This window comes from Quercus lobata, chromosome 4 (assembly GCF_001633185.2).
Source record: "Quercus lobata isolate SW786 chromosome 4, ValleyOak3.0 Primary Assembly, whole genome shotgun sequence".
Lineage (NCBI taxonomy): Eukaryota > Viridiplantae > Streptophyta > Magnoliopsida > Fagales > Fagaceae > Quercus > Quercus lobata.
Window position 1 is genome coordinate 48990415 of NC_044907.1, and position 72089 is coordinate 49062503.

Genomic DNA, 72089 nt, shown 5'->3' on the forward strand with positions numbered 1-72089 from the left:
ACGCACCCTAATTTAGTATTTTTTTTGAAAAATAATTAATTTTTTAATTTGATAGGGAAAAATGATTAAGAGCCCATTTGGTAGTAGTGTTTAAATATTATTGTTTAGTTTTCAATATTGTGAAAATACTTATTTAAATATTATAAAAATAAGTATAAAAAATATTATTCTTATTTAAATATTAAAAATTATTATTTAAACAACAACACCAAACAACCATTAATTTAGTATTAGGTTAGTGTACTAACCGTACTACTATAAATTAGTATTAGGTTAGTAGACATTTATAAGAATTTTTCTCTGGCAATTAAAATGTAGAAAGAATGGTTTTTTATTTTTTATATTTTTGCCTTTATCTACTTCACCATTCGTATCTTTTATTTAGTTATCTTCCTGACATAAAGCTGAACTCACTTTTCTGCCTTCTCCGTGCTTACGAGGTAGTACTCTGACATTTGCATCATTTATTTTGGTGGAAAGCTGGGGGTTTTATTTATGACAAACTGAGTTCATATCATAGCAACAACTGTAGCTGGGGCAAATAGCCGATTCCCCCAGGCCATTTGTATGATTGATGTTGCCAACTACTTGACTATAAATCGAATTATGCTAATACTACATAATTGTGCCCAATTATTATGTAGAACTAGCATAATTCCTATAAATCAAGTGAAATTGGGAAGAATTCAAGATGATAGATGGATGAAGTTTGAAGAGAGAATACTGAGTCCAACCCAACGATCAATGATAACCTTAGATGCACTTCAAAAGTCTACCACATTGATATCACTATATCAGTGATCACCAAGGTTCATGCATATATGGTTCTGGTCAGCAAAATGTGTCAGCTCAAGCTAAACAACAGTCAGCCCCGCATGTATTTGAGAAATTTTCCTAGTTACTATATAATTATACACAGTTTTAATAGATAATAATGCTTTTCTTTCGTTCATCAAAAAAAAAAAAAAATAATAATAATAATAATAATAGTGCTTTTCTTTCTGCCAGCCATTGGATTTGCAAATTGCAAGTATCATTACAGAAAATGTAAGTTTCTTCTTTTGTAACGAAGGGCATATATTCTCACGGTGGTGAGCCAAAAATTTATCTTTGTATAATTGTATATTCTATATTCAAAATAGGGTTTTGAGGCCCTACGTTAGTAAACTATTATAGGAAAATTTTATTGAAAATTGAAAAAACTATTAAAAAGTTCCCAAAAATTGAAAAAGATGTCAAAAAGCTCAATTGTTAATGTACGCCTTAAGAGCATATATTAATCGAACCCTTCAAAATAAATAAGGGATAAAACTTCTTTTAAGAGTTCAAATTTGGTAAGGATGGACCGTAAAACTCATGTTTTACACCATCCAAGAAGATTGTTACATTAACTTTTTACTTAAAACTCAATACATCTTACAACACATAATAACATCTCAATAAACTTATAATTAAGTTAGATTTGCAAATGAGTATTAGAATTGATTCAGTGTGTTTGTGTCTATTATTAATATGTAATATGATGATGTGGCATGTGGAGATTGGAGGAGTAAAACTTGAGTTTTACATCACATCTTTATTGAATTTAATCTCTTTTTTTAACCTCCATAAAAAGTGGAAGTTTTATACACTGGATACGATCTTTCTTTAATAGATACTATATCACACAATAGTCTAAAATAGTACTATAAAGTATAAAAACAATCTATCTACCTTTCTATAATATAATATAAAAGTTGAATCCCAAAATTGGTGGATGTATACTACAATGACATATGTTCATTATCAAAGCTTACTATAATAACATGTGGCAATTTCTTCCATTTCATTGATATTATATTGACAAACAACGCCATATATCAAAATATTATTTGTACATGTCAATATGGTTGCCATAATGCTAGACACGTGGCACATAATTAAAAATTTTGAATGAAGTAAATGCGCTTTTTTAGTATGATATTTATGTTCATGTTTTTATTCTTGTTTATGATCATTAATTTTTAATTTGTCATTTACTTTTTAATTTTCCAAGTCATTCTCCTTCCAAAGGCTATTCAAGTATTTTGTTGAAAATACTTTAATTGAAAATAGGAAAATGTTAACGAATGCGGACATTGGTTTATGAGTTATTTTTAGAAATATTTTATTGGGAGAATGATAAAATAATAAATATTGTTGATATATTTTTAAATTTCTAATGAAAGTGGTGTCAAAATTTTCCTATTATAATTTATTAACAATTGCTCTAAGAACATTCGTTAACATGACCCTTGAAAATATATGTGAAATGACTTAAAACGTGTATAAGCATTACTAAAATTAATGAAAAACTCATAATGTAATGAAAAATTATTAAAATACACAATACTTTGAGTCTTGTATGCCTAATTTATAATAGATAAATAAAAACTACTAAAATGATAGGTATTTCACACACACAACAAGGTTATTAACAAAAATTTAGCTACAAAATTTCACACACAACAAAAATTTTACATTTTATTCTAAGACAAAATTTAGCTACAAAATTGATTGTAGCCTTAGACTACAACTTTACTTAATATCTTTTTACTGGAGGTGAATTTTAAGAAATCTACCATTAGATTACATTTTCTTTTTATATCCTCCATACTTGCAAAATTTCTAAAAAAATTAAATATCAATTGATATGTCATCAATAAATTATTTAAATTGTAAGTTTTTGTAATTTAAAATTATGAATAAAATATAAGCGTATAGACCATATAGTAAATAATATCTGATTGTTACTAAATTTGACATATGTATTAAGATTTTAAAGAACATGTAATTCAACGGTTAGATAAAATATACTAGTGTTTATTTTATTGAGTATAGTTGTAGCCTTAGGCTATAACTAATTTTGTAGTTAAATTTTGTCCTTTATTATATGGTATAATTTACTTATCAAAAACATATATATATAGGGAAAAATGTCCTAACACCCCCTAAACTTTAACGTAGTGGCCATCACATCCCTTAAACTTTTATTTTAACCAATTTACTCCCTCAACTTCACACATGCGCCAAATTAGTACTTTAGTTAGTTTGATGTTAATAAACTAACGAAATACTCACGTGACACGCACGTGAGCATTAAATCACTCAATTCAATCGCCTGAGATCCATGGAGAGACGAGAGAAAAATACAATTTTGAAAGGGAGAGAGAGAACACATCAAAGTATCAACTGGAAGCCACAAATATTTTTGAATCTTAGGAGAGAGAGATGTTCAAGGTCCTGCCAACAACAATCTCACCATTCGGTTTTGTGAAAGGGAAACCTAGATTTAAGATGTGGAGGTTAGATTTGGGTTTAAATCTAAAAATCTAAAGCTTGAGAGTTTTGGATATGAAGGCTATGGTTTTTTTGGAGAGAGAAAACAGTGAGAGAGAAGTTAAAGAAGAGACTTGTGGCAATGGAGGTCTTGAGTTAGCCATGGTGGCTGATCAGTGGGTTTAGAGAGAGAAGTTGTAAATCTGAGATGAGATGTAGAGATTCAGATAAGGGAGAAGCTAGGTTTTGGAAACCACCCTCATATCGCTACCTGAACAACTGAGATGAGATGTAGAGATTGAAAATAATTATGGCTTCTTGTAAATGAATGGGAGCTTGTACTTGTATTTATAATTTTTGTACAGATTACAATTTCTTTGAATATACAAATAACAATTAATTTAAATTTGAGATAGCAGATAATCATTTAGCTTAGCTTGCAATTTCTTCTAGTACAGTTTGATCTGATCTACATTTTCTTCTAAATAAGTTTGATCTGATCTGGTATGTTCGTGTGCTTAATCTTTATCTGCAGTGGGGGATAAGGACAAGGTTGTCTTGATTCTGTCCATGGCTGCCGGTATCTTTTGTTTTTTGTTTTTTCTCACCCCCTCCCAATTGGTCTAGAATCTGGAACTTTGTTTTTTGTGTTTTTTAAAAATGAGATGCACTTGCAAACAATTCTGTTAGTCACTTAACGGTTATGCTAACAAATGGTTCTATTTGCCACATATATAAAGTTTAAGGAGTAAATTGGCTAAAACAAAAGTTTAGGGGGGTGTAATGGCCATTGCTTCAAAGCTTAAGGGGTCTTTAAGCATTTTTTTCCTATATATATATATAGATATAAAATAATGGAAAAGCATAGGTAAAAAAATAATGCAATAAATTCAACCCCTAGATATGTTATTCTTTTGGTCATCTTTGTTAGGATACATTATTCTTTTCTAGTTACCTTTGGAGTTTTTCTTTCTCTCATACTATGTGGTAAGATAACGCTGTGGCACACTCCTTAGCCCAAAGAGCGGGACTTTCTTTTTTGTTGTTGGTTTGGATGGAGCATGTTCCACCAAAGTTAGACTCTGTTGTTTTTGCTGATTTATTAGCTCCTTAATTCTATAAATGATGATTTGTTTTCTCAAAAAAAAAAAAAAAAAAAAAGATAATGGAGTACTTAATATATTTCTAGGATATATATGTTTTTAAAAAAATTTAAATGTTTATAGATTAATATTTATAAATTTACAAATAAGAAAAATCCGTGCAACTTATGAGGCAATAAGTAATTTGATATACAATAAAATTACTTTATAACTCAATGTTAGATACAAAAAATGTATTATTGGATGAAGATTAGTTGGAAGTCAAAGTTTTAACATTAGAACCCAAAAATATATTATTTTATGAATCACAATCTTCATTTATTTTTAAGAATAAATTGATACTTTAATAACTTTTTTATAGACCTAGATTTTCAAATTAAAACACAACCTATTAAGTTTATAACTGACATAACAAAAAATTGAAGATTTCTAAAAATTAGACAAATAATTACTGGATGCATAATAAATAATACAATCAAATAACCCCTCATTACACTATTTTATACATATGTTATATCTTATATTTTTATCAGTTTAATAAAAGTTTATTATATTTATTCTCAAGGAAAAAAAGTTTATTTGATCAATTTAGTAACAAATACGAAATAGAAGAAGAATGGTTCAAAAAACAAAAAAAGGTGTTGCTGATTGCAATGATGTGATACCACTAAAATTTGTTTTTGAAGTGTATGATTTTTAACACATATACTTCTTACTCTCTTGGGTTTAGACTTTAGAGCAAATTGCAAAGCTTAAGAGAATCATAAAAGGTATAAAATAAAGAAGGAAAAAGAGAAAAGATTGTTGTGGGGCCCGGCCCAAAATAATGGGCTAGTTAAATACAGGCCCGTCCGAGAAGATCGTGTCCGAGGAGAAGTCATAGCCAAAACACTATTCAAGCCCAACTGCGGTAAAAGAAACCTGTCCGAGGAGTAACGTCTCCTCGGACATTACAAAGCACGAACCAAGAGCTCGCCCCAACCATCGCAGCTCACCCGCCAAACATATAAAAAAGAATAAAACCCGAAATATCTCGCAGAAAGCTGCCACCATCACATTAAATGAGTCACAACCACTCTCTTGGCCGCATTAATGAGGAAAAGACCCCTGAACAGTGCTACCTTGGCCACTGCAACTCACAGAAGAGTGATAAGGGTGTCTGATAAGACAGGTACTCAAGTGTGGACCTAGATGATTAACAAGTGTAAGGTTCAGATTAGAATGAGTGGCTTATATAATGTAGTAGAATCCCTCAGGAAAGGAGGACGAAAAATTTGTAGGATTTGGACCCAAGAGAGAGAATCTATTGTGAGATATCCATTCTTGTGTTCTTGTTTCTGTAATAACATTGTCCATGCATCAGACCGACTGAATTCACTGAGGCCAAGTTCTTTGACCCATCCTCTACAAAGTTTTATTGTGTGTTGCGCCTTGGGCTAGGACCTGATCAGAAAGATTTGGGCTAAGAAAATCGTGCAACTACAATTGGCGCCGTCTGTGGGGAGAACTAGGGCATCAGCTAGCACAACGGTCGGGCATGGCAGAACTAGGTCCACACCAGGAGAATCCCCACCGGGTCGATTCCCAACAAACACAGCCCGCCGAGTCCAAGAGGTAAAACAACCCCGTCAACCTAGGCGGTAGGGGGAATCGTGAGGGAAGTGTGAATACTGTCCGGACGAGCCAAAGTCACACTCAGATAGGCAGTCACGTGTCCCAAAGGCGAAATAGTCATCAGGCCATGCAGCAAGAGATAAATGACCTGAAAAGGAAGTTACGACGTGTGCAGCGAAAACGATCCTCCTCTGACTCAGACGAGTCTTCTAATGCGGAGGATGTGAGTTACCGACGGAGGTCAAGGACCCCCCCAAGTGAAACTTTTTCCTACGAAAGGGAACCACGCCCTGTACGGAAATATGAGAGCCCATCCAGTAAGGGTTCGGGGAACGATGCTATGAAGAAGGCGTTGGACCAGGTTTCAAGGTCACCCTTCACGTATAGAATCGAAGGGGCTAAGCTGCCTCGACGCTTCAACCAACCGACGTTCGCCATCTATAACGGCCGAGCAGACCTGGTAGAGCATGTGAGTCAGTTTAACCAGAAAATGGCAATCTACTTGCAACATGAAGCTTTGATGTGCAAAATCTTCCCATCCAGTTTGGGATCAATGGCAATGAGGTGGTTTAACAGCCTGAAGACAAATTCCATAGGCTCCTACAAGCAGCTCACTCAGGCTTTCTGCCCCCGTTTTATTACAAACACTAGAGTCCCTCGACCCCTCAGTTCGCTATTGTCCTTAGCTATGCACGAAGGAGAAACCCTGAAAGCATACTTGGATACATATTGGGAGGTGTATAACGACTTAGATGACAACCATGATGATGTTGCTATCAGCACGTTCAAAAGCGGTCTCCCCACCGAACATGGCTTAAGGAAATCCCTCACTGGTAAACCAGTTACCGACGTTCATCAGTTGATGGACAGGATCGACAAGTACAAAAGGGTGGAGGAAGACCAGCTGTAAGGAAAGGGAATAGAGAAGGCCATCCCCCCCAAAGCAAATGATTCTAGGTCGGAAAGGTATAACCCTAGCCAGCCGAGAAGAGATTTCTCGCGACAAGCTGGACAGAGTAACCCGCAGGCAGTGAATGCCGTGTTCAGGGAGCCAGTACAGCAAGTGCTGGAGAAAGTAAGGAACGAACCCTATTTCAGATAGTCGGGAAAGATGGCGGGAGACCCCTCCAAACGTAACCAGAACCTGTACTGCCACTATCACCAAGACCTCGGGCATACCACTGAGGATTGCAAGAATCTATGGAATCACCTAGATCAATTGGTCCGAGAGGGGAAGTTACGTCACCTTCTGCACCCCTCAAGCGGTCATCCCAATCAAGCAATACAAGAGTCTCGAAGGATAAGAAAGGAACTATTCAACCTCACGACGATGCCTTGGTGGTTACGCTGAGAATAGGGGGCTTCGATGTAAAAAGGGTGTTAGTGGACTCGGGAAGTGCGGTAGAGATAATGTACCCTGATCTAGACAAGGGGCTGAACCTGAAGCCGGAGGACCTGACAGCCTATGACTCCCCCCTTCTCAGCTTCGAAGGGAGGACTGTTACGCCAAAGGGGCAGATCCGACTACCCATACAGACTGGGTCGGAGGTGGTGGAGGTAAATTTTATCGTGGTTGACGCTTACTCACCCTACACCGCAATAGTTGCCAGGCCATGGATCCATGCCCTAGAAGCAGTATCCTCCACACTTCACCAAAAAGTAAAATACCCATCCAGAGGACAAGTCGAAGAGATCCGAGGAGACCAGGCCGTGGCCAAGCAATGTATGGTGGCCGCCATCTTACATCGGCCCCGTGATGAGTCCTCGGCCCCTGAGAGCTTATAGCAACCCGCCACCTCAACAAGGCAGGGTGAGGGGCTAGCCGAGGAGATAAGGTGTGAAAGTTTAGATAAGATCGCCGTTAACGACGACCCGGAGAAGTTCTTTCAAGTCGGCTCTGAATTGCCTGTTGAAGAGAAAGAGGAACTGGTCAGGTTTCTCAGAGGAAATGTCGATGTGTTTGCATGGGATTCCTACGACGCCCCGGGAGTTGATCCTAGCCTTATTTGCCACCACCTGAATGTTAACCCCTCTTCCACTCCGAAGAAGCAGCCACCTCGACGACCTTCAAGGGAACATGCTAGTGCCGTAAGAGATGAAGTGGCAAAACTGAAAAAAGCAGGAGCTATTAAGGAGGTCTTTTACCCCGAATGGTTAGCAAACACGGTGGTGGTAAGAAAGAAGACAGGAAAATGGAGGGTCTGTGTGGACTTCACGGACCTGAACAAGGCGTGCCCAAAGGACCCATTCCCCCTTCCCCGAATCGACAGATTGGTGGATGCAACCGTGGGTCACCCTCGAATGAGCTTCCTAGACGCCTTCTAAGGCTATCATCAGATACCCCTTGCACAAGAAGACCAAGAGAAGACGGCTTTCATGACGCCTGTTGGAAATTATCACTATAAGGTGATGCCGTTCAGGCTGAAGAACGCAGGCTCAACCTACCAAAGGATGATGACTCGGATGTTTGAACAACAGCTGGGAAAGATCATTGAGGTTTACATAGACGATATGGTAGTGAAGAGTAAGAGGGTGTCCGAACACGTGAGAGACCTAGAAAAAATCTTTGCTATCTTAAGGGAGAACCGGTTGCGGTTGAATGCCTCCAAATGTTCATTCGGGGTCAGGTCTGGGAAATTTTTAGGGTACATGGTAACCCACAGGGGGATAGAGGTCAGTCCCGATCAAATCAAAGTAATTAACAGCCTACAGGCTCCTCGGAATCCGAAGGAAGTACAGAAGCTCACTGGCATGATTGCAGCATTGAACTGATTCATATCGCGATCGGCGGATCGATGTCGACCCTTTTACCTCCTGATAAACAAGTGGAAAGGGTTCGAATGGTCGGAAGATTGTGTCCAGGCTTTCCAACAGCTCAAAGAATACCTGTCACGACCACCCATCATGTCCAGCCCTGAGGCAGATGAGGTGCTGTTTGCATATGTCGCTGTAGCTCCCCATGCTGTAAGCCTGGTATTGATACGAGATGATAACGGGGTGCAGCGACCGATTTACTATATAAGCAAATCATTACATGAAGCCGAGGTGCGATACCTACCTTTGGAAAAGGCAATTCTGGCGATAGTACATGCAACCCGGAAACTCCCTCATTACTTTCAGGCGCATACGGTCATCGTTCTAACTCACCTTCCCCAGCGAGCGGTGCTTCGAAGCGCTGACTACACAGGAAGGATCGCCATGTGGAGCGCGCTTTTGGGGGCCTTTGATATTAAATATATGCCTAGATCCTCCATCAAAGGACAGGTCCTCGCGGACTTGGTAGCGGAGTTTGCAGAACCCTCTATAGAAGCAATAACCGAGAAGAAAGACATGGGTGGAAAATCGGTTGGCACAGTGTCACCTGGAAGAACCCTGCATTGGAAAGTCTATGTGGATGGCGCGGCCAACCAGAGAGGATCCGAAGTTGGAATAGTTTTAGTACCACCAGACGGTGCTGCCATTGAAAAATCACTGAGACTCGGGTTCTCGGCTACAAACAATGAAGCCGAATACGAAGCCTTACTTCAAGGGATGACAATGGTTCAAAGATTGGGTGGAAGAGTAGTAGAAGCATTCTCGGACTCCAGGTTGGTCGTCGGACAAGTAATGGGCGAGCTGGAAGCCAGAGATGCTAGGATGCAAGAGTATCTGGGACAAGTCAAACGCCTACAGACGAGTTTTGACTCCTTCAATCTGACGCACATTACCAGGAGTGTAAACACCCATGCAGACTCGCTGGCCACTCTCGCCACGTCCTCGGCACATAATCTGCCGTGAGTGATCCTTGTGGAAGATCTAGTCCAGGCAAGTCCCATCAGAAGAATCCCAGCCCAAGTCCATCAGATCAGAAAGAGTCCCAGCTGGATGGACCCTATAAGGAACTTCCTCCAAAACGACATGTTACCAGAAGAAAAATCAGAAGCCGAGAAGATACGTAGGAATGCTCCTCGATTCTGGCTATCAGAGGATCAGAAACTATATCGGCGCTCTTACTCTGGACCATACCTACTCTGCGTACATCCAGAAGAATCCGAGTCTTTGCTTGAAGAGTTACACAAGGGAATTTGCAGAAGTCACACCGGAGGAAGGTCACTGGCGCACAGGGCACTCACTCAAGGATACTGGTGGCCGAACATGCAAAAAGAGGCCCAAGAATACGCTAAGAAATGTGATCAATGTCAAAGGTTTGTCCCAAATATCCACCAACCCGGAGGGGTTCTTAATCCCCTCTCTAGCCTATGGCCGTTCGCACAGTGGGGTCTTGATATTGTCGGACCTTTCCCCAAAGCTGCAGGGAACAAGTGATACATAATAGTTGGAACCGATTACTTCACTAAGTGGGTGGAGGCTGAACCTTTGGCCAGCATTAGGGACGTGGATGCCTAGAAATTCATCTTGAAGAACATTATCACCCGCTTCGGAACTCCACGTACACTCATTTCCGACAACGGTCTCCAATTTGACAGTAAGAGCTTTAGAGAGTATTGCTGCGAGTTTGGGATCATTAACTGATATTCCACCCCCGCCTACCCCCAGGGAAATGGGCAAGTCGAGGTCATGAACAAGGTCATAGTGAACGGACTGAAGAAAAGACTGGATGAGGCAAAGGGGAGATGGGTAGAAGAGCTCCCGCACGTCTTATGGACCTATCGGACAACGCCGCGACAGTCAACCGGTGAGACCCCCTCTTCAATGACTTATAGGGTTGAGGCAAAGCTCCCAATCGAGAACAACTTTCCCACACTGAGGTCTAACTCATTTACCCCAAACGGTAACGACGAGTTATTGGGAAAAAGTCTAGATCTAGCCGAGGAAAGAAGGGAGAAGGCAACGATTCATATGGCCTATTATCACCAGAAGCTGAGACAGGGGTATGATGCCAATGTTAAACAGCGACCTTTAGGTCTGGGTGATCTCGTGATGAGGAAGGTTCTCGGCAGCGCAAAAAACCCTTCTTGGGGCAAGCTGGGGCCCAGTTGGGAAGGACCATACCGTATCACATCTGTGGCGGGGATAGGTGCTTACTATCTAGAAGATTTGGATGAAAAGACTGTACCTCGACCATGGAATGTAAATAACTTAAGAAGATACTATTATTAATGAAAATGACTTTGCCCATATTTTGTTTCATGATTATCCTGTGCCTACTAACCCATTTACAACTATTCATAGTTTTAAACAGAACCTAAGTCCTGCATGGCTCTTCGGACCACAGACTTAGGGGAAATTATTACTTATGACGATTTATGCAAGTTCTAAACAGAACCTAAGTCCTGCACGGCTCTTCGGACCACAGACTTAGGGGAAATTATTACTTATGACGATTTATGCATAGTTCTAAACAGAACCTAAGTCCTGCATGGCTCTTCGGACCACAGACTTAGGGGAAATTATTACTTATGACAATTATTCATAGTTTTAAACAGAACCTAAATCCTGCATGGCTCTTCGGACCACAGGCTTAGGGGAAATTATTACTTATGACGATTTATGCAAGTTCTAAACAGAACCTAAGTCCTGCATGGCTCTTCGGACCACAGACTTAGGGGAAATTATTACTTATGGCAATTATTCATAGTTTTAAACAGAACCTAAATCATGCATGGCTCTTTGGACCACAGGCTTAGGGGAAATTATTACTTATGACGATTTATGCAAGTTCTAAACAGAACCTAAGTCCTGCATGGCTCTTCGGACCACAGACTTAGAGGAAATTATTACTTATGACGATTTATGCAAGTTCTAAACAGAACCTAAGTCTTGCATGGCTCTTCGGACCACAGGCTTAGGGGAAATTATTACTTATGACGATTTATGCAAGTTCTAAACAGAACCTAAGTCCTGCATGGCTCTTCGGACCACAGACTTAGGGGAAATTATTACTTACGGCAACTATTCATAGTTTTAAACAGGACGTAAGCCCTGCATGGCTCTCCGGACCACAGACTTAGGGGAAATTATTACTTATGACAGTTTGGAAAACCATTACCTAAGGAAAACCATTTTAAGGCGTGCGCACGTTCTAATACCATAACAACTCTCATTCGAATTCGCTATGTAACAACCTCTTTACCTTGATCTTTTATATCATTATAAGCGTTAAGTAAAGCGATGATACCAGCATGAATCCATAAAAAGCAAAGGAAACATTCTATATTGATAGTCCGAAATCAATACAAAGAGAGGTCCTTACAAAAGAACATCAAAAACAGGACAACTCTCATTGAAAAAAAAGGGGAATGCAAGAGTTAAAAGCCTAAAAGCTAAGCCTTGGCAGGAGGATCTTCTTTCTGCTCTGGCTGAGGAGGAGGAGGAGCCAAGATGGTAGGGTCCGTGGCAGGATCCTTTGCTGTGTCAGGCACAGGGACGGCATCAGGCACCGCCGAATCCTGATCCGCGACCACTGGGGCACTGTCAGGATCTTCCCGAATCTCCTGTGGATAGAATATCTTTTCGGGAAGCCTCAGCTCCGAATCCGCAAGAATACCTGCCGTATCAAGGGCATGTGCCCAAGAGACGCTGCAATAATCCCTGCACACCTCGGGGATCTCCTCGGACAATCTGGCTTCAGTTGCCTCAGCCCCAAGTTGATAAACAACTTTCTTCTCAGCCTCGGCAGCCTCCCGAATCAGTTGAGCCTCAACCTTAACCCGCTGTAGCTTATCCTCGGCTTTTCGCAAGGCAGCCTTGAGATCCTGCACCGCTTGCTTCTCGATGGCAAGATTGATCTGGGTCGAGTACAACTCTTTTCGCTGATCCTCCGCTTGGGTCTCAACATTTTTCAAACCAACCTCTGCACTCTTGCGCTGTTTCTCCGACTCCTTGAACTTCTCCGTGAGTTCAAGATGATCGTGCTTGAGGGACCCCAAGGCTTTCTCCATCTCTGTCCGAGACTGAGCTTCTGCGTCAACCCGGCTTCGATTATCGCGACAAAACTCCTCAGTTACAAATACCTGCTGAGTAATCTGCGAACAAGACCAGATTGGCTTAGAATTTAACAGGGTTAAATAGATCAATTTAATAAAACAGTAAGGTCACTTACCATGGCGAGATCCCTTTTGAGGGATAGGAAAATCTCGGGCTGAGAGAACCGCCTGTAGGCCTCCATGTCCCGAGGGAGGAGTAGGGGTTGCTCCAGGGCATCAGCTATGTACCCTGCTCGGCCCCGGTTATATTCTCGGACTGAAGCATTGTAGGGGATAGCAACCCCCTCTAGCTCCAACTTGGGGCACCATGTGCGCAGGGTACCACGCACCTCGGCACGGTTCCCCTCGTCCCGGCTTTCCACGGAGTCACCCCTTCTGCTCCTCGGGACACGGGTGGTTTTTTGCTGTTTGGCTGGCTGAGCAACCACCTCGCCTTCTTCAGGAACGTCAACCGGCCTTTTCTTCTTTAGGTCCGGGTTAACTTTGAGGCCGAGGTCCGAGGTAACTTGGGGGACCACGGGAGGAAGGGTCTGGGCCTCTGACTGAGTAGCACCTTTCGAAGACTGGCTTTTTGATGATTGACCTTTCTTACGGGAGGCCATCAACTCCTTCAAAGTCTTTCCCTTGCCAGTCGTAGGGTCCATCTCTTCGTCTGAGGGATCTTCCGAGCTGGCAATGATAAGGGGAGCGCCAACGGCGGAGCTTCGATCCTGCTCTTCTTCAGGATCCGAGATCTCAATCAATAGAGCCTGTTGAACCTCCTCCTCAAAATAAAACTCGTCTATCTCCTCCTTAAGTGAAAGACGAGATGACTCGGTTTCCTCTTCCACCGGAACAGCAACGTCAGGGTCGTCTGGCGGAGGAAGCTGCTCTGCCCGCAAGGGATCTCGGACGCTGGGTAGCACGATTGGTGGAAGATCACGACGAGCTAGGAACCCAGGTTTAGACACGTCAATCCTCGCCAACCTCGGACTGCTAGCTCTTATGGCGTGACCAATAGCTTGGAAAGTGCGGCTTAAAGGTTGATAACCCAGAACCAGATGAGTTGTACGTAACTGTCCGTCCTCAGTAACGTAGATTTCGGACCTCAGTAGGTAGTTCAGCGCAAGCACATTCACGTGGCTCAGCCGAGGAGCGACATGAGCTTTATCTGCAAACAGCCAAGAGAAGTACGATTAGTCACGAAATATTGTAACTGAAAAGAAAGCAAGAAAAATAGCCCCCCAATACTAAACCCTTTCCCAAAAAAGATTGGCCCTAAAGACGCCGCACCTGGGACTCCTACCCGAGTTGGACAATGAATACCATTGCTCCACTCCCCTGAAGCAATAAGGAAGTCCTTTTTCACGGTCTTATTGGATACTGGGAGACAAGAGATCAACCTAACGACCTCGGATTGGGATTTGAGGTAATACCCCCTTTTCTCGACGTAATGACACTCGTACAGATGAACAACATCGTGCCAGGTAAGGCCTAGGTTCATCCGCTCGTTTAGAACATCTACACAGCCTAGTATCTTGAACATTTTTGGGGCACATTGATGCGGCGTCAACCTATGGTTATACAGGTAGTCCCTCGTAATCCTACGCATGGGAAGTGTCATCCCTCCCTCTACGAAAGCAATCATGGGGATAACCACTTCTCCCTCGTTTCTATCTGTCAATACTCCTTCCAGAGGACAGTACTGCATCCCCACCCCCTGGGGAATGTGATATTTTGCCCTAAAGGCCTTTATAGCAGCCGGAGTATTTACTAATTTTTTGAATCTACCCATCTAAACTGAACTGAAGGAACGAAAATAAAGACCGAGGAGAAAAACAAAGTCCGAGGAAGAAATCGAAGCGACAAAACGAACGGAACTTACAGATATCTTCTCAAATGACCGGTGAGGAGATCGGAAAGCTCTTCTATGGAGGGCGCTTCTCAGAAACGATTACGAAGATCTGAAGGAAGGAGGTGCTCAAGGATTTCTGGGCGTTGGAGTTCTCTAAGGTCTCTACTCTAATGTGCAGATAAAAAAGAAAAAGGAAACATCTCTGACGTCTTATATAGCCGGGAGGAGAGAGAAAAAATCGCTCCTGCCTAAAAATTCAAGAAATGATGATGGCCGTTCGATCCACACCTCACCGTTGGATGAAGGGGACAAGAAGCCTCCGGAAGTAAATGGCCGCATCTCGTAAATTGTAGCGCGTCCAGTGTAACTGCCCGCACGCGCGCCCCAGGCCCTCCTTACTCCCATCCTCTCACTGACATCAAAACCCCGCTTTTCTCCTCGAAAGGAGATCAAAACCGGAGTTTTGAGGGGCTATTGTGGGGCCCGGCCCAAAATAATGGGCTAGTTAAATACAGGCCCGTCCGAGAAGATCGTGTCCGAGGAGAAGTCATAGCCAAAATACTATTTAAGCCCAACTGCGGTAAAAGAAACCTGTCCGAGGAGTAACGTCTCCTCGGACATTACAAAGCACGAACCAAGAGCTCGCCCCAACCATCGCAGCTCACCTGCCAAGCATATAAAAAAGAATAAAACTCGAAATATCTCGCAGAAAGCTGCCACCACCACATTAAATGAGTCACAACCACTCTCTTGGCCGCATTAATGAGGAAAAGACCTCTGAACAGTGCTACCTTGGCCACTGCAACTCACAGAAGAGTGATAAGGGTGTCTGATAAGACAAGTACTCAAGTGTGGACCTAGATGATTAACAAGTGTAAGGTTCAGATTAGAATGAGTGGCTTATATAATGTAGTAAAATCCCTCAGGAAAGGGGGACGAAAAATTTGTAGGATTTGAACCCAAGAGAGAGAATCTATTGTGAGATATCCATTCTTGTGTTCTTGTTTTTGTAATAACATTGTCCATGCATCAGACCGACTGAATTCACTGAGGCCAAGTTCTTTGACCCATCCTCTACAAAGTTTTATTGTGTGTTGCGCCTTGGGCCAAGACCTGATCAGAAAGATTTGGGCTAAAAAAATCGTGCAACTACAATTGTAACCCCACTTTTTTTTGATAAACTATTGTAACCCCACTTAAAACAAATATAAAATGTAGCTTTAAATTTTTAACCGGGAAGGAGCAAAAGTTTATAACTTAAAAAAAAAAAATTTACTTTATTTTTGGAGATGATTGTTAAGATAATTATGTTTTTATCATAATTTTATAAATATCCAATTTATTTAAATTCTTGGAATATAAAATTTATTTATTTATTTATCATTAATAGGATAGAATTATAACCCCAATTAAAACGAATGTAAAGTTTAGCTTTATTTTAAAAAAATAAAATAAAATCGATCGAAAGGGGGACAGCGCCATATACAGTTGAGTAAAAATTTAAAATTTAAGAATAATTCATATTCTCATAGATACTTTAATTAATTAATTTATTAAAAAAAATTATTGTATTATGACCTACTTATTTCTAACAAAATTTCTGAATTCAAGTACAAACATGAGGAAGATTTTTAGGTAACTATAGTCTAGTATAAACATGTAGAAGATTGTCAGGTATATATTATTATTTTTTTTGCCAGAAAACATGACAGAAAGAGTTGATATTGAATCACATGCCTTATTTTTACAAATTTTTAATATATATATATATATATATATATATATATTTGCTTGGAGGTGGAAATTTAGGGCTATCAAAGGGCAGTAGAACAAAACGTTCTCATAAATCGTGTGTGCGCTGAAAACGGCGGTGGAAAATGAATTTCAAGAACAAAGAATTGGTGGTAGAATTTTTGGGCTCTCTGTTTCTTGTTGCACAGTGTCTTTGCATGGTGGAAGGCGAGATCCATTTCTATGACTTTGTTGTAAGTACGACTTACTGTATATAAATTATTTTCCTTTTTAATCTTTTGGCTTAGCATTAAACCTAGAGTACCTATATAGTTGATGATGCCGAAAATCATCAGTAAGCTACACTATCCTCACACGCCCTAGACAAAATTTGCACAACAAAGAAGAAAAAAAACCCTACAGAGAGTACCGGTGTAGTAATGGCCAGACCCTCTAAACGTTAAGTTAGAGAAATTTCACAATTTTAGAGTATCAAAACTAGGGTAAATTATGTGTACTTTGGTTTTTTGGAACTTTGGGTTTTTTTATAATAGTGTAGAACCGACCTTAGTTTTCTCGGCAAAGAAGACGTTTCCTTATGGGAAAGATCTTCATAAATACACGTTTTTCATGGGATTCTTACCATATAGAGATTTCATTGATTAGGGTTAATTATAAGGCGCAAGATGTTTCCATTTGAGGTTTTTTGGATACCACTTAGGCCTCATAGATGCCACGTGGCTCTACTATCCGTCTCCCCTGCATTCGTTTTATTTGAATCCATCCACTATGGAGGCTTCATCTATCTTCCTTTTTCTCTGTCTGGGGCATAACCTATCACGTCCATCGTTTTGTCTGTACTTCTCAATAGTCCACTTACTTAATATTGTCACCTATGGTTAACCTTATTGAACGGATCCGACTACTTTAGTTTTATCCTTTCTAGCTGCCCCCTCACTCTATGGGTCTGTTGCCTAGTTTGGCAGATGCCTTCGTATCTTAATGCATGTATTTAATTTATTCAAAGCTATTAGAGCAGGATCTACTTTTTGGGGAATATGAGTCAAAGCAATAACAAGAATATTTCTAGTGGAACGTCTTTCATAATCCCTGGAGAGATAGTTCACTAATAGACCAAGGGATAAGTAATTCGACTCATTCACATCTAGATCATGAATGTTTGGAATCCATATTATGCAAAGAGACATTGCTTTTGCTAATTCGAATTGAAAGGTGAGATAAAATTGGTTAGTGGGATGACGATCTGACTCAACCCTTGGGGAATGCGCCTTGATTGACAGCCTAGCTTATGGTTATGAATGCAATAGAGACACATGTCACATTTCTAATGGCTGATTACTCGGATCGAAGCGTCCCTTCGTCTTCCATGCCGTTTACTTTGTATATATGTCGCTTCTTCCCTTCATTTTTTACTTTTCACCACAAATTTCTAGTCAGAGCACTATTGTCTCCTACCAGAAATTGACATTTCGTCTGCTTGGTGTGATCATTTTTCCATGCCTTCTCCGTCACCTTTTGCATCATTCACTTGTAAGTAACCTTTGCCTTAAGCCGAACTTTCTTTTTGCTTCTCTTAAATATTGCATGTCCATCCACTATGTAGACTGGCAGAGTATTAGGGTTTTACCCGTCATGTGTAGGTGACATGTTTAGCAAGGCGTCGAGTGATCAATCGTGTGTCCATGAAAAGGCGGGCTATAATGAGGTGTATCTGTTAGGTCAAGATGACCCCAGTACCTCTTATGATGAACAAGTTCCATCCTCAAACTCACCTTCTATGGAGGAGGATGAGGACATGGATATGGATGGGTCAATGGGTGACTCAAATGATGAAGGCATAGTTAGTGCTGAACCCCCCTCCTAATCTGTCATAAGTCCTAATGGCTTTAGGCAGTTCATTCTTCTTCCGTTGTGGACGGTGAACGACTTCAGATCTACCATCAAGAAAAAGCACTTCGATACCCTTAGGGAAAAATACTAGATTTAGGTTGGCATACCAATCCATCTTCCATTTAAATTTGAAAACTATTATTACCAGGGTGCCGAAGATGTTGAAGTGTATGAGCAAATGCTTAAAGCAGGACTTAGGTTCCCTTTAAGCACTCTTCACTATAGTCTTCTTCAATACCTTGGGCTGGCCGTCACCTAGATCTCTCCGAATGCTTGGAGAGTCTTTCTTGGTGTGGAAGTCTTGTATGAAGTCTTAACTAATGGGGCATGCTGGATGACGGTGAAGGAGTTCTTCCACCACTACCATCCATCCGAGATCGTCCAGTCTAGGGGGATGTACAGTTTCCTACCAAGGAAATTGTCATTTAGTTTAGTGTGTGAAACCCCTGACTCAAACAAGAACTAGTAGAGTTGGTACTTCTTCCTTCAAGGGGATGACTAGATGTGTCACACCAACGATCAGGGGTTCATGCCAATGGACAAGACTTGGGGTATAATGCCCCCAATTGGTAGGCGTCCGTCAGTCTTAAATTTTGTTTGTTATTATATGTTTTATATGACATCCTAACCGTCTCCTATTGCAGCTCGAGACCATACAGAGGTTACTCTTGGGCAATGGAGTTTCCTAGAGCAGATCTTCAAGACCAAGTTATTGGACAAAACTTAGGCGAAGCTAGTTACTTTGGACACTCTCCATTGGTATTGCGAGGGTCTTGAACCTACGAAAGTTGCCTGTTGCCATGATAGTCTAGCGCACCAACGAAAGTCCATTGCTTATTACTTTTCCTTATTAATTTAAAGTAGTTTGCCTAACTCTTTTTTCATCAATCTTATGTAAAAAAGGAAGACGGAAGGAGGAGGGCTTATATTAAGCAACAGATGGCTACATGGAAGAAGGAGGGAATGAGTCTGTCCAACCCATCTATAAAATGGAAACCGTCGGACAAGCTCGACCGTCTACCTAAGAAAGCTAAGGTGGCGGTAGGGTCTGCTGGGGCTACTCTTGACAAAGCCAAACTACCTCTTCCGCCCATCCATGGGAAGGGTAAGGACTTAATGACGGGTCAGGGCCTCGTCATTGAGAAATGCCTTGTCCTCCTTCGCGAAGACCCTAATTATGCCCTTAACTAGCTTTTGTCTATCATCAAGAGTGATGATTACGAGGACTTAGGCAACCACTTAACTAAGGCCACAGGAGAGATGTGTCTCTTCAGTCTAGCTTAGGTATGTGTCCGTCCATCTTTCCCTTCCATCATGTTTTTCTTTATTCTTTCTAACACTTGTTTTTGATTTTTACAGGGGGTGCTTATGATGAAGGGCTTGATGGACAGTTGCGTGTCCCAGGCAAAGGTGGTGGATCATGTCAGGGCAAAGGCGAAGGCGACGGAGGCAGAGTTGGGGGAGCTGAAGGCCTGGAAAGTCATCTAGAAGAATAAATTTGATTTGATGAAAAGGCTTCTGGAAGAGGCAGAGGTAGAGACGCAGACAGAGGCACTGAAGAAAGTGCTTAAGGAGAAGGAGGATGAAATCTCCAAGTCCGAGAAGCAGCTCCGTCGGGCTAAGGAGGACGCAATAAAGGAATATTGCGACTCTTATGCTCTCTTAGCCGAGCTAGGCAGTTCTTTTGCCGACGGCTTCAATGACTGCCTTTGTTAGGTCAAGGCTTCTTTCCTGGATCTGGACCTATCCCATGTCATTATTGATGCTGAAGTCCAGACCCCAACCCTTCCTGTAGATTCTGAAGGCACTGACGAGCTATTTGCAGACGACACCATTAACCCTCAATGTGACAAGGAAGATGCTCCTTAAAATGATCAGACTAAACCTATTGAGGAGGAGTTTTGTCTACTTGAAGGGAATCTGATAGTAGAAGAAAAGGACGGAGAAACCCCGACTGACCAACAATAGATTTTATTCTTTGTTAACTTATATTTTCTTAGTGTGGAAATCTTTTGCGAGGACAGTGTGTCTTGTTGTTTTTACCATTGCCCAATTTTTTTTGGGCCTTGTATGTAAGTTTTTTGCTACTACTTATATTTAAAAATTGGTTCTATTTCCCGTCTTTGAGACGTGTTTTCGTTCGTCTACCTTGGTCTTAATATTTATTATGTACTCGTTCCTTTGAGGACTTATTGAGATGGGTGTGCCTGGTCATTTTGGGTACTTATGCTTGGATGCACCCGTCCCTTTGAGGACCTACAATTTGAATATTTTCTTGTGAACCCGTCCATTCGTGAGCTTAGTGTCCAAAAAACTTATCCATTTGTAGATTTAATACCCATCTATTCAAGATCTTGGTAACTTCTGACCATTCTTTGGGATGAACCCGTTCACTATTTTCAAATCACCCCTTGGGGTGAACCCATCCACTTATAGACTTAATAGTTTTAGATCACCCCTTGGGATTAACCTGCCCACTTATGGACTCAATGGTTTCAAACTACCCCTTAGGGTGAACCCGTCCACTTATGGACTTAATAGTTTTAGATCACCCATTGGGATTAACTCGTCCACTTATAGACTTAATGGTTTCAAACTACCCCTTGGGATGAATCTGTCCACTTATGGACTTAACAATTTTAAATCACCCATTGAGATGAACCCGTCCATTTATGGACCCGTTCACTTATGGATTTAATAGTTTTAGATCACCCCTTAGGATGAACCCATCCACTTATGGACTTAATAGTTTTAAATCACCCCTTGGGGTGAACCTATTCACTTATGGACTTGATAATTTTAAGTAATGTAGATAGCACACACATGATATATTTGAATAACTTCTTTTATTGTGATAAATCTGCGCATATAAAATATTGTTCTTGAAAAAATGAAAAACTGCCCTTTGGGCTTAAAAAGTACTGAGATAGTAAAAATTAAATAAAAAGGAAATAAACTGGAAATGAGGAGTGTTGTTGTCCATGTTGTTGTCTACTAGTAGTACTTTTTCAGGTGCTCCATTCCATGGGTGGTATAACTTTTGCCCATCTAGTGTCTCCAGGTGGTAGGTCCCTTTCTCTACCATGAAGCAATCTTGTAGGGTCCTTCCCAATTAGGTCTTAACTTTCCCTGGAAGGGATCTCTTATGGAATCTATCACCTTTCTCAAGATGAGATCTTCAACCTGGTAGTCTTTGTGTCTGACTCTTGAGTTGAAGTGCTTGGCAATGAGGTTCTGGTATCGCGCTAACCTTTATTCAGTTGTTGCTCTAACCTCATCTACTAAGTCAAGTTACCAGTGCATAGCTTCATTGTTTCAACTCTCATCATAGTTTCCTACTCTGTAGCTCATGAGTACGACCTTAGCTGGGATGATGGCCTCGCTTCCATATGCTAGTCGAAATGGTGTCTCTCCTATAGGTGTTCTTGCCATCGTCCTCTATGCCCATAAAATGCTTGGAAATTCTTTCGGCCATATACCTTTTGCCCCCTCGAGCCGAGTCTTGATGATTTTGAGCAAATATCGGTTAGTGACCTCAACTTGTCCGTTGGCCTAAGAGTGGGGGGGGGGGGGTGAAGAGTAATGATTCTCGATCCCTAATTATGAGCAAAAATCTTGGAAAGAGTCATAGTCGAACTGCTTCCTGTTATCCAAGACCAGAACTCTAGGTATGTCGTACCTACAAATAATGGTCCTCCATATAAAGCTTCATATGTTCTCCATGATGGTGGCTAAGGCTTCGACTTCCACCCATTTGGTAAAGTAGTCTATACTGACTAATAAGAATTTCAACTATCTAACTGCTGTTAGGAACGGGCCTATAATATCTAACCACTATTGAGCGAAAGGTAATGGGATCATCACTGGAGTGAGCTTCTCCATTGGTTGTCTAATGAGGTTGCCAAACCTTTGACACTTGTTACAAGATTTGACGTACGCATGGGCATCCTTCTGCATGGTAGGCCAATAGTATCCTTCCCTAATCAATTTATGCACTAATGACCGTGATCCTGAATGGTTTCCATAGTTTCCTTTGTGGACTTCTCTCATGACATAGTCTGCCTCATCAGAGCTAAGACACCTTAGGTATGGACGAGAGAAATCCTTTTGTACAAGACGCCATTGATTAGCACGAACTGTGTTGCCTGAACCTTTAACTTCCTAGCAACCTCCTTGCTATCAGGTAGTATGCCGTCTTTTAAGTAGGAGGTTATTGGTGTGGTCCAGTTGCTTTCGGAACCTATCTCTTGCACGTGAACGATATCTATTAATGGTGAAATTTGAACAAAGGTTAGTACCTAACTAGGGATTAGCATATGTTCTGTTGATGCAGCCTTGGCAAGAAGGTTGGCTTGCTCGTTCTCCTCCCTTGGGATTTGTAAAAACTTCACTTGAAGGTCGCTTGTTTGTTTCTTCACTTGCTTTAGGTACTTCCTCATCCATTTGCCCTTGCAATCATAGTCGTCGTTTACTTGACTTGTGACTGCTTGAAAGTCACAATACATGACCACATCCGTGGCTCCCACTGCTTTGGCGAGATCCAGTCCTGCTATTAAAGCTTTATACTTTGCGTTATAATTGGTCGTAGGGAAATCAAGTTAAACCATGCATTTGACCTTGTCCCCTTTTGGGCTATAGAGTACCACATCAGCTTCGCTTGCCTGTCTGTTGGACGATCCGTTTGTGTGGATACTCCATCTTAGACATTCTCCTGCCCCTTGGCCTTCCATGTTAGTGAATTCTATGATGAAGTCAGCAATAACCTGTCTTTTAATAGCCATGTGTGGGCGATATTTTATGCCAAATTTGCTCAATTCGATTGCCTATAGTGCCATTCAACCAGTAGCTTCAGGGCTGCTCATTGTTCTTTGTAGAGGTTTGTCTATTAGAACAATCATCGTGTGTGAAAGTAAGGTTTGAGCTTGCGGGCTGCGGTCACCAATGCGAAAGCTAGCTTTTCCATTTGAAGGTACCTCTTTTTTGTGCCTCGAAGTGCTTGGCTCATAAAGTATACCAGTATCTGTACCCCGTTCTCCTCTCTGACTAAGGCCATGCTAACAACAGCTGGGGAGATGGCTAGGTAGAGAAAAAATTCTTCTCCTGATTTGGATGGGCTCAGCAACAACGGGGAAGAAAGGTATGTCTTCAGGTCTTTGAAAGCTTGCTGACATTCAGCTATCCATTCAAAGGACTTCTTCAATGTGCGGAAGAAAGGCAAGCACTTATCTGTTGCTCTTGAGACGAACCTGTTCAGTGTAGCTACCTTACCTTTTATATTCTGTACCTCCTTGACATTTTTTGGTGGAGTTAACTCCATCATGGCCTATATATTATCTAGGTTGACCTTAATACCTCTTTGGGACACCATGAACCCCAGGAATTTTCCTGTTGTTACCCCAAATGCACACTTATTTGGATTCAACTTCATGTTATAAGAACGAAGGGTATTGAAAGTCTCCTTAAGGTCGCCCAAATGGTCATCCTCTTAAATGCTTTTTACCAACATGTCGTCCATATAGACTTGAATGTTCCTCCTAATCTGATGTGCGAACATCTTGTTAATCGACCTTTGATATGTGGTGCCCCGTTCTTAATTCCAAATGGCATCACTTTGTGGCAGAAGAGACCTTAGTTGGTGATGAATGAAGTCTTCTATTGATTAGCCTCGTCTAACTTGATTTGGTTGTAACCAAAAAATGCGTTCATGAAGCTTAGCAACTGGTGTCTTGCTATTGAATCCACCAAGATGTCAATTCACAGAAGTGGGTAGCTGTCCTTGGGGCATGCCTTATTTAAGTTCGTGAAGTCCACGCATATCCTCCACTTCCTGTTGGCCTTTTTGACCATCACTATGTTGGCTAGCTAGTTGGAATAGTATACTTCTTGTATGAACACTACTGCTTATAATTTGTGAACCTTTTTTGCTATGACCTTGTCTCATTCCTACGTGAATACCTGTTTCTTTTGATAGATAGGAGGAAAGGAGGGCAATACATTCAACTTGTGGACAATGACCGAAGGATCAATCTCGGGCATGTCTTTATGGCTCCAGGCGAAGATGTTCTAATTCTCCTTTAGAAATGCTATAAGCGCCTGGTGGACTGGTGGGCTAGCGAGAGTGTCGATCTTGGTCGTTTGCTTAGGCTTAGAACTATTAAGGAGTACTTCTTCTAGTCCTTCCACGGGTTCTGCCACCGTCCACTGTTCTTCTATACATATGGTTTGTAAACGATCTTCCATCTCTAGAATGGCAATATAGCACTTACACGCCGCTACTTAATCTCTTCGTATCTCTCCCACTCCATACTCGGTGGGGAGCTTGATCATTAGGTGGTAAGTTGAAGTTACGGTCTTCCATGAGTTAAGGGTAGGATGGCCCAGGATGGTGTTGTAAGTAGACGAATAGTCAACAACTAGGAATGAGATATCTTTGTTAATCTATTGAGGGTAATCATTGGCTGTCACAAGCAATGTGACCATATCGAGAAGGTATACTCTTGTTCTTTCGAATCCAATGACTGGTGCATTGGTTGGAACCAACCATTCTCTCTCGATCCTTATTTCCTAGAATGCCGGGTAGTAAAGGATATCAGCAGAGTTTTCATTGTCCACAAGGACTTGGTGGGTTTTGCAGTCCCCCACCTATATGCTAACTATGAGCGCATCGTCATGTGGGTGGTGGAGACGCTGAGCATCTTCCTCTATGAACCCAATTACAAAGTTGTCGATCCGTGCCATCTTTAGATGAAGCCCGTCAGTTGGACATTTTGAACCATCCATAGGTAGGTTTTGTGTGCCTTCCTAAATGAACTAGAAGTTGTAGTTCCCCCTACGATCATCCTTATATCTCCTAGGGGGGCCTAGGATGCTCGTTTTCCTCAGGGCAGTCTGCTCTTGTGGTGGGTCCGTCCTCTTTTTGCTGACGAACCTTTGTTACTTTCCTTGTCTAATAAGAGTTTCTATTTGCTACTTTAAGTTATAGCAGTCGAATGTATTATGATCATGATCACGGTGAAAACGATAGTACTTGTCTCTAGACCTCTTACTGGGATCTCCTTTTAGCTTTCCAAGAAATGTCAGGGCTCCTTCGTCTTTGATTTGCATCAGGACTTGGTTGATCGGGGCAGTTAGTGGGGTGAAACTTGTGAACCTCCCAATGAGGAGGTTTGGAGTGCTTATTCTCTCGTCGGTCTCCTGTCCTAGTCATCTTCCGTCCCTTGTCTTGTCGTGCTTCCTCTTACCTTTCCCTCTTCTTGAGCTTCTCTTTTCGGGCCAGTAGTGCGTCTTCCACGTTCATGTACTTAGTAGCCCTATAAAGTACATCTGACATGGTTTTTAGGTCATTTTTGTATAAGTAAAACAGAAACTTCCCCTTCCATAACCCATTGGTAAATGCAGCCACTAATATCTTGTCGTCAGTTTCATTAATTGAGAGGGCCTACTTGTTAAAGCGGGTTATATAAGATCTCAATGTTTCCTCCTCCCATTCCATTGCTTAATGCTCATTAGGCACTGTGCCCCCTTATAAAGTGCGAGGCAAACTACACAAGTAGCTCTTTGAAGGTACTGATGGAGTTAGGTGTCAACGTAATGAACCATACTCTTGCAGGACCTTTCGACGTAGTCGGGAAGGCTCGGCACATGATTTCATCCACCACACCTTGCAAGTGCATGAGGGTTTTGAATAACTCGAGGTAATCTAGGGGATCCTTTAACCCATCGTAGGCTTCTACCTGTGGCATATAGAATTTCGGTGGAAGGGGGAATAATGAAGTGACGGGTGGAGTAAAAGGCGAGTCCGTTCGGTGGACTAACTCATCAAGGTCACTTGACACCCGTCCTCTGAGGGCGTTCATCATGAAGTCTATTCTCTCCTTCATCATTTGTGTTAGGAAATATGTGATTCATGTTAGGAACATATGTTAACATTTTATGTAATTGGCTAGTCCTTTGACAAAACGCATTTTGCTTGTAATTGGGTAGATCTAGGATGTGTTTAATACTTCAAGAAACAATGTTTCAAGTTCAAGTGTTAAAACCATGCAAGTCTGTCTAAGAATCAAGTGAAGAAGTGTTGTTCATTAAATCTTGACAGCTAGCTCAACAGCTAGTATCTATCGAGGTTGAAAAGAGCTGTTTCAGCCCAAGGCTTGATAGCTACTCGACAGATAGGGTATCTATCGAGATTTATGAGGTTCAGTTTTTCAAAACTGATTTTCATCCAATCTGTGAATGTATGTTTGGGCTTTCTTTTCTCAAAATCCTAAACATATATAAGGATTATTTTAAGGGCCGTAAAAGGTGATGAAGTTGCATAAGAGCATAATTCCACAAGTGTGAACGAAAACCTAGTTTACCCTAATTCTTCTTTCTCTTGATGAAACTGCTGTGTTTGTACACCATAGGGTTTTGAGACCAAGCAACTTATAATCTTCATCGTGTGATGAACAGAAGAACTTTGCAGCCAACATCCTTCTTAAGTTGGTGATCAAGTAACGTACTAGGATCCGTGCATCTATTGGTTAGTCACGTATTGGGAGCCGTGTATTGAAAGGAAGGATTGTCACTATAGAACAAGTCCAATTGGGTAGTGGGGTAAAGGTTCAACTGTAGGTTGGTATAGGGTACTGGGATTTCTTTACTTGTAACCGCTTGTTTTGATGATAGTGGATTCTCAAGAGTGGTGACCTTAAAATCATCCGATGGGGTTTTTTCCAGGTAGGTTTTCCTTATTCGTAAACAAATCACCGTGCTAATTTATTTTCCACTACATACTTTAGTTAATTGGTGATTTGTTTGTGCTACCACATGCTTTGCATTATAATTTGATTAATTAATAAACTTGACTAATTAATCAATTAATATATCATAAGGGGTTAATACATTCTTGGCTTATCAATCTGCATCTTTGCGACCATGTGTGGTGGTGCTATTTTTATGATGGAAGGATGGCTAGTATCTTGTTGCTCCTCTTTGCTAGGACGTTGTTGCCTCTCGGTCCTTTTCAGTCCATTTTTTCAGCGCTGGTGCCTTCTTGCTCTTATCCGTGACTGTTGGGCCTAGCATCCCTTTGGCGCAGCTGTTCCTCCAAGTCATGGTTTTGCTTAGTAAGGTGTTCCACCGCCGTAGCTAGGGTTTGCACCTATCTTTCAAGGGCAGTAGTGTGTGGCTCTTCATTATTGTTGGTTGCTATCGAGTGCGTAAGTACCTTGCAACTCTTTGTCTAGAAAGTAGTAGTATGGCCTCTGGTCTGATTTCTTTCCCACATATGGCATCAACTGATGATGCCGAAAATTATTAATAAGTTGCATTGTCCTCACGTGCCTTAGACAAAATCTGCATAATAAAGAAGAAGAAAAACCCTACAGAGAGTACCAGTTTAGTAACGGCCAAAGACTCTCTGAAGGTTAAGTTAGAGAAATTTCACAACTCTAGAGCACCAGAGTTGGGGTAAATTATACGTACCTTGGTTTTAGGAGTTTTGGGTTTTTTATAGTAGTGTAGAACCGACCTTGGTTTTCTTGGCGAAGAAGACGTTTCCTTATGGGGAAGATCTTCATAAATAAATGTTTTTCATGGGATTCTTACCATATAGAGATTTCATTGATTAGGGTTACTCGTAAGGTGCAAGATGTTTTCATTTGGGGTTTCTTGGAGACCACTTAGGCCACATAGATGCCATGTGGCTCTACTATCTGTCTCCCCTGCATTCGTTTAATTTGAATCCGTCCACTATGGAGGCTCCATCCATCTTCCTTTTTCTCCGTCAGGGGCGTAACCTGTCACGTCTGTCATTTTATCTATACTTCTCAACAGTCCACTTAGTTAATACCGTTGCCTATGGTTAACCTTGTTGAATGGCTCCGTCTACTTCAGTTTTATCCTCTCCAACAGTTATACTCATTAAAAGGTAATATATATGCTAACTTCATTTCCAGCTTAGAGAGAAAAACTTCATGAAGATGTGCAGCGCAGAGAGCATGCTAGTTGCAAATGGGAGTTTGCCAAGGCCAGTTATACAGGTGCACAAAGGGGACACCATGTATGTCAATGTTCACAATGAAGGATATTATAGGGTGATAGTTCACTGGTAATCTCTCTCTCTCTCTCTCTCTCTCTCTCTCTCTCTCTCTCTTTTGCATATCTTTCATTTTTAGTGGAGTAATGCTACATATATAATAATTTTTACAATATTTTCACACCAATTGAGTAGGAATGTTGTTAATTGTATGCATGAACATGCCTTTTTTGGCCAAGTACTTGTGTTTGACACGTGTCTGACACGAGTACTAGTAAGACACTCCTAAAAATCTTATCTATGAACTACTCGAATTTAAATAAAAAAAAGGATTTTTTTTTTTTTTTTTTTTTTTACAAAAAGATTTAACACAACTAGAGATCAGTCCTGATAAACAAGACCATCCAAACCTCAACAACACCACGGAGATAAATAATGCATATTATGAATGGACTAGTCCAATGAGAGTGTAACTTGGGTCAAAAACATGTTAGGAAGCTTTTACAGTGTCTTCCAAGTGAATTCTTTGCATAACTATAGAGGAACTAATACCCTTAATATCAGTAATTGTCCAACCTATAGCTTCCTTTTGCTCTTGAAGTATACTTATCAAGTGATGTTCCCAAAAGTCATCCAACTTTGGTGGTTCTACAATAGATGGGAGTGGGGATGAAGAAAGTAGAAAAGAGACCATTCTTGGCTGCCAGCTATTAGTACTTAAGACAGGAACAAAATCCAACAATGCATTGACCTCCTCAATTGATATTTTAATATCCAGATTGTAATCAAAAAGGGTTAAGCAAGCCTTCAAGGGATCCTCACAACTTGATTGTATGAAATTATCTTGAACTAGGCTCCCAATCATGTTAACCTTACATATATTCTCATTGTCTGGTACTTGCTTACTTATGTCAAAAATATTAAGCTCAACAGTCATATTTCCAAAAGAAATCTTCATTACACCACTCCGACAATTGATCAAAGCATTGGATGTGGCTAAGCCAAAATGACATGGATTTGTGAACTAGCATTTAGAGCAAACTCAGTGTCTAACACAACAAAATCAACAGGAAAATAGAATGCATCTACCTTAATCAACACATACTCAACAATACCTCTAGGAATTTTCACATATCTGTCAGCTAACTGGAGTATCATGGTTGTAGGTTTCAACTCCCCCAAACCTAGTCGTAAATAAACTGAATATGGCATTAAGTTCACACTTGCCCCCAAATCTAGCAAAGCTCACTCAATCAAATGATCCCCAATCTTGCATGAAATTATACAAGATCCAGTGTCCTTACATTTCACCATATATTTATTCTAAATGATTGAACTGGCTTGCTTTTTCAAAAATGCCTTTTTAGGGACATTTGTCTTTCTCTTCATTGTCATAAGATCTTTTAGAAACTTGGCATAAGGAGGAACTTTTTGAATTGCATCAAGAAATAAATGTTTATTTGCACTTACTTACTAACCTCTAAAATATCTCCAAATTGTGCACTTTTTTGAGGACTAATTTACCATTGAGGAAATGGAGCTTTAGAATCAAATTTCTTATCAAGAGGGGAACTAAGATCCTGAATTGGAATGGAGGGTGGGTTGTCCTTCTTTTCTCTATGATCATCTTGCAAACGGTGAACTCCTTTTTCCTCTAACATAGCGTTTTCATTATCCTCCACTTCTGGCATTTTCACTTGATTATCAACTTGTCTTTCGAACCTAAGGGTAGTAATAGACTAAACAAATTCATATGCATAAGTAGAACTAGAATAACCATTGATGACATACTACCCTTTTGGGTTGGGTATAGGTTGACTAGGAAACTTTCCTTTTTCCCTCTCTCCAACTTAGGCTGCTAACTGGCCAACTTGACTTTCCAACTTTGAAATAGCTTGAATATTCAAATGGATGGAACTTTTCATCTCTTGAATGGCTTGGCTAGTTGATTGTATGAAAGTTTTGAGAGACTTCTCTAAAAATGATTGTTGTCTTAGTGATGCCATAAACTGAGGAGTTGATTGAGGAATGGGAGAAAATGCTTGAGTAGGTAGACGAAATTGACTTTGTTGATGCACTTGTTGTCCACCTACATTTGTGGGAGGATGATTTTGCCTCGATGAGAAATTAGGATGGTTCCTCCAATTTTGATTATATGTCTCTGAAAATGGACTAGCAAATGGTTTTTAATAATTATTCAATGCATTTGCTTGCTCAGTATAAAAATCAGGGTAAACAACTGTGGAAGAACACATTTGTGTTATATGCGTAGGACTCCTACAAATAGAGCATGTTTCACTTTGAATTTGATTAATAGAATTCACCCCTCTACCTAAAGCTAAAGCTTCAACCTTACAAGTGAGATTGTCCAACCTAGCTTTTATGTCAAAATCTTCACTAACTTCATACAATCCTCCTTTCTTAATCGTAGGGGTAGAGCTCTCTCTACGATTGGAAAAATCCCATTGTTGCGAACTTTCTGATAAATCTTCTAGAAATTTGTATGCCACATCATCTGTTAGACTCAAAAATACACCACCATTCATGGACTCAATTATGTTACAATTTGTCTGAGTCAAACCATTATAAAAATATTGTACTAGTCTCCATGTTTCAAAACAATGATGGGGACACTTTAAGATCAAGTCCTTAAATCTCTCCCAACTCTCATAAAATTTCTCATGTTCATCCTAATAAAAATCTACCATTTCTCTCCTTAAAGCATTGGTCTTGGCTATTGGAAAAATTTTAGAAAGGAATTTTGTGAACAATAGTTCCCATAAAGTGATAGATCCAGGTGATAGAGAATTAAGCCATGCTTTTGCCTTATCCTTCAAGGAAAAAGGGAATAAACGTAAGCGAATAAAGTCATTAGTGAAATTCTGGAACTTACAAGTAGCACAAATCTGAAGAAAATCCTTTACTTGCATATAAGTGTCTTCTCTATCCAATCCATGGAAAGTAGGAAGAAGGTGGATTATATGTGGCTTCAACTCAAAATGTGCAGCAGTAGTTGCAAGCAATACTATGCAAGATGGAGGGTTGGTGGTTATGGGTGAGAACAACTCCCTTAGAGTTTTTGAATCATCTCTGGTTTCTCCCATTGTGGATGAATAATCAAAACTAACAAGAGTATCTTTTATTATCACGTATCCAAGTTCTCATACACCAAGCACAAAGAAATGATATATATTTTTTTTTTTGGTTCTTTTTTTTTCTATTTAAAAAATCAATTTTAACTACAACTAGTAGAAAAGAAAAATTTAATTAAGACCTAATTTATTTTCCTAACCAAGTCCCGGGCAATGGTGCCAAAAACTTGTTGTGAAATTTTAAAGTACTCACAATTGTACAAACCGTACTGAAGTACAGTTTGACAAGAACAATGTTGAACCCATAGGGACTTGAATGAACGTAGGAAAATTAATTAAACCTTAACCAAATTAATCCTAATCTAGTTTAATAAAATTTGGTTGTTTTGAAATTAAATATACTAAGCAAATAATTAAACTAAGCAAAGACATAATATAAAGCAGTAAAGAGATGTAACCAACCTAGAGAAAGGAATGAAGGTTTAGGAATCCGCCTTGTTAACTCATATTAACATATATTTATGATTATTAATTTTTCCCAACCACTACATGATAATCTAAAAATCAATCTTGCTATCATGAAAAATATTATCATTACAACTTCTATTTAAAAATCAAAAGCATGTTCTTCTTCGCTTCTTAAGTATAAAATCAAATTATCAATTGTATCCGTTGAAAAACAAATCACAAGAGATATCCAATTTTATAATCAAGAAATAATAAACCAAGCATTCAATTAATTAAAGGAAATCTTAAATCATGAGAAAAACATGATTGGACTCATATCTAGAATCCCATCTTAGTCAATTGATATGAAGTAAGAACAATTTAAATCATTAAAAAACAAATATTGTGGGAAAAATTAAGTCACATAAATATTACTGATAATTCTTAATAAGGTTTCATCCTCAACCCTAATTATAAATTTAGCTACTCATATTAATTGAAATAAAACACAATAATAAAATACTAAACATTAAACATTAAACTAGACAAATAAATAAAAATAATTGTCATGGAGGAAAACGAAAGAGGTAGCCGTGCTCTATATTTCAGTCCCCAGTCCTAGCACTAGCCTCCCTAAATTTTGCCTTAAAGAGCCTTTAAATGGGTCAAGGAATCCTATTACAAGTTGAATTCCCGTTTGGAGAAAATTCCAAACTTTTAGGCTTCACTTAACAAACGATTTTGGCCCATTTTATGCCAAAATTTGGACTTTTGGTAAATTACAAATTTTATCCCTTTAAGTTAACTTTCCAACTAAACTTGAATCATCTCAATTGGACATTTGAGTAGAAAGTTATGCCAAAAATACTAACTAATGTGCAGGCTGAAATCCTAATCCGAATTGGACTTGAATTTGGTGCAAATTTCCTTTGATTCCTTACTCCAATTAGACTTAAATTTAATTGGGTTGGTCTTCTTTAACTTCATCATGGCCCTTTTAAAAGTAAAGTCTATTAGCTTTCTTCTTTGCACAAATCCACTTATTTAATTTCATTCTCCTACAAAAGACAAATTCATGCAATAAAATTCAATTAAGCACAAAATTGATTATTCAGCATTATTCCAAAACCAAATATAAAATGCATGAATTAACTCAATATAAGTATGATAATGCTTTCTAACAATTATATAAATATGCAAAATTAAGCTATTATCAATGCACATCACTTTTCACTTGAGTTTTGGCCCGCACATATGATTATATTCTAATTGATACTTTCCTATGCTTTTTTTTTTATTGGACTCTTTTTTATAAGTAAAATTTTGAGTTAGAAATTTTTATTAGACATGTTTAAAGGAAAAGGAAATGATAAGCTATCTAACACTCTACATGATTTATATTTTAGATGGTAAAACTAATTTCGCATTTGTATGTATTCTTCATTTGGAATCAATTTAACATTCTGATGTGTCCAAATATGTAAAAAGATCCTCAATAGCTTGGTTGCTCAAAACATTATATCCATAAGACTTTTAAGGGAGAAAGCATGAAGTCCATAAAGAAGGGTTAAACTATTTGACTTTTGGTTTATTTTAGGTTTATAAAATTATTTTGAGTTATGAATCTAAATTTTTATGATGTTATGAAGAACGGTATTTGTTCTTCCATTGCTGTAAGTTTAATTTTTTTTCCCTCTTATTCAAATTGTGTTAATGTATATTAATATGATGAATTATGATTTACTTTTGCTGATGTTGTATAAAAAAGTAAAGTACCTTTGATGATGCAATAAAAGAAACAAAATTATTTAAAAATATATAAATAAAAATTTTATGCATTTACACGGATTAGAAGCTAAATTCAATAAATACAAGCCTTTTGATTCACATTTTGTTATTTTATATCTAGTTTTAAGGTATCTATCCAAATAAAAGAATGTTGGTAAGAATAGAAGACCTCACCCAATATGAAACATTTTGAAAAGAAAAATTCACTAAATAAATAAAATTGATATGAGCAAAAGATATGGATTAACAAATTGTTAATAAATATTTAAATGTAAAACTATTCTTAATTTTTTTTCCTAGTTAGTATTTATTATATTTTATTGCTCAAATATATATATATATATAATTATATATATATAGATATATGTAAGGACTCAAAAAGAAAAGCCTAAACCCACTTGGAATAGTGATGCCTAGTCTTTCTAGCTAAGCCCAAATCAATAAATTTGTTAAGAGAGTGGGCTTTAGAGTCAACTGCAATGCAAAGAAGATCACAAGCCTAAGACTGATAGAACCAGAGTAATTAATAAGCGAGAACAGGACAGCAATTCAATAAAAATTCATCCTCAGACAAGTCCGAGGATAGGTTTCTTATTGAAAGACAAAGATGATATCTCTTTTATAGGGTCCTTTTTAGTTTTCACCCTTGATACTTTTTTCTTGGAAATTGGTCATCCCCTCTTTTTGGGGGGTTCTTTTCCTTATATAGCCCATTCCTTTACATCTTAGCCCTTCTTCTGTATGTTTCAGGGGAACTCTTTGGATGCTTGTCCCATTAGGATCCTTATAGAGGTGGTAGAAAGAGCTTTGAGCTGTGAAGTCACTGTTCAGTGGTCATTTCCTTTTTAATGCAACTAGTTAGGTTGGTGTAGAGTATTGAATGTAAAGGTGGGAGGTGTCTTCTTTAGGAAACTTCCTTCTTCCACCCTTACACATCTTGTACCTTTCCTTTGCCATATATTCCCTTATCCTTGGGTTTTTCGGGATTGCTAGTTGCCGTTTGGCCCTTTAATTCTCCTTGGGTGGGCATAGTTCTAAGAGTTTGTTTGCCTTTATTTGCTTGGGTTGGCAGATTTATCCTCAGATTGGACTCCTCGATCCTCGACCCTCCCACAATATATAACTAAACGTTAAAATTAAAGAGGAATGATAAAATTATAACAACAAAAAAAAGTTGCAGCAAATTGTTAGGTTCTAATGATTTATTTGTTGGCAAACTGTGTACATAAACTTTTCTAGGTATATATCTTAGAGCCTGTGAGTCATATTAGACATTGCTCAAAGTGCTATAAGTCAAAATTCAAAAACATACAAGCTGCAGGTTCAGGAATTAAAAATTAGGCTAACTCGATCGATCGAACTATGATTCTGCAGATTTTAAATAAATCCCATCAGCTCTTCCAACGTTTAGAGTTTCAGTCCAGATTTACTTGCTATATAAAGAAAGCCCTAAACTATGTTTTTCAACTCTTGGAGAGCTACTTTTTTTTAGATTTGAGAGGTTTTATGCCTTCAACTCTTTCAAGCATCTACCAAAAATCAATCTTATTCCAGAAGTACTGATTGAACAAAGTTGCAACCCAAGCATTAGATATCAAGTGTACTAAAGAGAAAAGCGTGAACTATAGGTTCATGTTGGAGTAGATCCACATCAAAGGTGTCTGAGGGTTTTAGAGCTAGGTTTGGTAATCATTGTTAAGTTTACAATGAGTTAAATATTTTTTATTGTAAACTTTTATCTGATAGTGGATTGTTCTTCTTAGAATTGGTCCCTTCAGGTTTTTACCTTAAAACTGGTTTGTTTTATTGGTTTTCCTAGGTCATCACATTAGTGTCTTATTTACTTTTCCGTTGCATGATATGGTTGATTTATGTTTAACCTAAGATCTACATAACTGACTTGAGTAACAACTTGGCAATAAAATTAGGTAATTATTGTGTGTTCAAGGGTCTAAAAACTAAAACAAATTTTTTAGATAAAAATAACAAGTTGCTTTCCTTCTTTACAACTTTTTTTCTTCTTTGCATCTTTTCTTCTATCATAATCAATACTAAAAACGAAAATACAAAATTTTTTTTATGACAGTTATTACGTGAAAGTGTGACAATTGTTTTTAAGCACATGGCTTCTTCTTCTTTCTTTATCAATATTATTTTGTCTTTACCATTATCCCTCGTTCACTTTCTCTTATAACAATTTTGTTATTGTGTGTGTATATATATATATATATATATTTTTTTTTTTTTAAATTTTTTTGATTTGATACAAAATTTTATTAGTTTGGATTAAAGCAACTGCAGCTTCTTTTGGTTGTGATAATCTGCATAAGAAAATAAAACTTCAATAGTTAGCAAATCAAATCAATTAAACCTTTCTTCTCCAGAAAGGAAAAAAGAAAAAAAAAACCTTTAAACTCATTCTCATTGGAGGGAAGTTCTAATGTTTAAATAACGCCGGATTAATTCACTTATTGATTTCCTAAGATTGATTATCATACTACTAATATATATCTTTCTTGATAGGCCAAGAATGTATTGACCCTTTTTGATGAATTAAAAAATTAATTAGCCAAGTTAATTAATTAATTCAATTAGCATGTAATACGAGTGGTAGTACAAACAAATCACCAATTAACTAAATGCAGCAGAAATTAAATTGACATAGTAATTTGTTTATGAATGAGGAAAACCTATATGGCAAAAAACCCTACCGGATGATTTTAAGGTCACCACTCCCGAGAATTCACTATTACCACAACAAGCGGTTACAAGCAAAAGAATCCCAGTACCTTATTACAACTTACAGTTGATCCCTTACCCTAATGCCCAATTGGGCTTGTTCTGTAGTAACAATCTCTCCTTTTATTACATGGCTCCTAGTACATGACTAACCAATTCGATGCGCAAATCCTAATACACGGCTTACTCATCAACTTGAGAAAGATGTTGGCTGAAAAGTTCTTCAGTTCATCACACGATGAAGATCACGAAACTTCTTAGTCATAAAACCCGACGGTATACAAATATAGTAGCTTCTTCAAGAGAAAGATAAATTAGGGCAAATTCGATCTCCGGTCACAATTTGCATGAACACAACTTTGCTCTACACTTGCGCAACCTTTGACGGCCTTTAAAAAAATTCTTATATATATTTAGGGTTGTGAGAAAAGAAAGCTCAAACATGTATTCATGGATTAGATTGAAATCAGCTTTGAAAAACTGAATTTCATAAACCTCAATAGATAGCTTATCTGTCGAGAAGTTATCGAGCATCGGGTTTCAACAGCTTTTTAAACCTCGATAGATAGTAGTTGTCGAGTTTTAAAATCCAACACTTTTTCACTTGTTTCTTGAACAGACTTGCATGGTTTTAACACTTAATCTTGGACAAACTTTTAGCTATTTTAATATTTCAACAAATATATAACTAAAAATTCAAAAAAACTTACGCATCAGTCTCACCAAACTGGTCCAAAATTCTTAGCAAGGATCAGTGACATGCCTCTTATGGCAAGACACTTTCCTTGCCAGAGCCAAAATTTTGTTTTTTAAATTGTATTTCTGCTTCAAGCTTGACACTCTCACTCTCTTCTATCCTCTATCTTCTTCTTCTTCTTTCTTGGTTTGTCCTCTCTCTTTCGCCATGGATTAGAGTAGATTCGTCGGTGGTCTGGAGATCGGAGCCGAAGCAATGGTGGTGGTTCAATCTTTTTGGGTTTGGAGAAGAAGTGGTATGACTTGTGAAAGAAAAAAATAAATAAATAAAAGAAGAAGAAGAAGAAGAAGAAGGAGAAGGAGAGAACTAGGATTTGGAGAAGAGAAAAGAACACAGAGCTTGAGACACACGGTGAGCAGAGAGCATAGAGATTAAAGACAAAAGCCAAGAAAAATAGAGTATAACAAGGGGTGTAGGTGATGATATTAATGATATAAAGTGTTGGGTTACACGTGTGAGTGAAATCTCATATTGAATAAAGATGAGAAGAATGAGTAGTTAATGTAACATAACTGAGCATATCTATTGGGCATAGGCCTTTTGGGTTAAAGTTTGTCTTTATAGGTTATATTAATTACTTAAGAAAGCTCTCCAAAAGTGTTTATCTCCCCAACAAGTGGTATTAGAACCTATGGTAGTGTGCGGTGAAGGTGGTGAGGTGTTCATGGTGGTCCCTACCTAACTGTTATGATCCTAGTGTCCCACATTAGTTAAGTATAAGCTTAACCATGTGTTTATAAGCTCTTGAGCACTTTCCCTTGTGAGCTAGTTTTCAAGGGTGAGTTCTACCCATGGGTTCCAATCATTTGGTATTAGAGCTAACCATTACCTCGATTAATCAGGTGTAGCTCATTGAATATGTGATCAAATGAGTTGTGGCTTTGTGGTCGGATTCTAGAAAGGGCGACCTAGAGGCTAGATTAAAACTACTAATAGTTGAGTGGAGACACCAAAAAGAGAAATGGCTACCAACAGGCCAGTGTCACTAGAGTGAGCTGTCATGGACGTCGATTGCAGAGTGTGGTTTATAGTGTCCCACATTGGTTAAGTATAAGGTTAACCATGTATTTATAAGCTCTTAAGCACCCTCCCTTTGTAAGCTAGTTTTCAAGGATAAATTCTACCCATGGGTTCATATCACCAACGTGGACAAAGAAAGCCTAAATAGCCCATATACAAAGATCCTGGAAAAAACAAATAAATGCCCCACAAAGGAATATTGCTAATGGTGCTAAATAATGGTGTAGAATGAGATTCCCATGGACATGGACTTGCGGGATTCCACTAGATGTGCATGCGGGGTTAACACATGGTTCCCATAGATGGTGTACGAAAGGCCCATGGATGATGCATTGATGAATTGAAAAACCCATTAGGCAAAGGGGAGTGAGTATGACTTGTTCATGGCCTATAGTGAGGGCTTGAAGCCCATAGAGAGGTAGAGACTCACACATGAAAAGGAGATTATTGGGCTACACGTGTGAGTGAAGTCTCAAATTGAATAAAGATGAGAATAATAAGTAGTTAATATAACGTAATTAATCACATATCCATTGGGGTTAAACCTTTTGGGTTAAGGTGTGTCTCTATATGTTATATTAACTATTCAAGGAAGCTCTCCAAAGTGTTTATCTCCCCAACATAGGGGGCTTTTCATGTGGGTGGGTTGGGAAATAGGAAAAAATGGGCAACCATCCAAAAGAAACTTTTTTATGAAAAATTGAAAAAGTTGTCACATTGGTTAGTTATTTTTGCATTTTTTTCATAAAAAGTTTTCTAAAAAGCTTTTTTAATAACATATGTCCTTAGAGAATATGTCAGTAAAACCCCTTTATCATTTAGTATTACTCAAAATTTGAGTTTTTTTTAAAATCATAAATAAATGGTTTTTTTTTTAATCATACACTATAATCTATTTTAATTTTTTTTTTAATTATAGGGAATTAAAAAAATTGTCAAACATTTTAACAGCCTTTTCAATTCCAATAAAATTTTTCTTAAAATACTCTACTAATATATACCCTAAGCGCATACATTAATAAAACCCTTATAATAATAATAATAATAATAATTGTGGGGAGTAAAAGACTAATAGGCCCACGTCGATGTCTATATTGGGCCAAAGGCCTAGCCCAAGGGAAAAATCCCTCCTTGGTCGCGGGGAGGAAAAGCCCTTCCTGGGCCACGGGGAGAGCCCTCCTCAGCACAGTGTAGCCTAGGATGGAGGAGGTAACCTACCACCGGTAGTGACGCTTCCTATCATCCCACGGAGCGGGAAAAGTACTAAAGCAAAAAAGGACAACGAAAATGTTTGAAGGAAAGGCTGCCATTATTGCATTCAAGGCCTTGTGCCTAACACAGCCATACTTTTCTGTCCTTACAACCACTCCCAACAACTAGAGAGAAGGGCTGATAGGACAAGTACCTACCCTAGGGGCCCCATTTAGGAGGAAGAAAACTGCTATAAAAGGGGAGTAAATAGAAAGGAGGAGGGCAGGGGAAAAAGACACCTTAACACATAAGAGGGACTAGAAAGGGCTCTCGGAGCTGTACCGAATACCAATTCTCCCAGATGAACTCAGTCCATCTCATCCTACCAAGTAAAACGCCATGATAACTATTGTTCATACATCAAAGCCTACCCCTTTGACCCACTTTCTACAAATTCATTGTACCGGGCTCGTTGGTCTAAAGTCCCAAGCATCTTGCACCGGACTAGAAAAATCAGACCCTACAATAATAATAATAATCTCACTTTTTTTTAGGAACTCCTGTTGAAATTAATAAAATCAGTATTTGCTTTGTTGATTCTGACTTCTGGTTTTCCAAAAAAATAAAAATAAAAATAAAAGCTTCTTATATCTGGTAATTTTCCTTTTAAAATTGAGTCATTTGGCACACCACAACTTCTTTAAAGATTATTGAAACTTTGTTGAAACCCTTCACTTTCACACACCTTGTTAGAATCCCACTAACTACTTTGATATTGATGTCCGACAGCATGTCCAAAAGCACCCCCACAAATATTAATGGCTTTGGGGTTATTTTTTTTATTTTTTATTTTTTTAATACAAGATAAAATTTTTACTTTATCTTAATCTAAGTGTGTGTTTGAAACTCCTTCCTAGAGATTTGAACCCTAATCCTTACCTCCCACACCCCACAAGCACTTATACTTATGGAGTGACTAACGCACCAAGAATGCACGGTGATGGGGTTACATTTTCTTATAAGCCAATTGTTAGTGCAAAGTCAAATTAATTTATAAGTTTTTTTTTTTTTTTTTTATGAATAATTAATTTAGTATTAGGTTAGTGTACTAACCTTATACTATAATTTAAGGGATGTTTGATAGGATTGTTTAAAAAACAATTTTTTTTATAATATTTTTGAATTTACATGTATTTTCATAATATTTAAACAATTATACTAAAAATCTCTAACTAAACGAACCCTAAATATTAGGTTAGTAGACATTTATAAGAATTTTTCTCTGGCAATTAAAATTTAGAAAGAATGATTTATATATATATATATATATATATATATATATTTTATATCAACTTCACCATTCGTTTTTTTTTTTTTTTTTCTTAAATTTCAGTGCATGCTAGCTGGGCATCCCTTCCGTTAAGTTTACACCCTGTCCGCCACTAGACTACAAATCGGGAAGAAATCAATGATAGCCTTAGCTGCACTTCAAAAGTCTACCACATTGATATCAGTGATCACCGAGGTTCATGCATTTATGGTTCTAGTTAGCAAAATCTGTCAGCTCAAGCTAACCAACAGTCAGCTCCGTATGTATTTGAGAAATTTTCCAAGTTACTATATAATTATACACAGTTTTAATAGATAATAATGCTTTTCTTTCTGCCAGCCATTGAATTTGCAGATTGCAAGTATTATTGCAGAAAATGTAAGTTTCTTCTTTTGTAACTAAGGGCATATATTTATATATATATTCTCACGGTGGTGAGCCAAAAATTTATCTTCGTATATTCTATATTCAAAATAAGGGATAAAATTGCTTAGCATGGCTTTTTTAAATTCCTTAAAAAATGGAAGTTTTATACGCGGATATGATCTTTCTTTAATATATACTACATCCAAACAGTGCATAATAGTCTAAAATAGTACTATAAACCCAATTAAATGTACAAGTGAATTACTTTATAATTTAATTTGAGATACAAAAGGGTATTATTGGATGAAGGTTAGTTAGAAGTCAAAGTTTTAACATTAGAACCCAAGAATATATTATTTTATGAATCACAATCTTCGTCTATTTTTAAGAATAAATCGATACTTAAATGACTTGTTTATAGACCTAGATTTTTGAATCAAAATACAACCTATTAAGTTTACGGTCGACATAAAAAAAAATGAAGATTTCTAAAAATTAGACAAATAATTATTGGATGTATAATAAATAATACAATCCCTCTCAAAAAAAAAAAAATATATATATACAATCAAAACACTATTTTATACATATGTTATATCATATATTTTTATCAGTTTGATAAAATTTTATTATATTTATCCTCGGGAAAAAAAGTTCATTTGATCAATTTAGTAAAAAATACAAAATAGAAGAGAGTTGTTCCCAAGAAAAAAAAAAAAAAAAAAAGATGTTGCTGACTGCAACTAAAATTTATTTTTCAAGTGTATGATTTTTAACACACACATCTTACTCCCTTAGGTTTAGACTTTAGAGCAAATTGCAAAGCTTAAGAGATTCAAAAAAGGTTTTGTGGGAGGGGTAAGATCCGAGTACAAAATATAACCTGTAGGCCAATCCAACGAGGTAGAAGAGCTCATCTCCACGTTAGTACAAAATTACTGCATTCTGACCAACTTGTTTCTAACAGAATTTTTGGATTCAAGTATGAAGATAATTTAGATTGTTAGGTACATATAGTGAAATAAATATTCAAGTATAGACATGTGGACTATGCAAGCAAATCAAGGTTAAGCTTGCAAACCCTCTCTCTAACAAATTAATTGTATTGGGCCATTATATTCAAACAACTTATTCTTATAGGGCTTAGCTAGTTTGAGCCCCCACAGGTTTACAATAAAGAAGAAAAACCCCACTTAAGCAGAACCTAGAAGCTTTTTCTTTTATTTCTTGTTCGCACACCCATAGGTTGAGTAACTCTCTAGCTCATAGTTTAGCTTAGTATGAAAGACATATTGATGCTCTCACAGTTTGGATGGAGGATTTTCCACCACAACTTCATCATGTCCTTGTTACAACTTTGGTTGATTAATAAATTTTCTTCGAGGCATTGATTCTCAATATATATATATATATATATATATATTTTTTTTTTAATTAAGAAGGAGCAAAAGTTTATTATTTTTTTAATAAAATTTATTTTCTCTTTTATTTTTTGAGATAATTGTTAAGATAATTGTGTTTATAATAATTTTATAAATATCCAATTTATTTAATTTGCTGGAATATCCAGTTTATTTATTTGTCATTAATGGGATAACTCCGGCCGATTAAAACGAATGTAAAGTGTAGCTTTAATTTTTTTTTAAATAAAATCAATTGGGAGAGGGGACAGAGCCATGGCATATACAGTTAAGTATAAATTTAAAATTTAAGAATAATTCATAACTCATATAGATAATTAAAAAAAATTCAAAAATTACTGTATTCTGACCTACTTGTTTCTAACAAAATTTTTGGATTCAAGTATGGAGATAATTTAGATTGTTAGGTACATATAGTGAAATAAATATTCAAGTATAAACATGTGGACTATGCAAGCAAATCAAGGTTAAGCTTGCAAACCCTCTCTCTAACAAATTAATTGTATTAGGCCATTATATTCAAACAACATATTCTTATAGGGCTTAGCTAGTTTGATCCCCTACAGGTTTAAAATAAAGAAGAAAAACTCCACTTAAGCAGAACCTAGAAGCTTTTTCTTGTATTTCTTGTTTGCACACCCATAGGTTGAGTAACTCTCTAGCTCATAGTTTAGCTCAGCATGCAAGACATATTGATGCTCTCACAGTGTGGATGGAGGATTTTCCACCACAACTTCATCATGTCCTTGTTACAACTTTGGTTGATTAATAAATTTTCTTCGAGGCCTTGATTCTCAATATATATATATATATATATATTTTTTAACTGAGAAAGAGCAAAAGTTTATTATTTTTTTAATAAAATTTATTTTCTCTTTTATTTTTTGAGATAATTGTTAAGATAATTGTGTTTATCATAATTTTATAAATATCCAATTTATTTAATTTGCTGGAATATACAATTTATTTATTTGTCATTAATGGGATAGAATTATAACTCCGGCCGATTAAAACGAATGTAAAGTGTAGCATTAAATTTTTTTTTTAAATAAAATCAATTGGGAGAGGGGACAGAGCCATGGCATATTCAGTTAAGTATGAATTTAAAATTTAAGAATAATTCATAACTCATATAGATAATTAAAAAAAATTCAAAAATTACTGTATTCTGACCTACTTGTTTCTAACAAAATTTTTGGATTCAAGTATGGAGATAATTTAGATTGTTAGGTACATATAGTGAAATAAATATTCAAGTATAAACATGTGGACTATGCAAGCAAATCAAGGTTAAGCTTGCAAATCCTCTCTCTAACAAATTAATTGTATTGGGCCTTTATATTCAAACAACCTATTCTTATAGGGCTTAGCTAGTTTGAGCCCCTACAGGTTTAAAATAAAGAAGAAAAAAGAGAAAAGATTGTAACCCTACTTAAAACAAATGTGAAGTGTAGCTTTAAATATTTTAACCAGGAAGGAGCAAAAGTTTATTATTTTTTTAATAAAATTTATTTTGTGAGATGATTGTTAAGATAATTATGTGTTTATCATAATTTTATAAATATCCAATTTATTTAATTTGCTGGAATATACGATTTATTTATTTGTCATTAATAGGATAGAATTATAACTCCGATTGAAACGAATGTAAAGTGTAGCTTTAATTTTTTTTTTTTTTTTAATAAAATCAATTGGGAGAGGGGACAGAGCCATGGCATATACAGTTGAGTATAAATTTAAAATTTAAGAATAATTCGTATACTCATATAGATAATTAAAAAAAAATAAAAAATTACTGTATTCTGACCTACTTGTTTCTAACAAAATTTCTGGATTCAAGTATGGACATAATTTAGATTGTTAGGTTCATATAGGGAAATAAATATTCAAGTATAAACGTGTGGACTAGGAAGTACGGGTGCGGATTTGGGTTCGAGTTCATGTTTGGGTTTGAGTGCAGGTGCAGGTGTGGGTGCGGTGTAATGACACGGCAATTTTTGAAAATATAAGACACAGGTGCAACGAGTTATGTTTACTAATCAATTATAAAAAATATTTTTATTTATATTGCTAAGCATTTTTTTTTTCATATAATGGTAAATATATATATATATATATATATATGTGTGTGTGTGTGTGTGTGTGTGTGTATGTATGTATGTATATCAATTTAAGAGTAATACTAGATAATAAAGTGAATACATATTATAATACGATTACTATATTTGTACTATTATTTAGTAATTAATAGAATAATATTTTTACTAATCATATTATATTATATTAAAAGTTGGGTTTATTGCCGTGGTTGCACCATGTGACTTCACTAAATTGTAAAAATTTTATTAAATTTTTAGACTTTTAAAGAATTTAAAGGAATAATATACTACCAGAACTCTAATTCATTCTTATTATTAAATAAAATTAGATTAACATTATTTTTTTATTTGTTAGAATATATTTCTTAAAATAAGGGATAATATTTAACATACAAAAACTTGATTTAGATAATATTTATCATCTAATTAACATTTTTTTTATTTTTTAGGATATATTTCTTAAATTAGGGGATAATATTTAACATTCAAAAATTTAATTTAGATAATATTTATCATCTAAATTTTCAAAATTTTTAATATTATTAAATTAATATTATTTTATCATAAATTCAAGCTACAAAACTTGATTATTATGGGATAAGCACAATCCAAATTCTTCAAGAGATGATTAATATAAATCTATCCCAAGAAACAGTATATATCTCCAATAATTTGATAATTTCTATCTATTCCAAAAGACAGTATATATCTCCATTAATTTAATAATTTCTACGTTGATGACATTTACTATATATATATATATATATATATATCGAAATTTCTTATAGTTATCAATCACGTTCACGTTCTCTTTCTCTTTTTTATTTTATTCTATTCATATAATCTTTTTTTAATTCCAATTTTTATGGGATAAAAACAAACACATTGATTAGATATCTTTAATTTCAATAAGATTTAAATGAATTATATTTCAAATGGAACTCCACCAATATATATAATCCTATATATTCTTTTTGGGGTGAAGCTTATTTCAATATGTGAATGCATAAATCCTATGACAATGAAGGTATGCATTCTTTCTTCTTTTATTATTATTATTTTCATTTTGTTTATTTTCTTTAGTTTTATTATTGGTTTTTTGTCTTCATGTGATTTTAATTAATGAATTCAAAATATTCGAAAACATTGTCAAGTTTCTAAAGGCTCCTTCTTCATTTTTGTATTTTGTTTTTATTAAATTGATTAGGTTTTGTGTTTTGGTTGCCTTTTGTTTAAACTAATTTTCTTAGCTTTGATCTAATTTATATGCTTAGGGTTAGGGTCTTAGAATTAATGAATAAATATGGTTAGAATTAATAGATTAATTTTAACAATTTTCTTATTTTATTTTTATATTACATCAAATTATCAAGATGTTCTACATGTGTATTCTTGAATTATCAACTTTAATTTTAGTTTATAATATTATCAAGATTATATTAAATGTAGATTTATCAATTGTTTAGTACTTTTTTTTTTTATATATATAATAACTATCAATTTAAAATTCAATTTGGAATTATCAATTTAATTTAATTTTAAAAAGAAATCTTACCCCTTATTTTAGTAAGATAAATATTTACACTTGATAATTTTTTATTTTATCTTTATTGAATCTATTAAAATATTTAATTATTTATACATTTATTTTATTAGTTTTTTCATAAAACCAGACAACGCACGGGCTTAAAACTAGTTGCTATTATAAAGTCAAGTAAATTAATGAGTTTAATCTATATATATATATATATATATATATATATATATAACCTAAACCTTTGAAACTCTCACAATTTTTCACTTTAGCATAATATTTAAATAAAATTATTATTTTATTTAAATATAATTTAATTTTTGTTTAGTCCAAACTTAACAAGGAGTAAAACTTTATCTTTTTAGCAAATCCAACTTAAACTCAAACTCATCATTATCAATTTTTGTTTAGTCATCATTATCAATTTTCTTCTTTTAAACCACATAATGCACATTTGTTTTGCACGGGACCAACACAAACATAAAACCGTTTAGGTTTTCTTTCTTTCACACAAAGTCACAAAAACCTCACTATACGACACCAAGCCACCAACACATGTATTGGAACTCATTAGTATCTCCGCCTCTCTCTCCCCTCTCTTTTAGGTGAAAGTTGTTTTTCCACTCTCACTCTTTGTTTCTCTTAGTGTTTAAATTTTAGAAATTATTTGTTTAATATTTCTTGGAATTATTTATATATAGATTGTTTTGATTGCCCTCTTCACTAAATTTGCTTCCCTTTCTCTCTGCTCCGCATCCTCCTTTCGTAAGTTTTCAATATTTTTTAATGAATTGTTGGTTTAAGTTTTTTTAATTTAGTTTTTGAACGATAAAATAGACTTTGCAAAGTCTTACTACTTATTGTCCATAGCCAACAAGAGAAATAGTACATGAGCCATGGGTGCACAGCCCTGGGATGTTCTCCTTTTCCACTATAGTCTCTTTTTTAGTTTTTATATTATTCATAGGTTTTAGACATCTATATCAATTGAGATTTATTTGATTTTAGGTCTTATTCTTTTGTGGACTAATAGATTATGGATGCTTCATTTTATTTAAATAAAATTATTTCAACTTAAACTCAAACTCATCATTATCATTTTTTTAAAACAAAATTATTTTTGTTTAATACAAACTTAATAAGGAGTGAAACTATCTCTCTAATAAGTCCAACTTAAACTTAAACTCAAACTCAAACATTGATAATTTAATCATGAACACTATAAAAGTAAAGCAAAACCCGACATATATATATTTTTTAAAGCCGATAAGACATATGAGCTCTTCTTATGTTATTTTTTGTAAGCCATTGCACATTCAAGCAATGACTTATTCATCAAATTGTAACACAAATTGAAATTATACAAAAGCAAATCATACAAGGATGTAGTTTCTTAAATTTTTTATAAAATTATTTTAGTCTATTGCATAGCACGGGTTAGCGACTAGTATAATTTAAAAAAAAATTATAATAAATGAGATTATAGGGGTTTTTTGGGAAAAAATAGAAAAACTACAATATTGATCCCTCAAGTTTATTCTATGTCTGCAATTGATCCCTTGAGTTTAAAGCGAGCACAATTGATTCCTCAAGTTTTAAAATTGAGTTGTATTAATCCTTTTACTAACTACTATTAATGGGGTTACTTACATGGCTACTAATATGGCTAATGGAACAATGACTTGGCAATTTTTTTTAATGATGTGGCATTTTTTTATTAAAAATCAAAAAATAAATTTCTCTGAACGCATGTGCAAGTATAAGATTTATTCAATGAAAAAAAAGAAAAAGTAGAATATACTAGAACTCCTCTCAACATTCTCTGTTTGTTTCTTCGTAGCAAAAACCCAAAAGAATCCACTTCTCTCTGCCTGACCTGCCTGCTTCTCTTCTTTCAAATTTGTCATTTTTCACATTTCTTTCTCTCTCTCTCTCTCTAAAAATATAAAGTTTTTTTCCCCCTCTTTTGAGTGACTTAAAAATATAAAGGTTGAATTTTCATACAACAAGTCAACAAAATCATCTCATAATAAACAAAGTCATTCCATTCCATTGGTATTCGGAGATAGAAGAGGTGGGTTAGGAAGCGGAATGATGATGTCTTTATCATCATCAAAATCAACATCAACAATAACAGCAACAACGCCGTCCTTCTTGTTGCTCCCTTGGAATCTCCCTCTCTTGTTGGCCATCCTCACGGACCTCACCGGCGCTCTCGCCTAGTTCGTCAAGCTCTTCACCTCCTGGTCCGTTTGAACAAACTCTCTCTCTCTAGAGTTTGATGGCTTCCCTTATTAATTGCAATTATACCGGGTTGTGAATCACATTGCATAAATTTATTTTGTAATTTTTTAATAAAAAATGCCCCATCATTTAAAAAAAATGCCAAGTTATTATACTGTTAACCCATAGATAACACTACTAATGACAGTTAGTAAAAAGACTAATATAATTCAGTTTTAAAACTTAATGGACTAATTTTGTTCACTACAAACTTGAGAAATCAATTACACACATAAAGTAAACTTGAAAGATTAACATTGTAGTTTCGGAAAAAAAATCATAAAAATGGCATTTTTTTTGAATAATTAGAAACTAAGAACCTTCTGAAATTCACTTTTCCCAATTTCCAAACTCACCCGCGTCAACTACTCAACTACATTAACTCTTTTTCACGTACCCACTCTTTTTCACATAACCAATCCGTCATTCTCTATGGACAACATAACATAAAGAGTTTTTTTTTTTTTTTTTTTTTTTTTTTGGAGAAAACCATGCCATAAAGAGTTGTGATTACATGCCTTATTTTTACTCTTATATATATGCGTGGAGGTGGAAATTCAATGTTATAAAAGGTTACTAGAGCAAAACGTTCTCATAAATCGTGTGTGCTGAAAACGGCGGTGGAAAATGAACTTCAAGAACAAAGAATCACTGGTAGAATTTCTGGGCTTTCTATTTTTTGTTGCACAGTGTCTTTGCATGGTGGAAAGCGAGATCCATTTCTATGACTTTGTTGTAAGTGCGACTTACTGTATATATATTACTTTCTTTTAAATCTTTTGGCTTTGCATTAAATCTGGAGTGCCTATACAGTTATTCTGGTTAAACGGTAATATATATGCTAACTTCATTTCCAGCTTAGAGAGAAAAACTTCACGAAGATGTGCAGCACAGAGAGCATGCTAGTTGCAAATGGGAGTTTGCCAGGGCCAGTTATACAGGTGCACAAAGGGGACACTGTGTATGTCAATGTTCACAACGAAGGATATTATGGGGTGACAGTTCACTGGTAATCTCTCTCTCTCTCTCTCTCTCTCTCATATCTCTTCCATTTTCAGTGGAGTAATGTTACATATATATATATATATATATATATATATATAACAATTTTTATAATATTTTCACACCAGTTAAGTAGAAATGTTGTTATTAGTTCTTATATGAGTCAACTACTAACATCATTTAATCATCTACTTTTAACAACTTAGTAGTTGTCAAAATATTTTTTAGATTTGGGAATGTAATGGTGATTGGAAAATTATTAGGTATACTCCCTCCTCGTATATAGATAATGCATTTCACCATGAATATAATTAGTGAAACTTATTGTTATTGTGAAAAGAGAGAATATTATTCACTACACTCTTGAACAACAGGAAAAATTAAGAAAATAAATTGCTTAATAATACTAATAATTTTTTCAAGAATCTTGAAAGATAATTCAATTTCAAAGCAAACATCAATGAAGAAGCCATAGCTATCAAAGCAATGCTTTAACAGGTGCTCCCATTAATTTAAATTGAAAAAAAAAAAAAAAAAGATGCTAGCGAAAATATTTGCACCTTTCTATACTTAACTTTTGTACTACTCAAATGAGATTGAATAATATTATGGCTGTTGTAGGCATGGTGTAATGCAACCAAGAAATTCATGGTCTGATGGCCCAGAATACATTACACAGTGTCCTATTGAACCAGGATCAAACTTCACCTATGAAATCATATTTTCTAATGAAGAAGGAACTTTATGGTGGCATGCTCATAGTGATTGGACACGAGCTAGCGTTCACGGTGCCATTATTATCTTGCCTGCTAGTGGATCTACTTATCCATTTCCCAAACCAGATGAAGAAGAGATCATTGTGCTTGGTAATGTTAATATTTTTTATTTTTATTTATATGGTGATTATTTACATATATATATATATATATATATATATATGTATGTATGTATGTATGTGTGTGTATGTGGGTGTGTGTGGGTGTATGTGTGTGTGTGTGTGTGTGCGCGCGCGCGTGCGTGCGCATGAATGGGGCCATGGTTTTGGCCCCCCAAATTTTTTTTAAAATATATTATTATACATATGGATATTAATTTTAGCAATTTTGCTTTATAAAATTACACTTTTGCCTTCTTAACAATATCATTAATTCTTTTAAGAAAATTGTTATATTCATAAATTTTTTTACAACATTTTTTCAAACTATTAATGTAACAAATTCTTATTGGTTCGCATTTGGACCCACAACTTACATATATATATATTTTTTTTTACTTACCAATAGCTACTTATCACATTAACAATTTGTAAAAAAGCTTGTAGATCTAGCATTTTCCTCATTTTAAAAACCAAATATAAAACAAAATATACAAGCCCAAAATAATTAGTCCACCAACAAAATTACCAATAGTAAAACTAAAAAAAAAAAAAAAAAAAAAAAAAAAAAAAAAATTGACCCTTTAAAAAAATTTTAAACAATCAACAGCTAAGTGGCTAAACAATAGCAAAGTCAGAGGCCGAAGTCATTGCACACAACTTGCAACAAAGCCGCCCTCTTAACTCTAAATCTTGGCTTTGTCTCTATATGTGTGTGTAAACTTTGGCTCTAAGAGGAAATTTTTTTTAAAATAAACGAGCATTTGCGTATGCATATCAAGAACAAAACAAATTTATCATTTTTCAAAACTAATGGCAACGGTATTTTATTTGGTCTCCTTTTTTACTTCAAAGCAGTCTTTAATTTCCTTTTTCTCCTGCCTTTAATTTCCTTTTATATCTTCTGAATCCAAAATTAATTGATTCTTGGTGTATAAAACAGATATAGGTAGAAAAATATACTAATCATTTTATTATCCCATAAAATCGATAAACAATAAACACAGAAGATAATATAATAAACACAGAAGATAATATATGTGCTCTTTTTTTTCTTTTTTTTTCTTTTTTTATATGGGTTGGGGGGGGGGGGGGTGTGGGGAACTTAAGAAGCTGCTGCTTGGCTAACTCGCTTGCTACTGTAGTGTTTAGTGTTAATTATGTATCCAATGAGACCTCAAAATTCCACTTCCTTTTGGAGGGAGTTTGTTAGGAACCTAGTGGTTTCCAATAGGAATGGATAGGAATTATAAGGGAATTGATGGAAATTATAGGAAAATTAACTTAATTCGAGATAGTCACCCTTCATAGAGAAATATTAAGAGAGAGAGGAAATGTACTAAGCAATGAATTGGTTTATTTTTCAATGATGGAAATGTGATTACAAGTAGATATTTATAGAACTCTAAAACTATTCTATTGGCCCACATGGCCTTATCCTAATGGTCTTATTATTCCCCATGTGCATTAATAATTCAAATATGTGTTAAATGTGATTAATATGCTTGGAATTGTAACTAACTAATTAATTAAATCCCAATGTTACAATTATTATCCTTATGCTTATAACATTCCTAATAGAGTTGCCCTTTGATCCCATTCGGAGTTTATTCCCTTCACTTGCAACCCACTTGAAAGGCTCTGCCACTAGTTTTCGGGGCATAATTAGCTAGGTTTAATTTTAGGAAAATTATTGTTTTAATACTCCCATGAATGTGTCACATAAAATTTTCACATTCCATACCCAATATGTGTAAATTGTACATATTATTGAAAAATGTGGATAAAAATGAGGAAATCTAGTATTCACATAGTAGAGTTCTACAGCTATCACATGGATGATACTTTAGCTAGTTACTCAATATCAGGGCTGACCCTAGGCTTAGGCTTAGGCCATGGCCTAGGACCCATACTAGAGAAATGCCGCCAAATATGGAGGTAATAAGAGATTTTTTTTAAGCAGCAAAAAAATGTATTTTTTTAATATTAAAAAATAAATATATGAATTGTGCATATTCTTCCCCTTTAAAGAAAGCCCAAAAAATTATTAATTCAAAGAAATCCAACCCAATGAATACTAAATAAATTAGTCATATTAAAAAATAAGAATAATATATTTTAGATAAAAAAGTTTATAATATAAAATATTAACTAAATATTATTTAAGTAATATTTAAATATAAAAAATACCTATTTAAAATTGTTGTATTGGGCATCATACATTCCCTGATTTACTAGTCAGACATTTGTTTTAAGCGTATAGATTTCAGATCTTAGCCCAAGATACTTTAGATGGTTGATATATATCACTTTTCTTGGTTTAATTAGGCTTTACTAGAAGCGCTATGTAAATGCTGACTAATCACTTGTGAGAGAGAGAGAGAGAGAGAGAGAGAGAGAGGCTTTACTACATAAGCTATGCAAATTGTAAATACTCACTAGTCACTAATCATTTGAGAGAGAGAGAGAGAGAGTTTCCGTGGAACTAGAATTGTTTTTCAAAGGGGCCAAGCTATATATATATATATATTCATTTATTGCTTATAGATGAAAAATATCTATAATTTTGATTTAACATATGATATTTTCTTACATAAACAAAATTATTTACATCAAGTAATAAATCTTAAAATCTTTGCCTAAAAAAAAAAAAAAGAAAGTCTTGAAATTTTTAAAAATATACAAGTCAATTTAATAAAAATAAAACATAATTAAATTACATATGGTATACATTAAATACACTTTAATTTAATGATGTATGACATAGGAGTAATTAAAATGAATAAAAAATGCATTAGTCAACTATATAAATGCAATAGTCGTTAACTCCCACCAGATAATTAATTATTTTTAAATATTTTCAATGCTACAATTAACTAAAAATGAATGAAAATCAATATTAATAATATGAAATAAAGATATACATATTTTGAAAAAATAACCAAATTAAATTGTATATCTTTTTTAAGATGAAACAAAGGCACACTATTTACGTTTCTACCATGTTTGAACTTTTATGAAACATAGACAACAAAATAAAACAACTTATTGATAAAAGAAATTTTTCTAAGTTATACTGAGACTTTTAGGGGGGGGGGGGGGGTGGAGCAAATAAAGAAATAAAAAAAAATAACATTCTATAATACAAAGTATTCATCTAACAAAGCTAAGATGTCAAAGATGAGGATAAAATTAAATATAGATACTTTGGTAGCATCCATTAACTTTAGCTTTCTTTTAGCATTTACGTCATCTATAAAAATTTTAGAATCAAAGTAATTCTTAAGTACTCTCAGAGTATGGAGAATGATACTCTTCTCATATTCATGGTAGGGTCCATCATTAAATTTATGGTGAGGTCTACTACAAATCTAAAGGGAGGGAAAATTCTTAGTTATATTTTTTTTATATATATTTTTCTATAATTAACCTAACCCTCATATTAGAATTTTTATAACATATACACACATGCACGCAGACACAAAATTCAAATATACATGAATTGTTGTGCTATGTGGTTAAATATACAGTATAAATTTTAGGGCGTGCTTTTATCGAGTGACTTACTATATATAAGTACCCTAAAATTAAAATTGTAAGGATAATTTACTTTAAGTGAAACCCCATGGTTAAAATTTCAGGAAGTTTAAACTACTATTTCAATTAAAATTTTATTTCTTCTTTAAAAAAAAATTTTAATTTTAATTTCCAAATACTCAAGAAATTTAAAATGAATTTATAATTTAATTTAATAATCTATCATAAGTTTTGGTTTTAAATGCTATGCTTAAGAAATGTGGCTCAGTGCAAGTACATAAAAATTATGAGTAATACTAGATATACAAACTTTTTTACAAATTGCTGATGGAGTGAGTGGTTATTGGTAAATGAAAAAGTGATGTTAATGATAGGCCTACATGAAGACCAATAAGAAGCTGACCACATTAACAGTTTGTAAAAATATAATAAAATAGTTTGTGACCGTAACATTACTCAAAAATTATTAAAAAAATTTATTTTCCAAAATCAGTTTTGGGCTTTATCCTATATATTTGCACATGTTAATTACTAGGTGAATGATTAATACAAACTAGGTTGGCATAATCCTTATTTTCTTTTATGGACACGCAGGATCATTATACAGTGGAAATTTATATGCCATTCTAGATGCAGACATTCGAACTGGTGATGACTTGCCACATTCAATTGCTTACACCATAAACGGCGAACCTGGAGATTTGTGTGATTGCTCCAAAGGTACATTTGTGTAGTTTGGATTTGAGGGAGAAGCTATTGCCTATTGGGTCTTTTTTTTTTTTTTTTGGAAGAAACTATTGGGTGATATTAATTGTTATAGCTAACTAGAAAAATCATGTTATTATCATTCTTTAAAATTAAATAACCTAATTGAAAGTGCATTAGTCTAATTACTAGGAACTAACTAAGACCCCTAAATTTTAATTACAACTAGATTAATTTTAAGCTAAACTCATTTAATACAGAATTTACATGATTACCAAATTAATCGACTGAAACCATCAACTAACGTATGGACATACAAAATTGACAAGCACCATAAACAAGAGTAGTAGGGAGAAGAGGATGAAAACACATGACAACACTAGAAGTGTTATTAAAGAGGAAAACCAAAGAATCTGGCGGAAAAACCTCTCTACGGCTTGACAAGCCGAAATAATCCACTAGTAAATTTGTTAGAGTATATGAATACACAAATACTCTCTAAGCCTAAACTACCCAAAGTACTTGAACCCTTTGAGCTCCTACTACCAACGGATTTCACCAAGTCTTGTCAAGTCTTGTCTTCATTAACTTTCTAGATCCCACAATTATGCCCAATTGCACCACCAAAGATTGGTATAGACTCAATGCTTCCTAATTGCTCCAAATCAACATGGTGTGGAAATAAGAGAGGGAAAAGAGTAGAGAAAACAAATAGAAGTATGTAATGGATTGATGGATGATAATCACTAACTTTCAAATCGTGATTCTAGGCTTTTCTCTCAAAAACACTTCTTACGATTTCGTGGATAATGATGGTATATATAGTGTGGGTGAAAGAGGGAAAGAGTCACACAAAATTGCAGTTGCTAAAGCATTTTGTGGGTTACTTGCAAGTTATTCAAGTCACGAGCAATTTGCAAAACACATTGACACAACAAACTTTTGAACTTCTAGCATGTGCCGCTCACATGACCATTCACAAGGTGATGCAATTGCGAGTCAGTTGCGAATAATAATGTCTTTAGCATTTTGGTCATTTTAGTGATTTCAGGGGTATTTTAAACATTTTAGAGGTTTTGGGGATTTTTTGCTCATTCTAACAATTTCAGGGGTATTTTGGTTATTTAAGAAGATTTGGGAGTATTTTGCTCATTTTAGAGGTTTCAAGGTATTTTTGGTTGTTTAAAGAGATTTTGGAGGTATTTTTATCATTTTAGTGAATTCATGAGTATTTTGGTCATTTTATAGATTTTGGGACTATTTTTGCCATTTTTGAGGTTTTGGGGGATATTTTGGTCATTTTCATTGTTTTTAGGGTATTTGTGGTAATATTAGAGGTTTTATGGGTATTTTAGTCATTTTTTATACTTCGAGTGTATTTTTAAGGTTTTAGGGTTAATTTAGTTATTTTGGATCTTCCAACAGGATTTTGTGGGTCAAGGGTTGAATCTAAGATTACAAAAATTTAACATTACACCTTGATGTAACATCAAGTGAATTACCAAACACCCCTTAAGAGTTTAAACTTTTTGGATAATTAATAATTTATGATAGTATCATGGGTGAATTTGTCTCTGACTTTACTTATTAAGAGGGAGTCTAGGTACATATATGAGATAAAATGTCTGTTTGGCATGATTAATTTTGCCAATTTAATTTACTATTCAGTTTATTTTTGCTATTATTTATATGTCTCATCACATTTTTTAGTACTATTCATAGGTCCTAACATACTATTTCAGCTAATTTTTGTCTTTATCTACAGCACTTTCAACAAAAAGTTTTTAGTTTTAGTAAAATAAATAGATCTCAAATAAACATATTTGAATTATGATTGAAGTCATCATAATTCATTAATCTTAATGATGCAGAAACAACATACCGTTGGATGGTTGATCAAGGCAAGACTTATCTTCTTCGTGTAGTCAACGCAGTTGTGGCTGCCGATATCTTCTTTGCAATTTCTCAACACAACCTCACAGTTGTTGGAATGGATGGGCATTATACCAAACCCATAATGACTAGTTACATCACCATAAGCCCTGGACAAACAATGGATCTCCTACTCACAGCAGACCAAAGTCTTGGCCAATATTATATGGCTGCTCGACAATTTTGGAGCCAAAGTATCAAAGTTTCAGATTTCAACCAGTTCAACACCACCGCAATCCTCCAATATAGAGGCAACTATACTATCCCATCATCTCCTTCGTTTCCAAAAACGCTTCCTCTTTACAAGGACGTACAATCTGCCTCAAAATTCACAAGCCGTTTGAGAAGCTTAGCAAGCAAGGAGCACCCAATAAATGTACCCCTAAATATAACTACCAAAATGTTTATAACACTTTCCATGAACGACCTTGAATGTCGAAACACCACATGCACAGCGACAGGCGGTGGGAATATTTTAGCTGCTGGTGTGAATAACATAAGTTGGTCCAACCCTGGCATTGATATATTGCTTGCTTATTACAGGTTTTCTCCCTTTCCCTCTTTTATATATTTTTTTATAAACAATATTGTCTATTTTGTTCTTTTGAGGAATGAAGTACGAAGATTCAATTCAATTCATTTCCCTTATTCCTTATTATTGTAGATAAAATATTATATCTAAAAGTGTCTTTAGTATCACATTATTTAAAATTTTAAATAATGTGATAATTTGTATATAGATCTAGAAAATAAAAGCCTAACCCTAAAACAGCATCTCTCCATGATTACATGTCCTATGATGTCTTTGTAATAGTAAAAGAGCATAGTGGCTTTTACTCAAATGACCACTAAAATATTGATGGATAAATGATTCTCTTATAATATCTCTTTGAACAATTCTTAATTTATTTGAAGTCTCAATTAAAAAAAAAAAATCGATTTTGATCCATCATATTTTTAAAATGTAATTAGTTTGTTCATCTATTTTTCATCCATTTCTAGCTTGCATCTATTGTTTCTTAAAATATAGGACTCGTTTGATATTAGTTCCTTAAATAAGAGGTTAGGTCGGTTTTGGTGCCTTAAATATGGTGTGCCTCAGCATTCCATTAGTCATATAAATGGAAGAGAATATATGAAGGGACTAAACTGTTACATTTTAAAAACTTGATAGAACAAAATCAAACATTTCAAAATTTAGGGATTGAAATCAAACATGTTCCATATTTAAGTGACCGAAAATGGATTTTACTCAATATTTTTTCAAAACCTAACATGAGTATCCGACTATTGTATATGCCTATATACTTAAAAAAAAAAAAAACTAAACTAGAATATTTCATACAGGAACATTAGTGGGGTTTACACTACAGATTTCCCAGACAACCCCCCTTCTTTTTTTAACTTTACAGGTGAAGATCTTCCAACTGGTATTGCAGTAACAGAGTTAGGCACCAAGGTGAAGGTATTGAATTATAATGAAGCAGTTGAGGTAGTTTTTCAAGATACTAATTTGGAGGCAGGGGCAGGGATTCATCCAATGCATTTGCATGGGTATAGCTTCTATGTGGTTGGAATAGGGCTTGGGAATTTTGACAATGAAACTGACCCAAAAGGGTTTAATTTGGTTGACCCACCCGAAGTGAATACCTTTCAAGTTCCTAAGAATGGATGGCTTGCGCTCAGATTTATAGCAAACAATCCTGGTAAGTTTTTTCTATATTTTGTTACTATGATTACTGTAGAAGGAAATACATACATTATTGAAGTGGGTGGAAGAGAAAGAAAGCGAATTAGATACAAGAAGAAATGGGAGCTATGCTAAACTAAATTATAACACATAATAGATAATCAATATAAAAGACTTGATTTTTACTCTTACATTTCTATCACAGTCATAACATAACCATCCTCATAATTATTACAACTTCCAACAATAAAAAATACAACTAAAAATGTAAATACAAATTGCACGAGACATATAACAAGATTTAACAATACAAACGTATTTCTAGAATAAAGACTAATTTTTAAAAGCCTACTTAAAAATTATTCTAACTATTATAATACTAAATCAATTAGAGACAACACTTAGCTCTCTATCTCATAACTAGCGACACCCTTGCTCCTGGTCACAAATAAATAAAAAATGAAGAATAGAGAAAAAAGATTAAAATGGAATTTTTGCAAACTAGGGATTCTCCAAGAATGATGAATGCATGCAAGAATTATTATGTCAAGCCACAAAATATGATGCAACTGATTGGAGACATTAAAAAATGTTCATGTTCTCGTTATGCTTATTCTATGGTTGGTCCATATATTGTGGATGCTAAAATCAATTATATTTGGCAGGTGTGTGGTTTTGGCACTGTCATTTGGATAGACATATGACCTGGGGTATGGCTGGTGTTTTTATAGTAAAGAATGGGGACACTGTAGAGACAAGTATCCGCCGACCTCCTGCTTACTTACCTTCTTGTAGAGTTCCAACAGGGCCTAGGCTCCAAATGAGCGATGGGTTTGATGGAAAAGCAAACGAATCAAGTTTTATCTAATTGCATTAATAAAATTATGTAATAAATTTGATAAATGTAGCGTGCATTTGGATTGGGCATTTGTAAAATAAATGCTGCGTTTGGGGTTTTGGACCAGCGTGCTATGCACCCTTCATAGACCAGCCAGACAAGGAAAAATGCAGCAAGTGTTATAAATAATGTTTTCAGCTTTAAAAATTATTTTATTACAATATTTTTAGCAATAAAATTTTAGTTCTTAATAAAATAAGCTGTATTGAAATAGACCATAGAATTGTGTTAATGCTTTAAATAACTATAGCTCTTGATCAGAGTCAGAGCGCCTACTATAAGAAGTAATAAATTTATTGTGCAAAAAATTGTTGATGGTACTACTGTTTGCGAATTGTTGATGGAACTATCGTTTGCTAGATACAATGTTCGCTGGCTTCCACTTTCCTCGTGAAATTATTGATGACGAAGATATTTTTCTTAGGAAAATTAGGATGGTAGATAATCCAATTGACATGATGACTAAGCAGTTTCCAAGTTGCGAATCGTGATTTCAGTTACTTTTATGGTGTGTGTAAAATAATTGTATAAAATAATTTGTGTATACGAAATAAACACTACTCAAATATTTTAAGGACAAATTTGTGCTTTAAATAATCAAAAAGAGCCAGCAGCACATTGTGTGAATCTCAAGAGGGTCCAAAACCACTACAAATTAAATAAGGTAAATTCCACTAACTATCCCTAAGGTTTGAGCTAATACCAACCTAGTCTAAAATAATTCAAAATTGACCAAATTGGTCCCAAACTAAGTCCCTATACACCGTTAACTCCATTAGTCAATTTTTCTACTCTCAAACCTGTCTCTTCACAAGCTCCTCTTTGTGACTCTCTCTCTCTCTCTCTCACACAAATCCACCACAACCACCACCACAACCAACTAAAACCCAAAAGAAACCCATACCAAAACTCAACCAAACTCATAACAATAAAACCAAAATACCCCAACAAAACCCAACAAAAAAAAAAAAAAAAATTATAGCATACCCACCACCACCACAACAGAACCCACAACCACCCTGTAGGAAATCCACCACCACCTAAAATACATAACAGAACTTAGCCAAACCCATAGCAAGAAAACCAAAATCTTGCAATCAATCAACAAGCAAAACTCAATGAAGAGGAAAACACAACAAATCAAAGTTCATTTGAAGATTTAAACCCAAACCACAAAACATGCAATCAATAACTATGACAAAAAATCAGCCTTTCAACTCAACATTCTAATCCAAAACCAAACCCAATCAATCAAAACATCTACTTAACCAACCACCCCAATCAATCAAAACATCCAAATTCATTGACCTAAAAAAAAATGTGCTCCAATCTATGTGGCTTTATGACCATCCATCACCAACCACTCCCACAACAAACCCATCACCACCAATCAAAACCTAACCACCCTTAACCCACACCATGACACTGCCACAAGACCACAAAAGAGAAAACCCAAACCCTCTGACGTTGATCCACACCACAAACCACCACTAGCCCACACTATGGTGCTGTCGCAAGACCACGAGAAAGAGAAAATCGAGTCTTTTGGGTAAAAATTGCAAAATTGAAAGTTAATTTGCATTATAGTTACTGTTCGAAGTTAATTGGGGAAGTAAGGAGAGAGACTGAATTTCGGCAATGGCGTTGCCGAAATTCAGCCAAAAAAGCAAGAGAGAGAATAATGTTACCGAAATTCGTCCAGGAAGCAGGAGAGAGGAGAGAGAATAAGAAAAAAGTAGAAGAGAGGAGAGAGAATAACCATTGCCGAAATTGTGGAGAAATTTTTTTTTTTTTTTTTTTTTCCCACAATTTCGGCAATGGCATTACCGAAATTGTGGGGAAAAATTTTTTTTTTTCCCCACAATTTCGGTAATGCCATTGCCGAAATTGTTGGGGAAAATTTTTTTTTTTCCCCCACAATTTCGGTAATGCCATTGACGAAAATGTGGGAAAAAAAAAGAAAGAATTGGGGAAAAAAATTTTCCCTATTTGGATTACGGCAATAGCATTGCCGAAAATGTGAAAAAAAAAAAAAAAAAAAAAGGATTACGGCAATGGGATTGCCGAAATAGGGAAAAAAAATTTCACCTGTTTTCGTAAATGTAAATAAAAAATAAAAAATTAAAAAATTAAAAAAAAAAAGAAAAAGAGAAAAGGATTACGGCAATTCCATTGCCGTAATAGGAGGAAATATCTATTTCAGCAATAGCGTTGCCGTAAATGTAAATAAATAAATAAATAAAAAGAAATTGGGGAAAAATTTGAAAAAATAATTTTCCCTATTTCAGCAATAGCGTTGCCGTAAATGTAAATAAATAAATAAAAAGAGAAAACAGCAATGGGATTGCCGAAATTGAGAAAAAATTAAATAATTTTCCCCTATTTCGGCAATAACGTTACCGTAAATGTAAATAAATAAATAAATAAATAAAAAAGAGAAAACAGCAATGGGATTGCCGAAAATGTGGGGAAAAAAAAAAATTTTCCCAAACAATTTCGGCAATGGCATTGCCGAAATTGTTTGGGAAAAAAATTATTTTTTTTTCCCCACAATTTCGGCAATGGCATTGCCGAAATTGTTGGGGAAAAATTTTTTTTTTTCCCCCACAATTTCGGTAATCCCAGTTCTTTTTTTTTTATTTTTTTATTTTTTTTACATTTACGGCAACGCTATTGCCGAAATAGGGGGAAATTATTTAATTTTTCCTTAATTTCGGCAGTGCCATTGCTGAAATTGTGGGAAAGAAAGGAAAAAAGGATTACGGCAATAGCGTTGCCGTAAATATGAGAAAAAAGAAAAGAAAAGAAAAGTACAAAAGGATTAAAAATAAAAAGGAGAGAAAACGGCAATTGGATTGCCGAAAATGTGGGAAAAAATAATTTCCCAATTTCGGCAGTGCCATTGCTGAAATTGTGGGAAAAAAAAAGAAGAAAAATTGTGGTAATGGTATTGTCGAAATAGGGGGAAAAAATTTGTGACAAATTAATTGTGGCAATGGTATTGTCGAAATAGGAAAAAAAATTTTGTGACAATCTAATTGCCGAAAATGTGAGAAAAAAAGAATTGTGGCAATGGTATTGCCGAAATAGAGGAGAGAGATATAAAAAAAGTACGCATATTATTCTTTCAATATATTTTTGACTGAACCAGTTTGGTTTGTCACGTTCTTTTAGAAATAGATAAGGATAGATTCAAGTACACTTTTTCTAAAGTGCACGCTGTAAACAAAAACAAAAAAAAAAAGTACATAGATTCTTATAGAACGAAAAAATGACTGATGTGCACGCTGTAAACAAAAAAAACAAAGAAAGTACGGATTCTTACCATAGAAAAGAAAAAATGATTGATGTGCACACTATAAACCAAAAAAAGTAAAGAAAGTACCTAGATTCTTACAATATAGAAGAAAAAAATTATTGATGTGTACACAGTAAACCAAAAAAGCAAAGAAAGTACATATATTCTTACACTACGGAAAAAAAAATGATTGATGTGCACGCTTTAAAAAAAAAAACAAAGAAAGTACATAGATTCTTACAGTGGACTTTCCTTCGTTGTAAACAAAAAAAATTAAAGAAAGTAAACCAAAAAAGACAAAGATTCAATCAACCAATCACCTCAACTCCTCATCTCATTTGATTTTTATTCTCTGCAGAAAATATATTTTGCCACACGTAAATCTTTAACGTGATTCTTTTTTGTCTACTCCTCATCTCATCTCACCTCATCTCCATTCTTTTTTGTCTGCTCCTCGTCTCATCTGACTTATATTCTCTGCAGAAAATAAATTTTATCACATCTAAATCTTTCTTTTTGTCTTTTTATTGTTCAATTGGTAATAAAAGAGAAGGGAAGTACATAGATCCGTATAGAAGGAAAAAATGACTGATGTGCACGCTGTAAACAAAAAAAACAAAGAAAGTATACAGATTTTTGATGTGCACAATATATATTGATGTGCACACTATAAGGTGTTATTGAAACCCTAAACTATAATGCACAATATATATATATAGACACACACAGACACAAAATAAATAAACGTACACCCAAATCTAACTTGCAGTGCTAGAAAACATCATAGCATATGGAATTAGTACCATGTTCTTTCAAATAATACAAACTAACAATATGGTCCAACTCCTAAAAACATAATTAAAAAAAAAAAAAAAACAACAGTCCAACCAATCCACTGAAGTAGATTGAATACTTATGTTGTGTCATTCAGTTTAGCCACTAGTGGAGCCAGCCACAGTTCAAGTGGGGCATGTTCTTCTATTATGGCCTTCTTGCCTACAAAGACTGCACAATGGCCTTGGTTGATGCTCTGCCCCTTCGTCCATTTCATTTCGAAGCCGAGTTGTTCTTGGTCGACCTTTTTCACGGCGCAGCTTGACATTAGGATACAAGACCGGGAAATTAGGCTCATTCCAATGTACACTGTCCGGAACTATGCGAAATCTAGGTGCATAACAAGCAATTTGTTCTTCCAAATGGTAGCAACGGTCGATATATCGCATTGCAGAGATGCCTTGATATTTACACACAGTAATGACATGTGAGCACGGAATCTTATAAACCTGCCATTTTTGACAACTACAAGTGTTCTGCCTCAAATTTACCTCATGACGATGATTACCCCTATATGCAGAGTTAGGGTTTATTGGTGTTCTGACTTCAAACAGACCATCTTCATGACTGAACACCGTAACTGAATGCTTTGGTGCCTTTTTTTCCCATTTATTGAATTTATTCTTTGCATAGGCCGTAATGCGTTCACCGGCAGTAACCTCTGCACATGCCTTAGTATACCGATCGGCAAAGTAGGCGACACAACGATAGTATGTAAGTTCAACTAATGCAGTTATGGGCAGATTTCTAGCACTCTTTAGAATTCCATTGAAGCTTTCAGACAAGTTTGTGGTCATTGCCCCATAACGATGTCCACCATCGTATGCTAACGTCCACTTTTCTACCGGCATTTCCCTTAAATACTTCTCACCATCTGCACTTAATTGAGTAATTCTATCCCTGGTGATTTGATACTTTCGTAACTGATTCTCCATGCCTGCCCACATTACCATAGCCTTCAAGTTTTTATTCCCAATTTGTTGATTGAAATTGCTAGCCACATGGCGAAGGCAAAAACGATGATACCAACGTGTCGATTGACATATAGTCCGTATCGCTGCCATTATACCAGGATGACGATCAGATATGACACATAACCCTTCTCGATTAGTGACATTAATCTGAATACAACGCAAAAACCAATACCAGCTATCATCAGTTTCCTTCTCCACAATGGCAAAGGCAAGTGGAAAAAGTCTGTTGTCACCATCCTAAGTTGATGCAATTAGTAACGTACCTTTATACTTACCATATAGGAAAGTTCCATCTATACTAATCACTGGCCTACAATGTTGAAAACCTTCAATTGATGGACCAAAAGCCCAGAACACTCTCTCGAATATTGCACAGCCTGGCATAGTAGCAGGTATTGTTCTCCAAATAACCCTGCTGTCCGGGTTTGAATCAGTCAAAGCTTTCAACCATTTTGGCAATAATTGGTAAGATTTGTCCCAATCACCAAACGCTCTACCAATTGCTTTCTCTTTTGCCTCCCACACCTTGAAATAAGAAGGCCTGTATTGGTACTTATTGTAAAGAGTCTGTTGAAGTGAAGCAATCTTTATGGTTGGATCATTTTTGACAACATCCCTCAACTCTTTCTCAATAACATGGATGTCTAATTGCTCGTGATCTTGTGTGAGCGTAGACTCTGTACATGTGTGTGGACCATTGTACTTCCTAACCTCAAACAACCCATATGTAGCCCGGAAGCATGCTCGAAGACGCCAAGAACAATTTTTGCACCTTACAGACCAACATTCTGGATCTGACTCTCTTACACAAAATGTTTGGTTCCTCTTGATGTGATAGCGTTTAACAGCAGCTTGTAGTTCATCCTTATCGGCAAAAAGCAAGCCCACATAAAACTCTTGGGTAGGGTCCCAAATACTCTGAGTGGGCTTTTCAAATGGTGGGGTTGGATCAATTATATTATCCCACGTGTTCTGTGAAAAGCTTAGTGATGAAGGTTGATGGACTCCCATAGTTGGACTGCTTTCATGATTACCTTCATTTGGAGGCTCCTGTTCATCTCCAATATCATCAAGGACCTCATCGTCATCAAGTTGGTCATCACTATCCATAGTCCGCATCCTTTCTGATAATGTATGGACCGCATTTTCAGTAGTAGCAGCTATGCGATGTGTATCATTAGGATCATTAGCAGCTCTCTGAGAGGCGGTTTGGTCATACTGAGCTTCAAACTCAAAACAAGTAGTCTCTTGTGTGACATGCTCAGTTGGATTATCATAGTCAGCATCACTGTTGGAAATTGGCCGAGAAGGAACATGTTCGTCCTCAGTTGCAACATGGGTATATGGAGAATGATAGTTAGCACTGCCAATGTTGATTGGAGAATGAGCCGCATCTTGAGAATAATGACCAATATGAGTGGCATATGGATCATGGAAGTGCCCGCCATGTGAATAGTTAAACGATGCACTCGGTCCTTCATTGGCATATCGAATGGGGAAAACATCTCGGTGGCTTCTTATAGGCTCTACACCCACGTATAACTCTGCACCTACAAATCCATATTGGCGGTCTAACATATCGAATATTGCATTGACACCATTATCATCTGCTACCAAAACTTGCTGGTAAGTCACAGGATGTGGATGACATTGAAATGGAAATCTATACCAAATAGTCAATTTTGAATCTTCTCTATTTATATGAAGCGTGGATGCTACTCTATCACATAAATCTTCAAATGTAACACCCCGGCTTAATGGAAGCATAGAAGGAGGTGGCCCTTCGTAATAAACCCCATTTTCTCCATGTTTAATTATTCCACCGGAATGGATGAGAAAAATGAACAACTTTTCTGCCATCTACAGTAAAGCATAATAATAGTATTAATAAATTAACACAACACAACCATTACAATGCAATACAAGAAGGTAATCCATTAAAAATATTCACTGATAATAATAGTATTAAACATACGTGTATATTATAGGCTAACAAACTAAGTATTTCTTTAAGGAAATATACGTCAATTTTGAAATTTAGGCAATAATTCATGGATAAATAATTTAAAACATATCATACAAATCAGTTCATGTTGCAAAACACATAATACAGAAACAAGATTTGCATGAACAAATAATTTAACAAAAAAAAGATTTCCATGCTTAGCTATGTCCCTAAAACATATCAACATGAATATTATAAAAGAAAAGTAACTACTTAAGAAATATAACTCACCTTCTAAGAGATAACGAACGGATAGATATTTGCAAGTGTTGTTACTTATAGTTGTTTGTAGAATATATGGCACGCATGATTTGAAAATGGTTGGTAAAATTATGAGGGGAACAAGAGTGAAGAAGAAGGTTGATGGAATTTATAGGGGAAAAAGAGTAGAAAATAAGAACGGTGGAAATTTCAGTGACATTAGTACTGTTTAAATAGGATGCAAGTTTCATATCAGTTAAATTCAGTGACATTATAGGGTACTTTTACCATAAAAGAACATGACAAACAAAACTCCTTCGGTCAAAAAAGTACTGAAAGAATCTCTGCAATGTCACAAATACTGAAAGAATCTCTGCAATGCCACTGCAATGCCATTGTACTTGAATCTATCCTTATAGGGTACTTTTTTTTATATGTGTACTTTTTTATCAATCTCTCTCCACTATTTCGGCAACAAAAAAATACTGAAAGAATCTCTGCAATGTCAAAAATACTGAAAAGAATCTTTGCAATGTCATTGTACTTGAATCTATCCTTATAGGGTACTTTTTTTCATATGCGTACTTTTTTTTTTTATATCTCTCTCCTCTATTTCGGCAATGCCATTGCCACAAACCAGATGAGATAAGGAGTTGAAGTGATTGGTTGATTGACCTTTTGTTTTATTTTTTTTACTTTCTTTGCTTTTTTTGTTCACAGCGTGCACGTAAGAATCTATGTACTTTCTTTACTTTTTTTTTTTGTTAACAGCGTGCACATCAATCAATTTTTTTCTTCTATATTGTAAAAATCTATGTACTTTGTTTGCTTTTTTGGGTTTACAGTGTACACATCAATCATTTTTTTTTTTGGTATTGTATGAATCTATATACTTTATTGTTGTTTACAGTATGCACATCAATCATTTTTTTATTCTATATTGTAAGAATCTATATACTTTCTTTGCTTTTTTTTTTTGGTTTATAGTGTGCATATCAATCATTTTTTCTTTTCTATTGTAAGAATCTGTATACTTTTTTTTTTTTTTTTTTTTTTTTTTTTTTTTGTTTACAACGTGCACATCAGTCAAATTTTTTCTTCTATAAGAATCTATGTACTTTTTTTTTTGTTTTTGTTTACAGCGTGCACTTTAGAATAAGAATCAATGTACGAGAGGCTGTGGAGAATAAGAATCTATGTACTTTTTTTTGTCTTTGACACTTTTACGAGAGTTTGGAAGAGAGGCTGTGGAGAATGAAAATAAAAATGTACACCACAGTAGCCATCATGCAAAGGAAAAAAGATTTACCAAAGGAAAAATGTACACATTTCTTGTTTTCACAAAGGTCTTACATTTCTTGTTTTCACAAAGGTCTTACGGTTAGTAGTATAATGTGCTATGTATACTATTTAGGCATAATATTTTTTGCTACAATGATGCATAAATAATGATAATACTTTAATATATTTTTAATAAACAGTCATTTTACATTGACTAGTGATTGCGACGATGAGGTACATTCAATTTTTGTTGCGTTCCACAACATGGAGGATGCCTATTTTCTCGTTGTGGGTACCTTCGTGCTTGCACAGGACTTCTTCCCATGTGCCTCGGCTGTGTTCTAATATCAACCTCCGTTTGATAATTACCATAGTCATCATCTTCATTATCTGAAGACACCTCCATCTCTTGGGTATCTTCTGCATCTTCCCCACTATCCTCATTTGAGGCATCTTCCTCAGAGTCTGTTACAGAGGCCTCTTCTTCGGAGTTTGGAGCACATACCCATGTATTTTGTGGTGTACAAAAATCACCAACATGAGGGGGTGGTTGGGAAGGTTGTGGTGTGCAGAAATCATAGTTGTACTGGCTATCTTGGCCATAATTGTATTGCCCAGCATAAGATGGAGGTGGCGATGGGTGATAGGAGGGAGGTGTTGAATTAGGTTGGGGATACTGGTCATAGCTAAACAAACCCTCAAATCCTTGTCCTATGGAAGTGGATGACCCAATTTGTTGATATAAATTCATGCAATACTCGTTGACATTAATTGGATTATACTCACTGAAGGTGGTTGGCTCATTACCAGCAAATGTTGATGGCCCAGCTTGGGTAGAGCTGTACATATTGTGTTGTGCGGAGGTGGATGGTCCGGCATCATCATTTCGGCATTGTCCACGTTGTGCAGAGGTAGATGAGTGGGTTTCAGTATAGGTTTGCGGCTGTCTTCCTTGGCGCCTTTGTCGTCGCTCGAAGTTTGTCACCCTTTCAGTAGGGACGGAGGAAATATTTGCTTCCATTGATAACTTCAGTCGAGTAAGGCCCTCTACTATTGGTGGAAGGACTTGCTGTGCTGTGAGATCATTCCTCTGTTGATTTGCAACAGCTAAATTTAACATTTTATTGACCTCAGTTTGCTGCCGCAGAAAAAGGAAAATAACATTTATTAGTGCAGTAATATTGAAAAAGTGAAAATAATAATTTGTTATCAATATTAGTGCAGTATTTGGATGTGTAAATAACTTGTTATCAATATTAGTGCAGTATTATCGAAAAAGCTAAAATAATAACCTGGTATATATGGGCAGCCGCCTCTGGTGTTGTGAATAGGTGACCATTTTGCTGGTACCATGTTGCGTAGTCCACACTTAAATCAAAATGGTCATCTCCAACTAGAAGTTCAGCTCGCATATTCCAACGCTCGTAGTATTGGTCATGCTGCCTTCTCCAATTGATAGTGGACTTTCCTGTCAACTTTACACAATGCACAGATTTATCCAAATTGTCTGTAGGCCACCTTGGATATCTTTGCAACAACCCAAACTGTTGCATGACTCTTTCTGGGTGGTAATACTCTACAATTTGGAAGCACAGCAATGGCGCTGTTGTAGTCCATATATTTCTTTCTGCAAGACACCATGGATGCATATAGTTATCGTATGGTGTCCAAACAACCTGCAATTCCAATTACAATAACTATGTTATAATCAATCAAGACAATAATATAACTAGTAAATTAACCATTGATGCATTGTGATATATTACCTGTTTATTATTATGTGTATCGTGATTAGAACGGTATGAACGCAAAACATGCGTTGGTGTATGAGTGAATGTTCTTTTGGTATCCCACCTATACACAATTAATGATTGTCATACAATATTTAGGGTTTGGACGTATCAAGGATTACAAAATTGTATAGAAATAAAAAGTAAATATTATACCTGCAACCGTATGGGTCGTCGCCATTTAAATTTGTTGGATTTATTGGAATTGGGGTCAGATATGGAAGATGCTCCCACGCCCATAATTGTAATATGAAAACAGGACCTGCAATCTCCGTGCTTTTTTTAATAGCAGCAGTACACAGCTCTTTATAAAGGTAAGCTAGTGTAGCACTACCCCAGCTATATTCCCCAGCTACACCAAAGTCGTCTAACCGCTTGAGAAAGCAGCAATGCAATCTACTTTGGCTCTTATTTCCAAATAGTAAAGCCAAAACCTGAAACATGTATGCCCTAGCATGCTGTTGGGTTGTTATAGCATTGGCACCCTCTGGTAGGTTTGAGAATGTATCCCTTACCCATGTTATTTTAAGGCCACCAAATTTCAATGCTGTTTCAAGTGGTGTCACCCCAAGTAAATTATGACATTCTGTACTCCAAGTCAAATTTATTGGCCCGCACACTGCATTGCCATCAATAGGCAATCCTGTAAGGATTGCTATATCCTGTAGAGTTATAGTCATTTCACAATTAGGTAGGTGAAATGTATGGGTACTACATTGCCATCGCTCTACCAAAGAAGTGATAAGACTCCAATCAATATCTATATGTGGTAGGCGGGTAACATGGTATAATCTACATTGATGCAAATATGGGGCAATACGCTCGCCTAACTGCGGGAGGGGTGCAAACGATTGAGGTCGCACTCGTAAGGTGGAAACCTGAATTTTTATTTAAAAAAAAATATACAATGTTATATTGCTAATGTATAAATTATTTTCATGTAAATTGAATAATTGTATATATTATTAGGACATTAATAAATTTGGATCTTGCAACGTACATTGCCTTCCATTGCATCATTAGAGATGTGGTATTGTTGCTCCATTTCAAATATATCTACAACAAAATTGAAAGAAACTCAAATAAAGGATTTATGAAGCAAAATTTTTAATAATAATAATAATAATAATAATATTAATAGTTTTAGCAAAAATAATCATACACACAATAATTAGTATTAACTATAATTGAGATGCTTACCACAATTGTGATGCCAACTAAAAGAGTGAGAATTATAGAGTGATACTTGCAAAAAAAAAAAAAAAACACACAATCAGATAACCATAAAAAATAATTCATTAATCTAAAATTTGAATAACAAGAGCAACAAGAACAACAACAACAACACCAACAATTATCATAATCATAGGCATACAAATAATATTAATTACAATTACAACAATACATAATATTTTACAATGTTAATGCTTCTAATATTTACAAAGCACATGTTTATACAATAATAATAAATTTGTTAATTTCTAGAGCTATAAGTTAATAAGCAAAGCAAAAAAACTTACATTAACAAAAACCTTACAATCCTTAGTTGTGGCACACTGAAACAAAGTAAAAGAATAACTTTGCAGCCTGAGGAATTGTGATGAGATGCAATTCTACTTCGCACTTATCTTCTCTTTTATTACCAATTGAATAATAAAAAGACAAAAAAGAAAGATTTAGGCGTGGTAACATTTATTTTCTGCAGAGAATATAAGTCAGATGAGACGAGGAGCAGACAAAAAAGAATGGAGATGAGGTGAGATGAGATGAGGAGTAGACAAAAAAGAATCACGTTAAAGATTTACGTGTGGCAAAATATATTTTCTGCAGAGAATAAAAATCAAATGAGATGAGGAGTTGAGGTGATTGGTTGATTGAATCTTTGTCTTTTTTGGTTTACTTTCTTTGCTTTTTTTTGTTTACAACGAAGGAAAGTCCACTGTAAGAATCTATGTACTTTCTTTGTTTTTTTTTTTAAAGCGTGCACATCAATCATTTTTTTTTCCGTAGTGTAAGAATATATGTACTTTCTTTGCTTTTTTGGTTTACTGTGTACACATCAATAATTTTTTTCTTCTATATTGTAAGAATCTAGGTACTTTCTTTACTTTTTTTGGTTTATAGTGTGCACATCAATCATTTTTTCTTTTCTATGGTAAGAATCCGTACTTTCTTTGTTTTTTTTGTTTACAGCGTGCACATCAGTCATTTTTTCGTTCTATAAGAATCTATGTACTTTTTTTTTTTTGTTTTTGTTTACAGCGTGCACTTTAGAAAAAGTGTACTTGAATCTATCCTTATCTATTTCTAAAAGAACGTGACAAACCAAACTGGTTCAGTCAAAAATATATTGAAAGAATAATATGCGTACTTTTTTTATATCTCTCTCCTCTATTTCGGCAATACCATTGCCACAATTCTTTTTTTCTCACATTTTCGGCAATTAGATTGTCACAAAATTTTTTTTCCTATTTCGACAATACCATTGCCACAATTAATTTGTCACAAATTTTTTCCCCCTATTTCGACAATACCATTACCACAATTTTTCTTCTTTTTTTTTCCCA

At 35.6% G+C, this 72089-nt stretch overlaps 2 protein-coding genes and 1 non-coding gene across 4 annotated transcripts; 2 read left to right on the forward strand and 1 right to left on the reverse strand.

The window, feature by feature from the left end:
* The first annotated feature begins 16624 nt into the window (after positions 1-16624).
* On the forward strand, positions 16625-59268 carry LOC115987373 (laccase-15-like). Of its 2 annotated transcripts, none has more exons than XM_031110894.1 (7): positions 16625-16759; positions 49359-49510; positions 50125-50369; positions 54509-54634; positions 56491-57094; positions 57899-58257; positions 58907-59268. In XM_031110894.1, exons 1-7 carry the CDS (start codon positions 16652-16654, stop codon positions 59107-59109), a joined length of 1797 nt encoding a protein of 598 aa, XP_030966754.1. In that variant the 5' UTR covers positions 16625-16651; the 3' UTR covers positions 59110-59268. The 2 variants fall into 2 exon arrangements, with proteins under 2 accessions (XP_030966754.1, XP_030966753.1); XM_031110893.1 differs by lacking the exon at positions 16625-16759 and adding an exon at positions 49086-49236.
* LOC115988253 lies at positions 31051-31157 on the forward strand. The gene has a single exon (XR_004091423.1). It is a non-coding gene; the product is annotated as a small nucleolar RNA R71 (small nucleolar RNA).
* Positions 59269-63396: 4128 nt separating the features above from the next.
* LOC115985384 lies at positions 63397-64335 on the reverse strand. The gene has a single exon (XM_031108326.1). The coding sequence runs from the start codon at positions 64333-64335 to the stop codon at positions 63397-63399; it is 939 nt and encodes a 312-aa protein (XP_030964186.1).
* Between the last annotated feature and the right edge of the window lie 7754 nt (positions 64336-72089).

Excerpts from the sequence above, each read along its gene's own strand:
- LOC115987373 (XM_031110894.1), top strand. The coding sequence starts at position 16,652 with ATGAATTTCAAGAACAAAGAATTGGTGGTAGAATTTTTGGGCTCTCTG. Across the intron at positions 16,760-49,358 it reads TCCATTTCTATGACTTTGTT|CTTAGAGAGAAAAACTTCAC; the intron begins GTAAGTACGACT and ends CTTCATTTCCAG. Across the intron at positions 50,370-54,508 it reads AGAAGAGATCATTGTGCTTG|GATCATTATACAGTGGAAAT; the intron begins GTAATGTTAATA and ends ATGGACACGCAG.
- LOC115985384 (XM_031108326.1), bottom strand. The coding sequence starts at position 64,335 with ATGGCAGCGATACGGACTATATGTCAATCGACACGTTGGTATCATCGT.